The sequence below is a fragment of the Pinus tabuliformis genome, chromosome 3_2 (assembly GCF_031772625.1).
Source record: "Pinus tabuliformis cultivar Carrire ecotype Pingquan chromosome 3_2, CPIR1, whole genome shotgun sequence".
In the NCBI taxonomy this organism is placed as follows: Eukaryota; Viridiplantae; Streptophyta; class Pinopsida; order Pinales; family Pinaceae; genus Pinus; species Pinus tabuliformis.
In genome coordinates, this window is record NC_142302.1 from 348,471,394 (window position 1) to 348,543,482 (window position 72,089).

At 35.5% G+C, this 72,089-nt stretch overlaps 1 pseudogene; it reads right to left on the reverse strand.

Annotated features, from left to right (window-relative positions):
* Positions 1–27,391: 27,391 nt before the first annotated feature.
* On the reverse strand, positions 27,392–28,587 carry LOC149180907 (tyrosyl-DNA phosphodiesterase 1-like; annotated as a pseudogene).
* Between the last annotated feature and the right edge of the window lie 43,502 nt (positions 28,588–72,089).

A 72,089-nucleotide genomic window follows, 5' to 3' on the forward strand; every position in this document is an offset into this window, starting at 1 on the left:
AGTCATTCTAGAACTAATTAACTCCTCTTTCCGCTTAATCTAATTTGATACATTATTTCTCTTTTCTCTGTCTCTTCCTGCTCTCGCATTCTTATTAATGTAGATTCTCGCTGCCTCTTTGTGCTCTTTTTCTTTGCTTTATATTTTTGTTCCATTATATCTTCTTCTCTTTCTTGAACACACACCAATGTGTCTATTAATTTTGCACATACATACAAAAGTGTTGTCTCTCTATGTTAGAGAATGCTTCATTCCCTCCCTGAGCACAAATTCACCTTCTTTATGAGAGTCCTTCCTTCTACCACAAGAGAATTACCCGCCCCCCCTCACCCCATCCTCTAAGGATATTACCTACCTATGCATCTTTATCTCCCTTTCCTTGTCTTTCATAAGTAAACTTCCTTAGGTTTTTTCTTTGACAGGTTTCTTATCATGTCTTCCCATGCTAATCATACCAATTTTTTTTGGATAGACTCCAAAATTCTTCTCAGTGATACTACTCCCCACTCCTCTCATAATTTTTGGCAATTATTGCCACACATTCCCTCTAGATATTTTCTTGGGAAAGATTGTCAATCTTGACCCTTATGAACAATTCATTTAGCCAATAATCCTTTGCCAAAGATCAATTCTCCAATTCCCCATTTCGCCGACTTCCCTCTTTCTCATGACTTCTCATAGTCCATGTCATATCAAGGCTTCACTGCTTCATCATCTGGTATTTAAAATATAATTACAACTATTATAGGTCAGTATCATAATTAATTACAATTATAACGTTAATGAGGTTAAGTGTTGGAATATTACAGATATGTTGCAACAACTTCAACTTCAACTTCATATTGAATGCCCATTTTTTTTTTTCGTGAAAAAAGGGAGGAGAGCACATGTCTCACCTTTTAGTTGGGTTTTCTCCCATATTAGATTTTCTACATTACATTTGGTGTTCATTTGTGTGGATGATACATTCATTTACTATTTTTTCATTTCAATTTCAATTATTCCCATAATTTTTGACTCTACACTAATTATATTAAACCTTAGATCTAAAGTAACCAACTACATAATATAGATTCCAAAAATATATTATAAGATTGGTTATAACAAAATGTTCTAATAAAATAGCCATGATAATTTGCAGTCATTAAAAAAAAACTATATATTAAATTTATTTTTGTATAATGATAATGTATTAAAAATATGCAATGCTACAATTACTTAGGCACCAATTTCAACTGCATTTAAGAGTGAATTATAAACATTTGGAATGTTTATTATAATTTTAAATATATATATTATAATATTAATTATATGGGTTAAATTTTGGAAAGGAAAGAATTTTTATTTTTTAACATTTTTATGAATCCTATATATACAAAATCCATAATAAGCCCAACATAAAAGTGAGCCAATTTTGAAACTTTTTAGGGTTCATAATTTTAAAGTGAAACCAAATGCTTCTCTCTACTATGTTTAAAGAAATCATTAAATATTTAAATTGCAAGTATAAATTTCGGAAGTTCAAAAGAAATTAAGATGCAAACTGTGAAATCAAACTGTGAAATTTAACTTATTAAAATGTGACTTAACAAAAAATAATAATAATATTGATTACATAAAATTTCATTTTAATAAATTTATAATAATAATAATAACAACATTAATTTTTTAAAAATTAAAATAATAAAAAATTTCATATTCTTATTTATTATAAATAAAATATAACATATCATACGCTGTGAAATGATAATTTATATTTTAGTATCATCTACTTTTATAAAATCATTCTCATTTATTATATAAAAAATATAACAAATCATACCATATAGAATGATAATTTATTTTTTAATATCACCTCTTTTTATAAAATCATAATTACATTCATTTTCACTAAATTCAAATGTACTAGTCCAAGGTAAACGGCTAAAACAACAGAAGTTCGGCAAGATTTTGAAAAATTCAGACAAAACGTGTCACTTCGTTGACAAATCGATAAATACGGACCATTATATTGATGCGACTGAAGCAAGTTCCAAGGATGGACCTACAGTAACGTACCATCAACCATAGACTTTTTTCTTTTCCCAAACCTAGTTACCGTGTTGAAACAATTTCACGGTAGGTGAATGGAAGAAAATAAAACTGTGTAGGCTTTCAAGCAGGGGACTTTTTTCTTTTCCCAAACCTAGTAACCGTGTTGAAACAATTTCACGGTAGGTGAATGGAAGAAAATAAAACTACGTAAGCTTTCAAGTAGGGGCGATGTTTGAATCATATTTTTGATGGTGGAAATAGATTCAGCACCATCAAAAATTTCTAAGGCACTTAAAATTATGAAGTTTGACAATTTTTACTTGGATTTACAAAAATCCCTACCAGATTTTTTCAAAATATGACCAGAATTTCCATACCTTTCAAAACAGAAAAAACATAATCGTTAAGCTACATATTCTTAATTTATAAACTTATTAAAAAATAATTATACATATTTGTTAGTTTATAGATTTATGAATAAATAAAATTATATATATTTATTATTAAATTTAAACAAATTTATAGTTGTGATCATTATAATGCCTCTTTATCGTATTTTTTTTGGTCAGGGAAGTATATATAATTGAATAGCAATTAAAATTAGGTTTGTCACAGTTATAATCTTGGCTGGCCATGTGAGGTTGAGAAGTAGTCAAATAACAATTGAAATTTTGATGGTTCATAAAGTGCCTGGATTTAGCCGTGGTCCAGGGCTCGGAAAGGTAGCAAGAAACGCCATCAGTGACGTAAGTTTTAAAAAATAATGAAATTGCTTTTGAAAAAGATATAGATCCATGACAATCTTGCCTAAAAGTGGGCCATTCAACGACACCGGATATTTGACCTTCATTTTGAAAAGTTATTTGCTTCCTATAAACATTGTGAATGTCACGCTTTTTCTCTCCTTTAGATTTTTTGCCTGCAAATTAAGATCGTAATGATTTCTCATTGGAAAAGGTTAGTGCGACCGTCTCTTTCAATGAATCAAGAGTATCAAGTGGTTTTGAAAAAGCCTTCGTTTTCTATAGATTGTTGATATCCATGTTTTTATTAGTCCTTGCCATCTGGCAATGGCCAGGGACTATAGTAATCGATTATTAGTCCATAAGCATTAGTTTAGTTGTTTGTTCGTCTTTCCCATCCAGTACAAAAGCAGTTTAAGCAAAGTTTTTATGCGCAAACAATTTTGCCATGTTAGTCTAAGCAAAGTTTTTATGCGCAAACAATTTTGCCATGTTATTTGGCCTCTTCCCGAGGCTGACCATATATTATGTGTGTTTTTTGCTCGTATGTTCATAGTGTTGACCAATGCTAACAGACTAATGCTAACATTAATCTATAGTATTAAATGCTAAAATGTCAAAAGTTATAATACAACAACGGTTATACTTGTTATTCCGATTGCCACCTACACACCCATCCCACTGCCGCTTGCATGCCATGCAGATTTCGTGTGTTCGGTGGCCTTCACCGCCTCACTTTTCAAACTCCCATATTTGTGTTAGCTTTTCCTTTTGTTGCAGAGGCATCGGTTTGCAAGAAGGTGCTACCTTCCGGAAGGTAATCTGAAGCAGGCCCGGTTCACCTAACAGAACGCACGGGGACAACCCTGGAATACTATGCAGCCAACGGGGAGGATGGCGGTAGAGGATGGCACTATTTGCAGTCTGGTGAAAACACCGCAGGCTTGTGCCCAGAGCATAGTAAAATCCTTTGTTTGCTGGAGGAGCTGAGCCCGAACGGTGAAAGAGCCAGGGGAGGCCGGGTAATCTACCAACGACGGTGGTATACCAATGACAGACAGCAATAGAACTGCAATCAACTCAGGTAGACTTTGCTGCATATCAGGTACACCCAACCTGTAGTAAAAGAAAAGGGAGAAATGAATAGAACAACAACAAATCTATTAACTTAGGTACAATTGGAAAACTCAGAATCTTTCTCTTTCAACCCTGCAAAATTACTATTTCCATTCCTAAATCCCCAAGCAAGTAGAGCAGTTGCTACAGGCGTAACTATGCCTTCAACCGATATGCAAGGTACAAAGGCCCCAAATCCTGAACGAAAAGTGCTTAATGGTAAACCATATAAAATCATGTAAAAGATAAAAAAAGAAAACCATTTAAAATCTGTACAATGAATCGCAGTCCCAAAGGCCGCTTTGCCAATCTTCATGATGCAGTGATTTTTTTTCATATTTTTCCAATTTGCCTATCTTCACGATGCAGTGATTTTTTTCCATATTTTTTCAATTTCAGACAGATTTCTTATTTGGGGATTCAATCACTATTAGGAAATATGAAAAGAAAATAGGGTAGGCAAGCACTTACCCACGGTTTCAGTTCAGCAACAATTTTTATCGTGTACCTGGTTGACCGCCATTCCACTTCAACTATCGAACTAAAATCAAAATACGCTTAAAAAATCTCAAATTTGGTGTTCCTAGAATATACCTAGAATACGACGTCTCTGGTAGCAAGTGCAACAATATCAGCGCACGACACAACGCCGGGGCATGCACTTTCAAGCTTGGCTTTTGCTTCATCGATTATCTCAAATCCTCTCACAGTTAGGTTGGGGCCTGCTTCTTTCTCTAATACGTTATTGCCCACGCTATCAATCAGAATTGATCCATCACAGCCCTTCAACAACATATATATTTATTAATTCCACGCCATTCAATTTATATTTATAAATCCTGAATTTAAAGGAGACTATGATTTCCAGAGAAGTGCACGCTTACCTTTACGAAAAAGTCATGAAAATGCATGCGCAGGAGGGCAGCAGGAAGAGATTTGTCGGTAGCAAAGTGACTTGTGATTACTCCGCGCACAATCGATTCTACTTGCGAAGGCAAGAGCTGCAGACTACGATGGATAAACTACCTGTGTCCCGATCTAAAGTGTGGAAGCTTCATAGAAGAAGAAGATGAGCTCATCATCAAACTCCACTCCATCGTTGGCAACAAGTATGTCATTTTATCTCCGCTGTTGCTGCAATGGATTTCCTTTTAAAGCTGGATCTGTCATGAAAATCTCACTTTTGAAGTCTCAGTTACTGATCGAAGTGATTTCTAATTAGTCTATGAAACTGTGCAGGTGGTCTTTAATTGCAGGGAGATTGCCTGGACGGACGAACAACGAGATAAAGAACTAGTGGAACACACACATCAAAAGAAAATTGATGAGCAAGGGACTCGACCCCCAGACCCATCGTCCACTTGCCAGCCAAACAATACCCCCATCACTCGGCCTGTTCCCGAGCACGAAATTCCGGCTTATGGTAGAATCCAACTTGCAGGCTGTTTTGTGCCAATGCAAGTCCTAAAAATGCCAGAAGCAACAGAGAATTCACGATTCTGAATGCCATTATAATTAAATGCTTCAGTGTCATTGCAGTGCTGAAGAATATCTCCTCTCTTTCTTACGATGAACACCAACAGTGAGAGCCATCAAGTTTGGAACTGTACTCCAAGTTCCCAAAGCCTAAACTCCAACGAAACGCTTTGAGCTTCCAACCGGCTCTGCGGTCAATGGATTTATCTCACTGAATCTGGCATTATCTCGGCTTTATCTTCGCAGGTCTGTAGCAAGCGCTGTAACAGACTCATTCTTAGCTCATTCGGCAACTAAACAAGCCACTAGCTTTGAAAGTCGACATAACATTTCCAGAGGGTGCACCTATTCAACATGCAAGCCCATGCAAGACGTCGTGCCAATCGACTCGTCACGTTTAGGAGAGGAACATTAGAGCGGCATACTAGAAATAGCATGCATGCAAGACACGTATATCATGCATGTTAATCTTGAACGTCACTTGTCCATTTGAAAAAAGGGATTTATTTAGTGTTGTATATAATTTTGTTTTATTTTTTTGAGTGATAAATAAATAGCGAATATAAATTAATTAAGATGAACAATTTTCAAATAAATATTATTTTAGTGTAATTAATCTAATTTATTTAAAAATTACAAATTTGAGCTCAATTAATCAAAATTTATTTTAAAAATACAAATTTGAGCTCAATTTTAATGTCTAACTATCGAACTAAAATAAAAATACGCTTAAAAAATCTCAAATTTGGTGTCCCTGGAATATACGAGGAATACAGCGTCTCTAGTAGCAAGTGCAACAATATCAGCACACGACACAACGCCGGGGCATGCACTTTCAAGCTTGGCTTTTGCTTCATCGATTATCTCAAATCCTCTCACAGTTAGGTTGGGGCCTGCTTCTTTCTCTGATACGTTATTGCCCACGCTATCAATCAGAATTGATCCATCGCAGCCCTTCAACAACATATATATTTATTAATTCCACACCATTCAATTTATATTTATAAATCCTGAATTTAAAGGAGACTATGATTTCCAGAGAAGTGCACGCTTACCTTTACGAAACAGTCATGAAAATGCATGCGCAGGAGGGCAGCAGGAAGAGATTTGTCGGTAGCAAAGTGACTTGTGATTACTCCGCGCACAATCGATTCTGCTTGCTTAATCGTTGTTTCAAAGACACCTTCAAATGATTGCATGTTTAGACAAGTGGAAAACATGCGGTCTTAACCTGGCACAACCACGATTACACACATATATCTTGGAAAGTCGCTAAAATTCATTACATGTTAGCCCCACCCGTGTCTTTTCCAACTCGGTATATGTTGCTTTGGTGGCACCCGTGTCTTTTCCAACTCGGTATATGCTGCTTTGGTGGCACCCATGTCTTTTCCAACTCGGTATATGCTGCTTCGGTGGCAGGGACTTGTTTCCTTAGCAGCCTTCCTTGTTTAATTAAAAGAACAATTTAATTTAAAATTAAGTAATTTAGAGGAAAACCCAGGTTAGCTATTTACATTTTAATTAAAATTGAGAAATAAACATTATGTTGTTAACCGTTTGGAATCATTTTCATCTCCTAATGATAAACCTTCGTTCCTTTCCTTTTTTTTTCCTTAATATTTTTCTCATATTTTTTTGAGAACATTAATTTTGTGAATGGTAATTTAAGCAAAATCTAGATTTTATTTAGAAAAATTAAATAATAATTTAATAAATTTTCATTATTTTTATATTAAGTGATTAACATCATATTAGTATATGAAATGTTTTTATTTGTGAGATAATCAATTCATTTTCATGTAATTATTTGGTCACTGAAACCTATGAAGGCATATATATATATTCTATTTTTAGCATTGGAAGATTAATTTTGTCAATGGTACCCTAAGAAAAATATAAATTGTATTTAGAAAAATTAAATGATAATTTAACAAGTTTTCATTATTTGTATATAAGTAATTGACATCAAATTAGTGTATGGAATTTTTTATTTGTGAGACAATCAATTCACCTTCATGTAGTCATTTGAGTACTGACATCTATGAAGGCATACATACTCTATCCTTAACATCAAAAGATTAATTTTGTGAACAATACTCAAGCAAACTATAGATTTTATTTAGAAAAAAAAAATGATAATCTAATAAGGTATCACTATTTTTATATTAAATAATTGATGGCATACATACTTTTAGAGGTAATGGAGAATATCCTAGAATAGTGAATTTGTTCACGGTACCTGAGAATATGAATTAGTTTCTATTTTCTAGGGTACGGTTCTAACTTCCCTAAAACTATGATTACTATATAATGTGTGATGTACATGGACAATGCAGAGCATTATGCGAGCCAGACTCCCTGACGCAGGGTTAATACCCCGCTATACCCACAGTATGCATTCACCATGCATATTCTCTTTTATCACAGAAATTTCTATGACCACCTTAGTCAAACCTTCTTCAAGCGGATACTTTTCATAGACTTTCTATAGTCTAAACCTTCGTTAATCCTTCTATCAGAACTCTATACTCAACCCTTCATTAAACTCAACCCAATCCTTAAGCCGCACATATATAACCAACCCCACTCTATAACTATGGTTATTCGCTTTTTCCTTGGTCTTCGCACATTACCCGATGCTTCCCTTTATCGCAATCACAATCTTTCTCCACCGTTAGAACATGCCTTCAGAACTCTTGACTGGTGATATGCGACTACCTTCCCCACCGTTGATTTCATTCACCAGATCAACGATTGTCACGATATCGCATCAAGCTACCATGTGCCTCCTTTGCCTCTTGCATGCGATATATGATTACAACCAGACTTCAAATAAAATTAAACCGCACTTATAACCTCTTCGGTTCCATCTTTTCAATTCCTTTATCGTGACCTTTCTCCACCGTCAATCTTGTCCTCAATCTGATGGTTGATGTCTTTTCCCGATCACCAAACTAGCCTGATGCTTTGTGACCGTTGATCTAGATCTGCTTGATTTGACGGTCCAAAATGATGTCAGGTGGAACACTTACGCGAGGTTTAACACCTTTTCGGACCCGATGGGAATTATAAACCCTCAACCTATAAAAGTTCGGGTCCGATCTGGCCGTTAACGGTCGATCAACTTATGGCCTGATATCCATTGGATGACGAAGCCTTTAAATCCTACGGTCCAGATCGATTCCCGTCTTTCTCTTTCCACCAATACTTAGATTGAATCCCTGCCTTTCATTTCTTAGCTCTGTCTTATGACTTAATCTTGGTCGCCCATCACGAACAAATCTCATCCGTTAATCTTCTAGATCCAACAACTACTGTGCATAAACACTTCACTTCTTCGCTCTTCTCTTCACTTAGTTTTCTACACCAATTCTTTAATGTTCTTCGGTGGTTTTGGTTTTCTTCAGCGTTTATGTACCTTGCGTTGTTCTACTGTGTGACTCCCTCCTGAGCTTAATTCTGCGAGTTTTTAACACAGCCACTCCAGAATCTTCACTGTGATCCTTCACTTGGTTCAAATGATCCATTAGGATTCTTCATATCGTTCTTCTTCCTCTGTATCTTGCCGAATTCCGCCTACAACCTCTGTTACATAGAATACTCAAGATCATAAACCATATACATCTCAATTATTCCATACACACACATGAACACCAAATTGAGTTGTTTGTATTAATAAACATGTATTTACACAAGAGTCTCTCTCTGTGGCCTGATTTTCTGATCAGTGGCTTTTCTTCTCTTGCCCGTAGGCTTACAATCCAACTCTTTGACTCACTAGCTACTCTCTAGCTACTTCTCTAACTACTAATTGACTAACTTGTTCTCACCTTTTAGGCTTACCTTTATACAAAAAGGTTTTGTTGAACTAATTCTAGTTCATATCCTTAATTTGATGAACTAAGTCCTCGATATTCGCTAAGTCCACTTTTAACTCCTTCTTATCCTTAAGAGTCCTCTCTAGCTCCTCAAATCATGAAACCACTTTCTAGTCCAAGACTTTCAATTGATTTCTAACTCTCTCAACATCATTAATCACTCATGTTCTCCTTCATTCGAGAGAATTTACAAATATCCTCACACTTATCTAATTAACCACTCAAAACATTAATAATTACATACATAGGAATCCAACTTCCTTGAAAACACAAGACCCCCTATGTCTACTACAATACAATGATAGTTTTGAGCTAATGCTCTTGCATCAGACTCCCAAAGTAGAAAACATTCATGATCTCCTGATCATGTGTCTTCATGTGTTGATAGGAAACCTCCAGGGTCCCAAACTTTGGTTTGTAGTTGTCTGAATGCTTTGCACCTTTGCTGTTGTTGTATGTCACCTGTCTTCTGTTTCATCTTCCTCTCCTTGTCAATCAGTTTCAAGTTCTGATTGATCATTCTTCCTGCTGCTGTCAACCTCCTCCATATGGACTACTTCATCATTAACTGCCATAACTCTTCAATCTCCATCTCTAGCATATCTTTGGGCTGGTCCATATTCTGCCATTCACTGTTACCTCTTTCTCTCTGCTTCAGGTTGTTGTTGTTGTCCACTAACTCTTCAAATTGTTGTTTATTATCTTCTCTTTGAAGTTGTTAGATTCTTACTGCCACCCTTTCATCCTTACCCTCTTTCATGATTATCTCTTTCTGCATTGAATCCTGACTTTCCAGCATTCTCTCCAGTAATCTAACATCTCCGTTCCATGGATTAAATACTTCCACAAAATCTTCATCTTTCATCTTTATTTGGTTGCTCATCCGTGTCAAATTTTCTCGAGCATCTGCAACTAAACCTGCACTCACAAAACAATTATTAAAATAAAAAACAGAAGGCCTCAATGCCTCTTCTTCCTTTGGCAACACATTAGTATGTTGCTCTCATTTCTCCTCTTGTATCAGCACATTAGTATGTTGATTTGAATTCTCAAAAGAATTCATGAGACTGTCAGCTAGCCTCTCATCCACACCATCTGCTTTAATGGTTTCTTCCTATTCTTGTCCACTGTAGTGAACTCCTTCTTCTGCAATGTCAATTTGCTGAACTTTCATTACCATCTCCTTTTCCTTATGATTGTCATTCATGGAAATTTTTTTGTCTTCCTTTTTCAACAATCTATCTTGAGTATATATCCTCTGTTTTTCCAACTCCCTTCTTTGAAAGTCTAATTTTCCATATAACTCAATAATTTCAATTGGAGTAGAATTTGGAAATTTCACACAATTTTCCATACCTTCCTTTGTTATTGATAAATCATCAGATGTCCTTTTTCCCTTTGCTAAGTATTTTACATAGACTTCTTCTTCCTTAACATCTTTCAGTATATGTCCTTCTTCTTCAATACATTTTGCCTTGCTGTCCCTCTGTAACTCTCCTCCTAGAGCTATCCTTGTCTCATCATTTGCATTAATATTCTCCTGCATTTGTTTTTCATCAATAACATTAATCAATTTCATTTGATTACCTTTTTGAGACAATATTCCTTTATTCTTCATCAGAATAAGATCCTGATCTTCCATCTCTATGACAGCTTCCATAGACTCATCCATAGACTCTTTCTGTTGTATCGAGTCAAATTCTTCTTCTTCAGAGAAGTTTTCTTTGTCACCTTTTACTTCTAGATCTACATCTATTCTGAAGATATCTTCAAAAAATTTCTCTTCTTCTGCAGTACCTACAATCATACACAAACTATCAGTGTTAAAAACATAAGACCTTGTGGTCTCACTTGATGTTTCAGTCATCATATCTCCTTGCTGTTTTGAATCGTCCATATGATTCATAAGATCTTCCACAAATCTCCAGTTTTCATCTTCACCCAGAATTTCACCCTATTCTGGTTTACAAATGGACTCTTCCATTTCTAAGTCAGCCTCTCTGAGTTCTTCCACCAGGCTCTTCACTTGCCTCTGTTGTAGTCTTCTCTGTAGCTTAGACCACTTCACTACCTTTTTCCTCAAGGCCCAACCTTGTCTTTGGCTTTCCTCCAGTATCCTTCTTAATGCATCGAGTTGTTCTTTTAACTCTGCAATCTCCTTGTCACGTTCCTCTTGAGTCATCCTCTTGCCATTTACCTTGGCATTCTCCTTCTTCACTTTTCTTCTGCTGTGGTCTTCTTCAGAACCTCTGTTATCTCTGTTATGACTATCAGTAGCCATCTTCTTCTCCATATTCATGAGTTCTTCACTCATTTACTGTGAGCTGCATTAAATCCTCTACAACAGCAAGTCCTCCTTGCTGCCACTTACCTCACCAAGTTTTCCTCTGTACTTGGTTTTTTGGCAAGCCCTTGGTTCTCTATCACTAGAATCTCTTTGAGCACTTCTCTCTGCTCCTTCTAGGCTTCAACTCATCTGCACCTTTACGAATACATTGTTCTCTTGTACTTCATTCACCAATGAACTACTAGGTTCTGACCACCTCTTCTTTCACTTTGAAAGTCTTACCAACTTTCTTCATCCCTTAGCAATTCTACCCACATCCTTTGTGGAATTGCCTTTGTGAGCTGCAACAATACCTCTGCAGTAAAAAATCTCCTTCTTGCTACATATGCCTCACTAAGATTATTTCCTCTGAGCTCAGTCTTTTAGCATTTCTCTTGTTCATTTTTCTGGAACCAATTGAACACTCCTTGCTCTAGGTTGCTGCAATCTTCCCACCTTCCTTTGTTGTCACCTGTATCTCAATTTTATTTAAACCAAAGATCATTCCCAAGCTTTCAAAAGCTTGATTCTCAGTTTCTATCTGAGAATACTCTTATCCTCTCTATCCAACCTTCAATCAAATTCTCTAGGTTCACTGCCACTGCATGGCTTCACAAGCAGTCTCCACCCTTTCTTCACATTTGAGTGAACCTCCACTCTCCTTAGGAAAAAAAACATCACTATGTTTTCCTTATGTTTCTATAATCTCTTCTTAAGAATGTCACTTACACTCATCTTATCTCATGTCTTCTACTTATCAGATTCAAATAACCTGATCTCTTCTTTCTTCTGCAATCACTCTTGTATTCTGCACAATTCTGCTTTAATCAAAAGAGCTTAAACTAGCTCTGATACCACAAATGACGCAGTGTTAATACCCCGCTATACCCATAGTATGCATTCGCCATGCATATTCTATTTTATCCCAAGAATTTATATGACCACCTTAGTCAAACCTTCTTCAGAGTAGGTTAAGATCCCTTCATTTAATCTTCAAGTGGAAACTTTTCATAGAATTTCTATAGTATAAACCTTCGTTAATCCTTCTATCAGAACTCTATACTCAACCCTTCATTAAAATCAACCCAATCCTTAAGCCGCACATATATAACGAACCCCACTCGATAACTATGGTTATTCACTTTTTCCTCGGACTTCGCACATTACCCGATGCTTCCATTTATCACAATCGCAATCTTTCTCCACCATTAGAACATGCCTTCGGAACTCTTGACTGGCAATATGCGACTGCCTTCCCCACAGTTGATTTCATTCACCAGATCAACAACTGTCATGATATCGCATCAAGCCATCCTATGCCTCCTTTGCCTCTCTCATGCGATATACGATTACAACTAGACTTCAAATAAAATTAAACTGCGCCTATAACCTCTTCGATTCTGTCTTTTCAATTCCTTTATCGTGACCTTTATCCACCGTCGATCTTGTCCTCGATCTGATGGCTGATGTCTTTTCCCGATCACCAAACTAGGCCGACGCTTTGCGGCCGTTGATATAGATCTGCTTGATCTGATGGCCCAAAACAATGTTGGGTGGAACACTTATGCAAGGTTTAATGCCTTTTTCGGAGCCAATGGGAATTATAAACCCTCAATCTATAAAAGTTCGGGTCCGATTTGGCCGTTAACGCTCGATCAACTTACAGCTCGATATCTGTTGGATGACGAAGCCTTTAAATCCTATGGTCCAGATCGATTCCCGTCTTTCTCCTTCCACCAATACTTAGATTGAATCTCTGCCTTTCATTTCTTAGCTCTGTCTTATGACTTAATCCTGTCTGCACATCATGAACAAATATCATCCATTGATATTCTAGATCCAACGACTACTGTGCATCAACACTTCACTTCTTTTCTCTTCTCTTTACTTAGTTTTGTACGCCAATTCTTTAATGTTCATTGGTGGTTTTGGTTTTCTTTAGGGTTTTTGTACCTTCTACTGTTCTACTGCGCGACTCTCTCCTCAGCTTAATTCTGCAAGTTTTTAACATAGGCACTCCAAAGTCTTGACTGTGATCCTTCGCTTGGTTCAAACAATCCATTAGGATTCTTCATATCATTCTTCTTCCTATGTATCTCGTTGAACTCCGCCTGCAACCTCTGTTACACATAATCCTCAAGATCATAAACCATATACATCTCAATTATTCCATACACACACATGAACTCCAAATTGAGTTGTTTGTATTAATAAACATGTATTTACACAAGAGTCTCTCTCTCCAGCCTAATTTTCTGATTAGTGGCCTTTCTTATCCTGCCCGTAGGCTTACAATCCGACTCTTTGACTCACTAGCTACTCTCTAGCTACTTCTCTAACTACTGACTGACTAACTTGTTCTCACTTTTAGGCTTACCTTTATACAAAAAGGTTTTGTTGAACTAATTCTAGTTCAGATCCTTAATTTGCTGAACTAACTCCTCAATATTCTCTAAGTCCACTTTTAACTCCTACTTATCCCTAAGAGTCCTCTCTAGCTCCTCGAATCATGAAACCACTTTCTAGTCCAAGAATTTCAATTGATTTCTAACTCTCTCAACATCATTATTCACTCATGTTCTCCTTCATTAAAGAGGATTTACAAATATCCTCACACTTATTGAATTAGCCACTTAAAACATTAATAATTACATACATAGGAATCCAACTTCCTTGAAAATACAAGACCCCCTATGTCTAATACAATACAATGATAGTTTTGAGCTAATGCTCATGCATCACTCTCCTGGTTCAGACTCTCTTTCATAGAGCTGACTAGTGGTTGTTTTTTTATTAATTCGAACATCACTTTTTAACATGGTATCAGAGCATTATGGCTGAGAAACCTGTTCGCTAAGTGAAGGGTTTGAAAGGCGTGCCTGAGGTGAAATCATCGCATGGTTTGGGGGAAAAATCACGCCGATCCCACTGTGATACTTACGCGTATTTTTATTTTGTTGACCGTCGCGAATCTGTGTTGTACAATCGCGCTGACCATCATGAATCCATTGTGCTAAAGCGCACCGACTGTGCAAAAAAAAAGGGCTATGTCTTGGCAGTGGCTACCAAGAGAAGGCTTCATGGAGGCCGAGGTCTGCCGAGAGAAGGCTGCGATGACCCTATACATGGAGAGGGCACGCAAACTGCAAGGGATCAGCAAGTGCTAGAGACTGTTGAAAATACCAGAAATCGGACTCGCGGAGATCAATCCTTGACATAGATCTAGGGTAAATCTAACATATATTTTTTTTACCTGTCAAATTTTTTAATCACCAAGATGAATAATGAAATAATTGAAGCATACTTGAATGAGCATAACAAGCTCAATGGCTCCAATTATGTGAATTGGAAATTCAAGATGTAGACTCTGCTAAAGTGTAGAGTGCTTGGACGATTGCAAATGGGGATGAGTAAATCCAGCAACTAGATCAACATCGATCCCAAATTGGGAGAAGCGAGAAGGTAAAGCAAGGACGTTGTTGAAGATGTTAGTGAAACACTGCATCATACCACATATCACAGAATGTAAATCAGCAAGTGAAATTTGGGGAATTTTGAAGGATTTGTATGAGATCAGGAATACAAATCGTCCTCTGTTCCTGAAGAGAAAGATCTTATCCCTGAAGATGGAGGAGAATGAAACAGTTGTTGCCTTCATAGTGAGGATCAAAGTTTTGAAGAATAAATTGGAAGACATTGGTGATACAGTTGCAGATACATATCTAGTAACAATTACCATGAATGGTGTGACCGATGACTATCAAATGTTTATCACTGGGATAAACACGAGAGATAAAATCCCAATTGAAGAACTGTCAAGAATATTAAAGCAAGAAGGAAGAATATCGACTCTAAATCCCTAGAGTGCAGATCTTGTGTTGAAGGAAAAAAAGAACTTCTTCAAAGGAAAAGGAAATCCGCAACAACAAAACGGAGGAAACTCACAGAAAAGACCAAATTAGACTCAAGGTATGCATCCGAATAGAAACAACTCTGAAATTAAATGTTTTTATTGCGGAAAACTTAGTCATATAGCTAAGGAGTGCAGGAAGAAGAAATATCATGAACAATAGCAGAAGCAAAAAATACATGCAGGTCATCTCATGAATGATAATCATGAGCAAAACTTCAGACTGTTCATGGCATACTTTGTTGAGAATGTTGATGCAGAATTCTGGTATGTAGATTCAGGAGCATCAACACATATGACAAGGAACAAGCAATGGTTCTAAGATTTTAAAGAAATCAACGACGGAGCACAAATCTACCTAGGTGATGATAGAAGTCATCAAATCAAAGGGTGAGATAAATTCATAATGTCATGTATGTGCCCGGTGTAACAAAGAACTTGATTTTTGTATCCATGATTACAGATCAAGATCTTAAAGTTGAATTTTTTAAATCTAATTGTTATATTAAAGATCTGTTAGATGGCATGAAGACTATTGCTACATGAATTCGAACAGGAGGTCTGTACAAATTGGATGTAAGACTAGCACCAGTTCGAGCTTTGACAATAGCGAGTTTGACTATAGAAGAGTTGTGGCATCAAAGATTTGTTCATATCAACAATAATGATTTGTTGTTAATTCAAGAAAAGGAAATGGTAGGAGATCTTCCTATGTTAAAACAAGTGCATAATGATTGTGATGCCTGTACATTAGGAAATATGCATAGAGAAAAATTCCCTATTCGAGTAGAGAAGAAACAAAGATACATACTTGAATTAGTGCACACAGATCTTTGTGGACCCATGCAAACAAATTCATTAGGAGGTGCACTGTATTTTTTATTGTTTGTTGATGACTGCACAAAGTTTTCTTGGGTATATTTTTTGAGTAAGAAAAGTCACACATTTGAATACTTTAACCAGTTCAAAAACATGATTAGAAAACAAACATGGAAGCATATAAAAATTCTCCACTCCGATCAAGGGGGAGAATACACGGTGGCTTCACTCAATGAACCTCTGACATATCACATGCATTCATGGCCTATTAAACAATACCCTTAATTTGATTACATATTGGAAAATACCTCTAAAAATCACATTATTTAACCCCCTACCAATAAAAACCCATTACACCTTCTCATTTTCAATACTCCTAATTTCACTAGATATTGTAGGTATCCATTTTTTCATTAACATTTTTTATAGCCCTTTATATTTTTTCATTAACTTTGGCCTCCAGTTTGATACCTTCCAATATAAAAACCCTCTACCCCTTATATGTCCCCCAATATATTATGTCATTTTTTCCTCAATAAATATCCCCCAATATGAACCCATGTGGTATGGTATTGCTCCTCCAGTGAAGTCCCCGTGGGAGAATACAGGAAGGATGAGCTTATCAAGTATTGTAAAGACCATGGGATATTACAGCAATTCACAGTACCCCATTCTCCTCAGCAAAATGGAGTAATGGAAAGAAATAACAGAACATTGGTGGAATGTGCTAGGAGCATGTTGAAAGGTAAGGATGTTTCGAATGGTTTTTGGGCTGAAGAATTGAATACTGCAGTTTATTTGAAAAATAGGAGTCCTACAAAGAGTCTTGAGTTTAAAACTCCCTATGAAGCATTATATGGATTTAAACCTGCAATAAAACATTTAAGAGTGTTTGGGTCTAAAGCATTTGCCCATATTCCAAAGGAAGACAGAAGAAAACTAGATTCAAAAGCCATCAGATGTACCTTTATAGGGTATTGTTCATAGTATAAAGCTTATAGATTATTTAATCCCTCTACTCACAAGATTTTCGTTATTAGAGAAGTCATATTCCATGCGCAGGATCATGAAGAATCTGATAAGCGCAATGAGGAATGGGATATTCCATTCTTGGTGGAGGAAGGAAGTGATGAATCAGGTGATGGAAATGAGCAGCAACAACATCAGCAGCAGCAACAGGAAGGAAAGGAAGAGAATTAAGATGCAGCAATCAAGCCAAGTCCAGCAAAGGCAACTGAGAATGGGTTAGAATCTACACCAACGCTCATAAGATCAGGTAGGCAGACTCAATTTCCTGCTAGATAGAGGGAAAATGCTTTTATAACTAGTATGATTAATGCTGTTGAACATTCTAGTTATAAGGAAGCAAATGAATGTAGTGAATGGAAAACAACCATGAAATAGGAATATGAATCGATAATCAGGAAAAAAACTAGGGAGCTGGTTGAACTTCCTAAAGGGAAACAAACCATAGGTTGTAAATGGTTGTATAAACTAAACATTAATGTAGATGGAACCATAGATAAATTAAAGGTTAGATTGGTAGCAAAGGGTATTCACAAAAAGAAGGCATTGACTATGAAGAAACATTTGCCCCTGTAGCTAAACTAAATACCATCAGAATGTTAATTTCTTTAGCTACTAAGAAACATTGGATGATTTAGCAAGTAGATGTAAAGTCTGCATTTTTAAATGGAGAATTGAAAGAGGAGGTTAATTTAGAGCAACCTGAGGGGTTTGTCCAGAAAGGGAAAGAACATTTAGTCTGTAGATTAAAGAAATCTCTTTATGCACTAAATCAAGCACCTAGGTCCTGGTATGAAAAGATTGATTCATTGTTTCTGCAACTGGGCTACAATAGAAGTAAAAATCACCCTAATCTGTATACCATGAAAGATGAACAGGGGCACATAGTGTTGATTTCTTTTTATGTATATGATTTAATTATTACAGGTGATGATATTTCTCTAATCAAAGAAATCAAGCAACAAATGTCACAGGTGTTCGAAATGAAAGACCTTGGTGAATTAAGATATTGTTTGGGTCTCTAGATGTGGAGAAATTCAAGAAAAACTTTTTTGTCCCAGGGTAAGTATGTCAAAGGTCTACTAGAAAGATTCAAGATGGATCAGTGTAAGGCTGCAGCAGTACCATTATAGTAGAACATTAAACTTTAGAGTGAGGATGGCTCTAAAGAGGCAGATGCGACACTTTATAGATAGTTGGTTGGGAGCCTAATCTACCTGACCACTACTAGACCTGATTTGGCTTATGTAGTCAGTGTGATAAGTCAATACATGTCCAAGTGACTTGAGATTCATTGGAATGCAATGAAATGTGTTTTGAGGTATCTAAAAGGTACTATAGACTATGGTATTATTTATACTGATTCCTCTGATGTTAGATTGACAAGATTTACAGATTCAGACTGGGCTGGAAATGTAGACGACCATAGATCCATAACAGGCTATGTATTCAACATTGGATTAGAGGTGATTACATGGAGCAGTAAGAAAAAGAACACAATTTCCTTGTCTTCAACAGAAACAAAGTATCAACCTATGTGTGCAGCAACATGTGAGGAAGTTTGGTTGCAGAGACTTCTCCAGGATGTTGGGGAAGAATAGAAAGGTGCAACAACAATAATATGTGACAATCAAAGTTCAATCAAACTTGCTAATAACCCAGTGTTTCACAAGAACACTAAACACATTGATACACAATTCGACTTTGTCAAGGAGAAAGTGCAATCAAAAGAAATCCATCTAGTATATTGTAATACATGTGATAATGTTGCAGACATTTTCACTAAGCCTCTTGGCAAAATTAAGTTTGAAATGTTTAGGGAGATGTTAGGCATATTTGTGAACCCTCTTCTCCATTAAGGGGGAGTGTTAGAGATAATGGAGAATATCCTAGAATAGTGAATTGGTTCATGGTAACGCGAGATAGGAATTAGTTTCTATTTTCTAGGGTACGGTTCTAACTTCCCTAAAACTATGATTACTATATAATGTGTGATGTACATGGACAATGTAGAGTGTTCTGCAGAGCAAGACTCTCTTGGTTCAGACTCTCTTTCGTAGAGCTGACCAGTGGCTATTTTTTATTAATTGAAACATCACTTTTTAACAATACTCTATCCTTGACATCGGAGATTAATTTTGTGAATGATACTTAAGCAAAATATAGGTTTTATTTAGAAAAATTAAATGATAATTTAACAAATTTTCATTATTTGTATATTAAATAATTGACATCATATTAGTATATGAAATCTTTTTATTTGTGAGACAATCAATTTACTTTATTGTAGCCATTTCGCTACTAAAATCTATTTCACTACTAAAATCCCTATCCTTAACATCTTAAGAAAAAAAACATGCTCTTAATTATTAATCCATTAATTATATATAGATATATATATATATATATAAATCAATATATCAAAATAATTAAAAATATTCTTAAGTTTGTTTATATATATATATATCGTTAGAAATGTATTTCCAAAGCTGTAGGGGTTAAAAAAATTAAGCAAAACATTTTCTAACATTTTCAAATCGATGGCATGAAGACATGTAATGAAACAAACTTATACTTTTGTGTTTGCTGTGATAATCGTTTTGATATTGTAGTATTTTATTTACTTCGATTTTATCTTGATTGATATAATATTATTTTTTGAAAATATTTTGATTACTAGAGTTACTGAGTTAGTTGACGAATATATTTATATATAATCAATTTGATATAATTATTTTGATATTGTAATATATTTTATTTACTTTGATTTCATGGAGTTGATTGATATAATATTATTTTTTGAAATATTTTCATTAATAGAGTTTGGAGAGTTAGCTGACGAATATATTTATACATAATCAATTTATATAATTATTGTTAATGTATATATAAAAATATAATTACATGATTATAAAATTAGAATTTATAAAAATGATTGAATTCAATATTCACTCAAAAAATATTTAATATCAAAATATATTTGATATAAAAATGAAATGCAACATTGTACATAAATTACAATAACTTTAATTTGTTAGAAATAAAATAATTTGAATGTTAAGTAAAGTTACATTAATTTTATATTAAAAGATCATTTCTTTACAATATAATGAATATATTAAAAATTATGATAGTTGGTATGTTTTACGGAAAGAACACTTACTTTTCATCTATTTTAAAAAGTAGAATCATTATGATACATTATTTTTTTAATCATGGTTATAAAGAATTTTTTTAAAGTGAGATATCCTCCCACACCTTGTACATACACACTCGAAGGTATTAAATGTGACATGAGTAATCTTTTTTTAAGGGGAATTGAGAAGATGTAAGCGAAACATACAAGAGAAAACCCTAGATCTAAGCTTAATTAATAGTTACAAATGGGAGAATCCAAGTTAAGAAATGAGCTCAATAATGAAACTAATATAGATGCTTGAGTGCAAAGAGAATTCATTCTCAGTGAGCGATCACTGACTTACTAGTGGGTAGAGTTTAGAGATTGGTGAATTTTTTGTTGATTTAATGCTCTTGGACCAATTTGTCTATTAGAAATTGACAAAAAAATGTGGTGTAAATTATGGATGACATGTTAGGAGTGGAATGAGAAAATAGAAGATCATATTTGAACATGTCAAATTTAATGTGAATCTATAACGATTATGTGGGTATTGGACACATGAAAAATGGCATCTTTAACTAACCATGTTGGACCAAATCAAGGAGTCCAATCTAAGGTAAGAAGGAAATTCCTAAGTAAGGAACCCACGAGATATACCCATGATCTAGGGAAACAATAAAGGTGACCTTGTAGAGGAACTAAACATGAAATGACAAGTACATATTCATATGTTCAAGCCTAGGAAAGGGGTTAACCAAATGAATCTTACCAACACTCATACTTTGTCTCAAGATCATATGAGGTATTTTAGTCATGTTTGGGTGTTGAAGGAATGGATGAAAGATCTATTGCATTCTAGGTGTTTTGGATCTCAAAAACCACATTGTAATGCCTAAAAGTTGTAAATTACACTTTTGGTTGAAACCATAACTTCAGGAATTTGCAATAATATAATTCCAAACAATCATTTGGATTACAAATATCATAAATACATATTTCATGCTACCTAGGTCATCTCATTTATGTAGTCTAGATAATGCATGTGGTTATTCTGGGTGCAATTCTTGAATGTCTTTGGTAGAGTATATACTTTTCTCACTACTTCTAAACAAAAGGAGTCTTCAAAGAGTGGTGTAATCTTATTTCATTAATTGTAAATTAGTCTAGAAATGAAGAAAGATACAACAACATTTTTTTTATTATTTTCTAATAATTTTTTTGTAATTTTTTTGTAATTTTTTATTTAAAATCAAATCTCTCTATTTTAAACCTTAAGTCGATGTTTACTATTTGTAAGGCAATTGGTTGAGATTATTTGGATGATAATTAAGTTTAAATTTGATTAGTTGTTACTATAAATCCTAGGTGAGTATTTCTAGCTTGTAAGTCAACACTGAACAAGAAATTTGTGACTTAGCAAGGGTTATGATGTCAGGAGATACACTCAAGAGAGAGGTCCCACTCATGGGGTGACTCAATAAAGATTTGAACCCAAATGGAGAGAATGCAAGACCCATTTCCCAACCATCTCATCCACCCACCTTAACCCCATAAGTTGGCAACTTGTTTTTTCTATCCATGGTAAAAATGGTTGATCGGGAACTAGTAACCTCCCTAGATATATGCAAAAAATCATCCGCCGATCTTAACCCCATAAGTCGGTACATTGTTTTTTCTATCCATGGTATAAATAGTTGATGGGGAACTAGCAACCTCCCTAGATATATGCAACAACTCACAAATCACATAGTATATAAACTCATAGCCCACCTTCAATGTTATGAATAAAATAATATGAAATATTAAATATATATATATATATATATATATAAATTAATAAAATAAAATAATTAATAATTAATTAACTAATTACTTATTTCTTAATGTAATCATTAATTATGAAAGGTTGAAGTAAAAAAGTTTTGGCATTAATCCCTTCTGGCATGTCAAATGCCTATATAAGAAAACCACCACAAGCCAATGTAATCATAATTTGATTCAATATAATAAAAAATACATTTACAAAACAAAAAATACACTTTTCATTACAGATTCTAAGTTTGACTTGGACACTGGTATCATTGCACTCGGTCCTCATTTTCTCTTCTGTTGCACAAGTCGTTGGGACGCCACTCACACCTTTGTTTGCTTCGTTCTTCTTTCACAAATCGAGATTCATCACCAATGCACCATCCCTATTTTGTCCCGTGCTCACGTCTCACAACACCACTCCATACCATATGCCCACTGTAGAAAAAGTTTGCATCTATTCCATTGAATGTTATCGTGATCGACCATCATACATTTTCCAATCAAACTTTCATCCATCTCTTCACGACCGCCTTTTGCACTTTGTTCATTTTCCATATGTCCCCATCACTGCAACCTACCTTCCCTAGCCCCTGTGTTTCCCACTTGCCATTATCTATTCCATAAGCGCATCAATCGCTATGTTCTTGTGCCAATCCATCGGTTGTGAACTCTTTTTCTATTCCCCCATGATTCTCATATGACATTATAGGCAACTACATGCCTTATTAGTAATTGTTTCCCCCTTCTACCCTTCTCGTCCAACGTGACGTTCCCTTTCCATTAGTCAAATAATTATATAAATATAACATAATATTTATATAAATTAAAATTACTATATAAAAATTATATAATTTTAAACATTCTATTATAATAATAATAATAATAATAATAATAATAATAATTATATAATAAAATAAAATAAAAGTGGGTTCCGTAAGGAAAAAGAATAACAAGATGGTGAACAACGAGGAGTTACATGCTGACATTAACCATTATACGGATGAAGTGAATAGTGTGTGAGATGACGCTGACATTAACCATTATACGGATGAAGTCAATAGTGTGTGAAATCATCTCAGTAATATAGAAAAATAAAAATCAAACTTGAGAGAAGAATAAAATAAGTTGATGTCAATGACGGAGGAAATACTCCAAAAAGACTTCAAAATTGAAGAAACCACTAAAAGGATTCACAACCATACTAAAAAAAAATCAATTAATGTAGAAGGTGGACATGCTAGCCACTCAAACTTTTTAAATACCAGAATCCAACCCATAAAACAAAAATGTGGATGGTTCTACATATTCACCTGAGATATGCTTTTTAGGTACCCAAATATTACACTAAATTTCCAAAAAGAGGACTATAAACGTATTAAAAAGGAGCTACCAAAGTACGATGGTAAAGTCCATAGAGGTTCTCTTGTTTGGGTTAATAAAATGGAAGCCATTTTCAAATCAATCCCCCCATTAGGTGAAAGTGAGAAAATCATGATGGCATCCAACAATTTGGAAGCACAAGCATGTGATTGGTTCTTATGGTGGCCTGGAAATTGTGGCAACCTTTCTTTTCATTGGAATAATTTCATGGATGCCTTGCTAACAAGATTCTATGATGAAGAAGAGATGATATTTACAACAAATTTGTTCATCTTAAGGAAAAGAGGTATGTAAGTGAATATAACAACGGATGAGAAGTATTGGCTACATGAAAATGATGATTTATTGATGAATAACTACTTAAAATGTATAGATGTGGACTTAATGATTATATTTGTGTAGAAATGAAATTGTACAACCCAAAAGCTATCGAAGAAGCTAAAAAAGTGGCAACACTTATAGAACAAAAACATAAGTTGAATGGGCTATCATTCAAGGAAGACGAACACCAATAACAATACTTAGGTTAAAAGGAGAGAAACAAATGTAGATTTTGTGGAGACAAATGGATGTTGGGACACAAATGCTTTAACAAGAAATAATATACTTACACAGTTGAGAAAAACTTAAACACTTCAAGTAATGAGTCTGAAAAAAATCATAAAGAAGAAAAATAATTGTCACAGGTGTGGAGAAAATTGGACACCAAGACATAAATGTGAAGACATGTCCTTACATTACTATAAGATAATATATGGAAGGAAAGTTGAAGTACAATAACCTGATGAAGAAATCACTATAATGTGCAATGCAAATTCATATTATGAAGAAACATCACAAAAAACATTGTTAGCTGCAATCTCATGTGTTCAATGTAATCAGGATGAAGAAAGAAAAATTTCAATAGATCAAAAACAACAAGTGACTACAAAATATGTTCCACGACACCTTCGAAAGGAAAGAAACCAGTCTCCAAGAAGAAAGAACACTAAGGTTACAAGACAATCAACAAATATGACGAGGAGACTAAGCCCTAAAACTCTAAATCTGAAAAGGATATTAAGAGGTAGAATTGTCAATATAATTGTAGATTCTGGTAGTACTCATAATTGTATAAACATTGATCTTGCTAAATAACTTAATCTTAGTATGTATCCAATTAAGGACCTGACCATGAATGTTTTTATAGGGAAAAAGTTAAAAGAGATAGGATAATGTCATAAGGTTTAAATCCAGATACAAGAACTAGAAGTATAAACAGAATTATTTTCCCTACCACTCAAAGAAATGGATATAGTGCTAGGTCAAAAATGGATAATACAATTAGGAAGATATATTACAAACCTTGAACAACAATTCATATAGTTTAATTTGCAAGGACAACACTATAAATTATATAGTACTAATACTCCGAGCTTCAAGTAAGGTGCAAATACATATCAGAACTTCACAAACTCACAAGGCACAAAGAAAGTCAATGTAAATAGACACCATTTATAGAAAAATTGTTCATCTAAAGATAACCTTGCTTGTTCAGCTTTGAGGAAAAAGCAACTCTAAGGGGATGGAAATGTTATGAATAAAATAATATGAAATATTAAATAATAAAAAATATATGTGTGAAATAATAAAATAATAAAAGTAATAATTAGTAATTAATTAGCTAATTAATTATTTATTATTTACTAATGTAATGCCCTACTTAATCTTATTATGCAAATTTTATTTACCTAAAAATATTGACTTATAATTATCAATAAATATTGGTATATACTTACATTTGTGAAACTGTAATTTTTATTTACTGATATAAATTTTATTATTGTTATTATTCAATTCCCAACTTGTCTTATCAAATTTAATTTTGGATAGGATATGGTCTCCTTCCATTTATTCCAATTTAAATATTGATATCCCAAGGTGTCATCTCAAAATCTACTTGGGAGAAGATATGGTCTTCTCCAATTAATTTCCAAATTAAATATCCATATCTTATTCCCAAAATGTATTCCCAAAATCTACTTGGGAGAAGATATGGTCTTCTCCAATTAATTTCCAAATTAAATATCCATATCTTATCCCCAAAATGTCTTCTCAAATCTACTTGGGAGAAGATATGGTAAGAAAAGTCAAGGATACTAAATGAAAGGATGAGGGGGTAGTCATGACATTAATGATAGGTGGTTGAGGTGGATGGGAGGAAGAGGCATAAAAGGGGAAGGATGATGAGAGGAGAGGGGGGATCCTTGGTCTTGGTTTTGGTTTGGTTCTGTTTTGGAGGAGGGATGTGGAGAAAGAGGAGGGAGATCAAACTTGGATCTGGAGAGTGTTGGTTAAACTTGGACACACTACATCTGGTAGGACTTGGACTAGGAGGGCTAGGGAACCTGTCGAGGTTCCCTAGGCTAGGAAATACTTCCTAGTTGGCTGGGAGGCAAATCCAGTCGAGTAGTCAAGAGGAGCATCCCTACAGAGTTAGGAGCTCAGGAGCATCTCAACTAAGCTATTGAAACAAGTATTCCTCTGTTTATTGATTACTTATGTAAATGGTTGTAATGAAATTCTTACTTATTTAATTTGTGGTAAATAAATTTTAACGGTATATTATCATCAAATAAATGTTTAGAGATAAATAAGTTATTTTCCATCTTATTGTGTTTAAAATTAGATAAATTTACTTTTAGTTAGAGGACCTTGTGAAGGAGTGTCACACGTGGTATCAGAGCTTAGGTTCAAAATCTGGACTTTGAAGCCTACCTACTATATATATTATTTGCAATTTTAAATTCAAAATTTGAGGCCAAACTAGCTAACTTAATCATAATGAATTAATCCTTTTTTTACATTAATATATACATTTTGGGCTCTGATACCAGCAACATGCCCATCTTCAAAGTGATTTCCAGAAATTCCTTCAAACTCATGCACTACTCTCCCTATGTTGGTTCCGCTGTCCTCAGGTTCATGAATTGGATCTTCAGATTTGACATTATTCTCCTTGTTCTTATTTGCCCTTAACTTTTTAGTCAATCCCACCAATTTTCTTTCATCCCTTTGCCCAAACCCCCTCGAATCTGGCTTGCTGCCATAAAAAATTATGGCTAGAAATCCACATTCATGCATGGTGGGAAACTTTATTTCCTCCCTAACCTTAACAAATTTATACTCAACTTCATTCAAAAGCCCTTACCTGACTATATTTTTAGGCATACTTTTCCGAAAGCTGGCACCTATAGACGACTTGCTGCTCTCTTCATGATACTCACAGCTCCCTCCAACAGGAAACATATTTACTGCATTCTAAGACCTTGAGTCCAACATCCATTCTTGGTGAACAAATCCCGAGGCTGACGACAACTCAATGTTACCAACAGAGGATACAAAGTGAATTGCTTCAAATTTCACCTTGCTTTTGCTAGGTGCTCCATTGGGTTCCCTCAATTGGATAGATTTTCAAACACGGAGGATAAAATAAATTGCACTGTCGGGACTTGAATAGCAATGGTGCTGCCCGGACTTGAACTAGAGACTTCATTGAGCTATACAAATATACCCACCAAGACCTACCTGAGAGGAAGAATGCTACCATATAAGGCAATCTTGCTCAAGTATGGGTTTATAATCGGAATGCCCTTCCACCCCACTGTAGCCTTCCTCACGACATTTTCAAGCTCAACTAATAGCTGATATTTTGAAAACCTTTTGAAGTTTCTCAGTCCGTTTATTATTTCTTCCAGCTGGAATCATTCATGTAAGGCAGTAACTGCTGTTGCAACCTATGACACAAACACCTAGCTCATAACAACAGATCATGGGTTGAGAACTGTTTTTCTGAAGTACACCCCAAGCAACTTTGCTGAGAGTTGAAGACGTGAGAAGAAACCATGCAAGCTCCTGGCCATTGTACCGTGCATATGTTTTTATATGAGGCATTGCACGACATCGGCCTGTGTGATTTGCTTTCCATCGAGCACAGTATTTCTTCAAAAATTCCTTTTCCACATTCTTTTGTGGGCTAGGAATTGCATTACCAACAACATAACCCTCAATTGAGCATCGAACATCTTCAACTATAGGCCAAATTATTTGCACACTTCCAGGACCTAAAGGTTGTTTATCCCAAGTATATCATGAGCTCATTCATGAAGCCAACTCCATCATCCATTTCTCATCCAAAGATCCAAGAGAAGAAAATTGGTAGGCAAGCAGAGAACCTTGGAATTTGTTTCCAAAGCATTTCTCTTGCAAAATTGTTTGAAGCTTCATATGCCCCCACTTTTTCATCTCGACACCTTTATGATAGCTAGGCACATATGCCACCAAACGGATCGATGCACTGCTATAGTCAAACGTCCTAAAGTATGCTACATTGATCTTAACATCATCGATTTGTGGCAATGTGACATGGCATCCAGACCACTCCAAAGCCTCGAGATATTCAACTAGATCATCCTCAAATGGTGATGTTTTCCCAATATATTTTTCTCTTTTACAGGGAAGTCTTGCATCCACAGACCCTGTGTCTTGTTATTCCAGTCAACATAAATTAAATTTGTTGTGTGCACAACAACTCGAACTCCTCTTGAGTACACCAAAAGCATAGCTTTGGAGTGATGTGTTCCATAAGAGAGGCGCAATGGTGGCTTGTAAAGCAACCAACTTGTAGGTTTTTCCTTCTTCATATTTTCAAATGTGTGCGAACTTTCTCCATGTATTACCAGCACATGAGGAATTGTCCTTAGAATTGGACAAGCAGACAGCAGCCAGTCCATGTCCACCATGTAGTTTGAAAGGATTGCCACAAGCACATTTCCCTGAATCACATCAGAAATTGAAACTGATCGAGTATTGGCCCATGTAGGCAAACCTTGAACTCGCATGAGTTGAAATGTTGAGGACTGAATCTCTTCTGGGATATTAAAATATTGAATCGACCCTGTCTCTTAAATATTAATTGAACCATTCTTCTTTTCGAGTCAATGCCATGCATCAGACCTTGATCATGACTAACATTATTTGCATTCATTGAGGTAGAATCCATTCTCGAACCACTAGTTGCTTGTTCAATTTCAATAGCCTTTCTCTATTAAGTAAAGGAAAAAGGCATTTGTTCTTCTAGAGATTCAAGAACAAAAGAAGGAGAATTTGTGTGAAACTTGTCTTGCAAGAAAGCAACAATGGATAGCATCTAATGAAGGCACAACCTAGAGAGCAAAAGTTCTTCTTGGATTGGTGAAAACTGATATAAGTGGCCCAATGAGGACAATATCTTCTCTAGTTGTTGAAATTGGTAGCCAAGGAGAATTTCCTCCATTGAAGCCCCTTCTTGCAAATTCCTCGCAAATGCTTCATCAGCAAGAACCTGTTGTTTCCTTTTGAGCAACTGTTTTTTTAACTTCAATTGACTCCTTAACATCAACTGAGGACTCAATGTGGTCATTGGTTACTCCACATTGTGCTAATGGAGGCTCTTTTTCTCTATCATCAACTGTAACCTTCTACTTGAAAGGGAGGCTTCCTGGAATTAATTCTATAATATCTCCATTGGCAAGAATACCTTGTTCATGTGGAGAGAGACTTTTCCTTGAATTCCCTGACCTAAGACTGATTGGATTCTGACCTTCCACAAAAATTTCAGTAGAGCCATCAGCTAAACCATTCAAATGGATATGCTTACGACTCACTTGCTTATTGGTGTTTGGTAGGTCATTGCGCCCAACTGTATTTGAAACTTGAAAAAATTTGTTAAAGGATGGCTTGAAGAGTCTTCTTCTTCATTGTCTTTGAAAGGCACTAAAACGCCAACTCAATAATGACACTAAACTAATGAATCTATGAAATAAACTTAAAACCACAAGATTATTTGGTTAATTATAGCATTGATTTAATTTGCTTAGTCAATCTATTGTTTAGATCGACAAAAGTTTTTGAAGTTAAACCTTTTGGTTTTTGTTTGTGCACCTACGTGTTTTGTATTATGTCAGATATTTTTCTCCTTATGTTCTAGTTTATATTTAGAGCTCAGGTTTGGAAATCCAAGAGCCTCCTACGATAAAAAATAGAGTGGCTGTTAGAATAAAGGATGTATAACAAAATATGTGCTTCTATTACTCTATTATTTTTCTTAAGTTAAGGACAGTTCTTACAAATGATGTTCGAAGATAAATTCCAGTAACGGTAAACATGTTGATGCCACACTCTTACAAACATAGTGTGAACTAAAATTCACACTAGCATTTGGTGTTATTAACATACAAATAAAACGCCTTTCCTCTCTAGCATGTTCTCAACATTCATTATTTAATTAGAATGAAAGGTATGGGCCTTACTTCGGTTCTTAATTTTTCCTGATCCAATCTGTTTCACATAAAGCCAATGTCAATTACTTGAAATTCCTTATGTAATATCTCCAAAAGCTATGATATTGCATTTGAATTTTTTCCCTTTTACATTCTTCTATACCAGAAGATATATTTACTATTTCCTGTAAGTGAGTTACATTAAAATCAAGAAGAATAATGGGCCCGAATAGATTCGTAATCTGAACTTAAACTAACTAGACTTTAAACAGCTAATAAACAAACTTCAAGCTTGTTCCAATCACAAATTTATTCTGTCAAAGTCACCTAGGAAGTGCTTGGCCCCATCCACATGATTCGGCCTTATGGAGGCAAATCGGCCCATGAGAGGCAAGCATGTCATAAGTTGGAATCAGACTTGAATGGGTAGCGCAACAACCCCTTGCATTATCCATCCAAGCTAGACCCCACTAACTAGTTCAGTTAGATGTATGAAAAACCCCTGGTTCTGTATTGTTGTACTGCATAAATTGGGATATTCTTCTCATCAATCCAGGTAAGTTGTCTCAAGCAGTAGGGCCACTCTCCTCACATCAAGGCACAATCTATTTCCAACAATGAGGATTGCTTCTAAGAAAAATCTTCAGCAGGAATCAAAAGACTGCAAATTCCAAGAAGAGAACTTCACGGCCCTTGATCGTAGTGACTACTGGCAAGAGTTGTGAGTCAAAGAGAGTAAATGTTAGTTGGTGAAGTCTTTATGCAGAATTTATGAAGGATGCAACAAGATGGTATTTGATATGTTTAAAGTGAAACTAAAACTACATAATACATATTGTAGAAGAAGTAATCACAATTTTTTTCTTACACATTTTGTTAGACCTTTTGCAGCTTGGCCCAATAGTCGTGGTAGAGTAAAATCTATTTTGGGCACCAAAATAGTAACTACTAGTATAACCTAGTCCAATTTTATTATTCTGTCCAAATTTTGAGTTTCTTATAAAAATCTGTGTGGCATTATTTGTTGCATACTACAAAATGTCAGTACTAGATAGCATAACTGTGCTTGAAAACGATTCTTATTCAAGGTTCTGACCTAAATTGCTATGCTATTTATCACTTGGAGGTTCTGTGTCAATTTAGCTGCACTGATAAGATTACATTACTTATTCCACGTGATGTTCTGCTTTAGACTGAGAAGATACTACCGAATCTATGAAACCCCAAGCAAAAGTAAAAAATAGAAAAAATTTGAAAGAAACAACATTTAATTTAGTATAATGCTCCCCTTTGTTTTTGACCTGTGTATAAATATTAAATGACTAAATATGTGAGCAAGAAAATATCTATACCCTCCTAACTAAGCCTCTGCCCAACAATCGAGTGGATGATCCTAACTTCCCATAGTTACAAAATGAGAAAATATTCAATATTCAACTGACAAGTCCATAATATAACCCTTACAATATGTATATTCCACTTGTAGCAACCTTTTTAGCTCAATGCTAATACCACCTTCTGCTGATGACTCTCAAATGTTGAAGAGATTTAGAAGTTCTTTGTTTATATTTATTAGCTTCTCATTTAACTTTGTAAGAATTGTAATAGCTACTAATCTTGGATTATATATTCTTAATTACAGGACCATGAAAGCACGCACCACATGTGTTGGCAGTGCTTCCATATTTGGAAAATTAATGAAACAAAACCAATGACTTTGTTTACCATCATTCCTTCCTACATGTCAAATTGTTTCCTTGGTACTAACCCCATTGTTTTCCCATAAGATTTAGTTGAGTTCGGGAACTAGGAAAGCTAAGTAAATTGTTTTTTTCAAGAACCACTATGAACCTTAGCATCTTCACAACAAAACTCCGCTTCTTTTAGAATAAAATATTGAAAATATCTTCTCCTAATTATTAAAAAGTAAGAATAATGCATGATTCATGGTCTTTCTCATATTAAAAGGAATATATTTATGTGCACAAACATGAATCAGGATTGTAGAACATCTATTTGGGGTATTCTGAAAGATACTAAAATTTCACATCTTTACCTTCTTCTCAAAGGTTGGAACAATAGACCAAAGTTCTTGGAGATTAATATCTAATGTTTGGTTCTTAAAATGAGTTAGAATTGATGGTCAAAATGTTGTTATTCTTATAAAATATAACAAGAAAACGACTTGTCAACTTCCACAACTTTTAAGGAATACATTGTTATAGTTGGTTGGGTACCACAAATGTAACAACAATATCTTTCAACAATATAAATTAATAAGGTTGTCTAGATATTTTACATTTACAGTCAGGGAATGTTGTTTGTATGTTTTTAGCAGGTTTGATTCTAATGTATGTAGCTACTATAATTTCATATGGTTACTCCCTCCTCGTTATTTTCCAATTGTTGTTCAAGGCATATAATACTATTTAAAAGACTTGGATTTTGAATCTATAAGGGTTGAGTGAATATACACTTCCCTTGTATTGAAGTATGCCATTTTTCCAAGAAAATTTTGAGTTAGATAAATTTTTGTTTACAACTTATCTTTATGGTCTTTGTTTTTTTTTTGCATAACCTGTGCATATGTTTGAGACACTCAAAGATGAACACTAAAATTAAGCTAGTGCAGTGTCTCCTTCTTTTCCTAGATAAGCTATTTGTGACTTGATTTTCACTACCCCTTCACTTTTTTTTGTTTCAATTTTATCTCATGTTGGCATTATGAGACAAGTGTTGTCCTTGATGGCAAATCACACTAATGACAAATCATAGTGCAGAAGGATAGCAGCAAGGAATTGATGATCAGACTACAAGTATGAAGAGAAAATATATATACGCAGGTTCACTATATACCAAGTAGGGTATACACGCAGGTTCACTATATACCAAGTCACGTATACGCAGGTCCACTATATACCAAGTAGGGTATACAAGCAGGTTCACTATATACCAAGTCGCGTATAAGCAGGTTTGCTATATACCAAGTAGGGTATACATGCAGTTTTATGCACGGAAAAGAGCATACATGTCGGAAAGCTTACTTTTGGTCTGTGGTAGTTATTCCTCAGTATTTGAACCTATGGTTTGGACCATGGTATCTCGACAAGTGTGTTGATCCCAAGTATTGGGCTCTTGGTATTGATTTATTATGGTTTTGGACCGTGGTATTGAGCAAGGCCTAAGACTATAAAAGGAGAAGAAGATCATTAGGCAAGGGCATCAAGAAAGTCTTGAATATCTGATGAAGTATGAGATCCAGTATGCAGGTTATGGGTTTATGATACATTGCTTCATCTGAGCTAAGGTGGGATCTCACTGGTTGATGGAGAACAAGATCTAAGGAGAGATCGGGATCAAATGGTTTGAAATGAACTATCGCTATATGGTTGATTATGTTTATTCTAGATTTGTATACTGACGCATGTAATGATCTGAATTGGGTATAACTTAAGTTTGAAATCGCTGCAAGTCATGATTGAATATTTATAGATCTGTACGTGGGTTAGCTTTGGTCTAAGTGCGTATGTACGCAAGTTGAGTTCATTGTAGTAGCGTATACCTTTTGAGCTATGATATTTGAAGTTACAGGTGGTTCTGATTGTTGAAGGGCTTTGATGACAGTTTAAAGGTGTCAGTATTCTGCATATCTTGTTTGGATGATTGTGTTTAGCTTCAGTATTGATGGATGAGAACTAATATTGGATCAGGATCATAATGACTCATATTTATGAGATCTGATGGACTAGATCTGGGTGCTAACACATATATTATCCTTGTATATGTCATGATCTGGTTATGTTTGAAGTCAGGAAGTGCAGCAAAGTTATGAATAAGTGATTAATGACATATACGCTGGTTCATCTTGATGAAGTTGCGTATACACGCAGGTTCGGCACTTCCAAGTAGCGTATGCACTCTGATGCATGATTTTGATAGTACAGTTGGTTCTGATTGTTATTGCAGAGTTCTGCTCTGTGTTCTGGTGACTGTGTTGTTGACAGGGTTTCAGTGATTCAGGGATTGATGATGGTAGTATTGATTGTTTTGTGCTTCAATGATATTTATGGGTCCAGTATGAAAATTTGATGGAACGTGGCCTTTCAGATTATGTGTTGTGCTTCAGGAGTATCCAGTCTGAAAATTTATGAAACGTGGTACCCAGAGGAGAGAAGATTGTAGGTTGGCGCCTACGTACTAGTATCTTAGCTAGTACAAGAGCAAAGGGGGTTGGAGCTCCCTTCCAGGAGAGTCTGGAGAACGAGAGAAGGTTGTAGCCTTCTGCAGGTTGTAGCCTGCATGCTGGTAAAGGACTGCACCAGTACATTGTAAAAGAAGTTTCTTAAAAAAGGAAGATAGGAACAAATTGCAGCAGGTGGTTTTCACCCACATTGGGTTTCCACCTTATATCATGGTGTTCATGTGTGCTTCTTGTGTGTGATGATCTTTTCTGTTTTTACTACACCTGCTTACTATTCATACGGTTAATGAAGTTCTGATGCACCAACTAAAGATCAACATTTAATGGATTAACTGAATCATAAGTATTTTGGATATACGCTAGTTGCTTTAGACACAGCTGCGTATACACGCAAGTTCCCTTGAATGAAGTAGTGTATATGTATCTAAGTATGGAAATGAAATAGTTTTATTGATCTGATAATACTGATTCACCCCCCCCTCTCAATATTATTTCCAACAATTGGTGTCAGAGCAGGTTCTTTGATAGAAGCTTGATCACTTGAAGGAGATCCGTGGAACTATGGGAAAGAAGCTTAAGAAGAAAGCACCTAAGAAGAAGAAGACATCTCAGAAGAACTATGACAGTGGGAGAATCGATTGGGGATTAGTAATAAGAAGCTCTTTAGATTCAGAATCAGATTCATAATCATTTCAGAATGAAGATGAACTATCAGGTATGAATTTGATATCCTCTGATGCTCCAGCTATCTATCCATTTGGAAAAGATGAAAGTGATAGCGAAACAACTGAATTTGCTCTTATGGGTGAACAAGAAAGATATAAAATAGAGACAGAATTTAAAAGTCTGACAAACAAAATTAGAACTCAAGAAAAACTTTTGAACATAAAGGATGGTGCCTTCAAAGAAGCTACTACTAGACTAAAGACTCAACGAGAGTTATTCAAGGACAAATATCAAAAGTTGCGGGATGAAGTAACATCTCTAAGAAATGAAGTCATTGAAAAGAACACAACAATCAAGGAGCTCAGAGATCGATCCAGTTATTATGAAAGTCTTGAAGCTACGACCCTCTCGCTAAAGGAAGAACTTGAAGAAACAAAGAAGCAGAATAAAGATCTACTCCAAGCTATTGAAAAACAGGAAAACGAAGTTATCAGCTTAAAATCTCAACTAGAATGTGCCTTCAAAATTCGTCAAATGCATCAGAATGTGAATGAAGAACAAGAAAAGGAGATTCTCAAACTGAGGCATCAGTTGGAAGAAAGAAGGAAAGCGGAAGAAGACATGAAGAAGCAATGTCTAGAAAAGGAAGAACAACTTCAAGTTGAGGTAAATATCTTGAAAGGTAAATTAGAAGAAAAGGATAAACTATTACGATTTCAAGATAGTACTAAAGCCTTGGATGATATTCTTAGTAGTCAAAGGTCTCCTGTTATCAAGACTGGTCTTGTTTTTCATGAATCTGTTGAAGGTGAATCTAGTTCACAAGGTGAGGCAAGGAACTCTAAAGAGAAATCTAAAATGATCAACAAGGAGATGAAAGGTCAACCCCATCAAGAATCAAGGAAAGAGACTCCTCAAAGAAAATCTTTTACTCCTCCTATGAAAAATGTTGAATGTTATGTATGTCATAATCTTGGACATGTTGCAGCCAGATGTAGAAGAAGAAGAGTTCAAGACCATCATGCAGAAAGATCATCACATTCAAGGTACTTTAATGGATATTGCTTTGCTTGCAATATGTTTGGTCACAAAGCTACTGATTGCTACAGGAGGAATATGAAACATGTAAGATGTTATGCATGTAACAAGCTTGGACATATAGCAAAGGAATGCAGGAACAAAGGACGGACATCACACCAAAAGGAGAAAACATCATCACACTTGAAGATATGGAAGAAGAAGGAAGTACAGTCAGACAGATGTGGCACAGAACAATGTACTCAGATACAACACAGCACAGACATAACAGACTCAAAGGGAGCTGAAAGTATAAAACTTCAGTATCCTGAATCTCATACGCAAGTTCCATAAAGGGAAGTCGCGTATATACGCGAGTTAGACACTGCAAAGTCGCGTATATGTCAGTCTGAGGAAAAGCAGTGGAGACATGCTTAGAAAAGGGATTTGATATGATTCAGTCCATTATTTGCTCTATTGGTTAATAGTTACAGTCTGCTGAGGATGTGTGGAAATGTTTTGATACTTGTAAGATGTCTAGAATTGTTTTGATCCTAACTAGATGATGATGATGATGTCTTGATGCTTATTGCTGATATATGCTTGATCAGATCTAACAGATGGCACAGGTTGAGGGGGAGCATATACCTTTAATAATTCATTTTTGGCATTATGGTTAATAGTCCTTGGTGATGATGCTTATATGGCTAAATGATATATCTTGCTATGATGTGGTTATGAGTTGTCCATGATAAAATCTCATATGATTCTTGGGTTTACATAGTTGATGTTCAGATTAGATTTATGGTTGATTCTTTGATGATGCATATATGGTGCTTACATGGTGATCTTCATAAGGATAAGGAGAAGTACAAAGCTTGAATACACATCTTCCTCACTTGATGATGAGTCACTCATATGCTGCTGTCGTCATAAGCATGATGCAGACACTCTTGTGGATAAGGATTGTTGCTGTTGATGATATCAAGAAGGTTTGTCAAATGAGCTTGAGCTCAAGATACATAGTGCTGATACATGGATGACTACTCAAAGTTGCTTTGTTGGAGACATGATGATGAGTTCTTATCTATATGATGATAGGTTGATACTTACATATGTTGATTGATGAAGATGTTCCCAAGTAATGATACTTGGATCATGTAGAGCTTGACGTTGATGAAATGGCTATGGTGGTTTCACATATGATATAATGTGAATGATTTCATGATGATGTTTTAAAAGGATGAGTCGACATCTATGTTTAGACATACCTTGTTACAGGACATTTATAGGTTGTTGATATGGAAATTGGTGTACGCGAGTTGGATGAGGGGTATCCGCGTACATACGCTGATTTATGTAGGTACAGACGCGTATATGGAGTTTTTGAAGGAAATCAGCAGGGACAGACTCTGGTTGTAGAGAGTCTGATATGGGTCTGTCAGAGTCCATCTGGCACAGGTTTAGGGGGAGCAGATAATCTTCTAATGCATTATTGGCATTACCTTAGAAGCTCTTGGTTCTAGTACTCAAGCTGTTTTTGGATCAGCTGCAGAAAGAAGATCAGAAGGAGAACATGCTTGCTGATATATACAGTGATTGATAGATGCTGCTAATAGTAGTTATTGATGATTTTCATAGTCTTGATATTTCATCTCTATGTCATATATCTCTTTTGTGGTATCTCTTTCATGGTGTCAAGGTCATGTAACGGCCTATATTTGTTTCCCCACTATGCCTGGGATGAAGATGTAATGTAATTGGTTGTCATATGTAAACTTCTGATGTATCCCCACTTAGTTGGGAGGTTGATCCCCACTTGTTTGGGTGAAGGATGTATGTATGAGTCTTTGGTGCTAGGAAGGTCACTTATGATGTATAAAGTCGTGTTCTTTCTTGTAAAACATCTTTTTGCAGACCTTACTTATAGTCAAGGGGAGCATGAACAGCTAACTTCAGCAGTACAGAGACTTGACATGTACTCAGAGGGAGCATGGACAGATTGGTACACTTTGGCATATACAAAGGGGGAGCACATTTGGAGATTTCAGCAGGTACTCAGGGGGAGTATGGACAGCAGAATGTTTATCAAGGAAAGAGAATATCTTGGTCCACCCTTTCCCCTTGATGTCAAAAGGGGGAGAGTGATTTGGTGTTGTTGCCATCAAGTCCAAAGGGGGAGATTGTTGGCATTATGATGCATGTGTTGTACTTGATGGCAACCCTCTCATAGAAGAACATCTCACTTACATATAACTAGATCAATCTACAGATGTGACTAAATGCATGGGATGCAGGACAACTCAAAGGAACAAGAAGATCAAGTTCTAAGTGTGACAAGTTAGCTTTGCCATCAAGTCCAAAGGGGGAGATTGTTGGCATTATGAGACAAGTGTTGTCCTTGATGGCAAATCACACTAATGACAAATCATAGTGCAGAAGGATAGCAGCAAGGAATTGATGATCAGACTACAAGTATGAAGAGAAAATATATATACGCAGGTTCACTATATACCAAGTAGGGTATACACGCAGGTTCACTATATACCAAGTCACGTATACGCAGGTCCACTATATACCAAGTAGGGTATACAAGCAGGTTCACTGTATACCAAGTCGCGTATACGCAGGTTCGCTATATACCAAGTAGGGTATACATGCAGTTTTATGCACGGAAAAGAGCGTACATGTCGGAAAGCTTACTTTTGGTCCGTGGTAGTTAGTCCTTGGTATTTGAACCTATGGTTTGGACCATGGTATCTCGACAAGTGTGTTGATCCCAAGTATTGGGCTCTTGGCATTGATTTATTATGGTTTTGGACCGTGGTATTGAGCAAGGCCTAAGACTATAAAAGGAGAAGAAGATCATTAGGCAAGGGCATCAAAAAAGTCTTGAATATCTGATGAAGTATGAGATCCAGTATGCAGGTTATGGGTTTATGATACATTGCTTGATCTGAGCTAAGGTGGGATCTCACCGGTTGATGGAGAACAAGATCTAAGGAGAGATCGGGATCAAATGGTTTGAAATGAACTATCTCTATATGATTGATTATGTTTATTCTAGATCTGTATACTGACGCATGTAATGATCTGAATTGGGTATAACTTAAGTTTGAAATCGCTGCAAGTCATGATTGAATATTTATAGATCTGTACGCGGGTTGGCTTTGGTGTAAGCGCGTATGTACGCAGGTTGAGTTCATTGTAGTAGCGTATACCTTTTGAGCTATGATATTTGAAGTTACAGGTGGTTCTGATTGTTGAAGGGCTTTGATGACAGTTTAAAGGTGTCAGTATTCTGCATATCTTGTTTGGATGATTGTGTTTAGCTTCAATATTGATGGATGAGAACTAATATTGGATCAGGATCATAATGACTCATATTTATGAGATCTAATGGACTAGATCTGGGTGTTAACACATATATTATCCTTGTATATGTCATGATCTGGTTATGTCTGAAGTCAGGAAGTGCAGCAAAGTTATGAATAAGTGATTAATGACATATACGCTTGTTCATCTTGATGAAGTTGCGTATACACGCAGGTTCAGCACTTCCAAGTAGCGTATGCACTCTGATGCATGATTTTGATAGTACAGTTGGTTCTGATTGTTATTGCAGAGTTCTGCTCTGTGTTCTGGTGACTGTGTTGTTGACAGGGTTTCAGTGATTCAGGGATTAATGATGCTAGTATTGATTGTTTTGTGCTTCAATGATATTTATGGGTCCAGTATGAAAATTTTACGAAACGTGGCCTTTCAGATTATGTGTTGTGCTTCAGGAGTATCCAGTCTGAAAATTTATGAAACGTGGTACCCGGAGGAGAGAAGATTGTAGGTTGGCGCCTACGTACTAGTATCTTAGCTAGTACAAGAGCAAAGTGGGTTGGAGCTCCCTTCCAGGAGAGTCTGGAGAACGAGAGAAGGTTGTAGCCTGCGTGCTGGTAAAGGACTGCACCAGTACATTGTAAAAGAAGTTTCTTAATAAAGGAAGATAGAAACGAATTGCAGCAGGTGGTTTTCACCCACATTGGGTTTCCACCTTATATCACGGTGTTCATGTGTGCTTCTTGTGTGTGATGATCTGTTCTGTTTTTACTGCACCTGCTTACTGTTCATACGGTTAATGAAGTTCTGATGCACCAACTAAAGATCAACATTTAATGGATTAACTGAATCATAAGTATTTTGGATATACGCTAGTTGCTTTAGACACAGCTGCGTATACACGCAAGTTCCCTTGAATGAAGTAGCATATATGTATCTAAGTATGGAAATGAAAAAGTTTTATTGATTTGATAATACTGATTCACCCCCCCCTCTCAGTATTATTTCCAACATCTCATTTGTTAGAACAAAAGGATCTTCCCAACATTGAAGTTTCTAGAGCTAGTCATTTTGGAGATTGTTAAAGGTCAACTGGTAGGTCTTGTAATGATGTCTTTTGACACCATCTCTCTTGCATGGATTTCATAGTTAATCACTTCTATAATTCCCTAGTTCTTCAACATGAAACTAGAGCTAGTGGTTTAAGATTTAGACTAGTTTTCTACAAGTCATTTTGGAGACTATTTGTGCATATGATCTCTTGTTTCAGTTAGATATCAGAAGTAGATTAACTTAGGTTAAGACTTGTAAATTGGATTAGGGTTTGTACAGTGATTATGAGTTCTAAGCATAGCTAATGGTTATAAGTGGCCAAAATGATGGCATGTGGGCACAAGATATAAAAATGATATCAAAGAGTAAAGCTCTTTGGCATTCACAAATACTGTGGTTTCAAATCTTACGGATCATCATTACAAGTCCATTATTAATGGAAGAAGGATAATGTTGTTACTTCTCCAAGGAGATTCATGATCAAGCAAATAGGATTTATTATTCAAATTGAGTATTTTAGTTGTTGAAGAATCCATTTGATAGGATCAACAAAAGTTGGGAGTAGTGGATTGAGAAAGGGTTGATATCTCTTAACCTTCTCTCCTTTGATAGGATTGAAGATTATTTGGCTTTTGTGAAGGAGCCAAAATTGAAGTTGGATAAGTGGGAAAAGGATTTTCGAATGAAGGATGGTCAAATATATAAATAAATTGGATGAGTATGAAGAGATGCTATAATGTTTTTCATTCAACATTTCATGCTAGTTGGGTTTCTAGGAAAGAAGGCAATAAGAACCATACCTTTGATTCTTTTTGTGATTTTCCAATCTGGGCATGGGAAACGTTGTTTGGAGAAAGTAAATTTGAGAATAAGAAATAAGCCCATATTTGTAAGGGCAAAGGCGGTGGAGCCAATATATGGGCAAGTATGATTTTGAGATCTCATACATTAAGGGAAAGGAGAATATGGTGGCCGATGCACTAAGAAGGAGGCCATGAAGCTTCTCCCTAGTAGCCTTGAGGATCAATTTGAGGGAACGTGTGTTAGAGAAACTATTTGAAGATAGTTGTTATCTAAGGGTTATATCAGCACTCCAGTGTGGGAAGAAGATAGAACCAAAGTTTAAGGGATATGTCCTTGAACCAGATGGACTATTGAGATTTCAAGGGAGAATGTACATACCTAAGAAAGGGGGTATAATAAGAACCATCGTTGAAGAGTCACATGGAGCACTCTATTGTGCACATCTTGGAGTGAAGAAGATGTATGTAGACATGAAACAAAAAAAAACTCTTCTTTTGGGCAAGCATGAAGCATGACATAGTCCAGTTTGTTGCCAAATGTCTTGAATGTCAACGAGTGGAAGTTGATCATTGCCATCCAGCAGGACTCCTACAACCACATGAAATCCCTATGTCTAAATGGGAGGTAATTTCTATGAATTTTTTTGTGGGTTTTCCACTCACGTCATAGAGGCACAATGTTATATTGGTTGTAGTTGATAAATTGACCAAAAGTTCCCATTTGATCCCAGTAAGAGACACTTACGATGTTACTGATGCGGCATGAGTTTTTATAAGTGAATTTATTCGACTACATGGGTTACCCACAAAGATCATTTCTGATAGAGACTCTTGATTTACATCTAGGTTTTGGACAAGTTTGCAGTCAACACTAGGGACTTAGTTAAACCTCAGCACTGCATATCATCCAGAAACGGATGGGTAGACTGAAAGAGTAAATTAGGTTGTGGAGGACATTCTTAGAATGTACGTCATGGATAACCAGACTTAGTGGGAAAGGTACTCACCATTGGTAGATTTTTCCTATAATAATAGTTACCACAGTTCAATCAGGATGTCTCCTTATCAAGCTCCATATGGGAGGTCATGTAGGACACCATTGAGTTGGGAAAAGTTGGAGGACCGGGTAATAGTTGGGCCAAAATTAGTTCAAGATGTGGAGGAATAGGTAAGGAAGATTCGAAAAATGTTAAAGGAAGCATAGGATAGACATAAGAGTTATGCTTATGCACATAGGACTGATCAAAGTTATGAAGTAGGAGACCAAGTTTTTATTCATATTCGACCCAAAAAAAGCACCATTCGGTTTGGGAAAGGGACGAAGTTGTCACCTCGATTTATAGGACCTTTTATAATCAAAGAGAAAATTGGACCAGTGTCCTATTGTCTTGTACTACCACCCCGCTTGCATAAAACTCATGATGTTTTATGTATCTGTCCTATAACATTATGTTTATGATGAATCCCACAAACTCGACTGGAGGGAAGTATAGGTCTAAGACGTGGGAACCATAATGATCAAACCAAAATGCATATTATACCATAGGGTTCGATAGCTCAGGCATCACCTGGTGGGCCAAGTTAAGATACAATGGGACAAGTATAACCCAAGATCTACTACCTGGGAGGATGCAAAGACTATATGTCACAATTAACCCTCAATTTTGACCATTTATGATGTCCATTTTGACTTAGATAGCTACCTATGCTAAGGCTCTATTTTTTCGTTCCATGTTATTTATTTATGAACGCTATGTAATATTGATGCATTTAGTTGGACAGGTGAAACTACTTATATAAAAGATTAGATGGATTAGATATTGATGATGGAAATGTTTGATGTATGACCTAATGTATGACTTACTTGGCTATGATTTATCTAGTGGATAACTTATCAGAGTTGTTGTTGTTTCATGTATGTCTTAAGTGGATATGATTTATCTAATGAATGACTTATTGAAATTATGATTTATCTAATGTAAGATTTATTTCCATTATGGACTACAAAATTGACACGTGGATAATAGACTTAATAACATGATGTTTAAGATCACTTATCTATATATATATTTTTGTTATATATATGCATGAAAGAGAACTAACTTGCAGATTGGAAAGAACTATATGATAACCAAGATCTACTCATCCATTGGGGAAGGTCGAGACATCTAATATGGAAAGGTATGATGTGCATTGTTCTATTACATTTTGTATCTGCTTGGTATGTACTCTTATGACATAGGTAAAATGTAAATGGTAGGTGAAAAGAATATCTCACTGGATTATTCGATGAAAAGTATCCAATCGGCGCTGCAGTGTGGTCCATATTAGGGTGTTGACCCTAGTGTAAGGATGGGTGGAGGTATTTCCCACCATGTAAAATCCAAACCTGGAATCGTGGGAGGGTAGTGATGGACACACTCCCCTAGATGTGTGATGATGATTACCAGTTGCTGTTGACCCTAGTATAAGGAGGAGTGGAGGTATTTCGCACCGTGCAACCTCCAAACCTGGAATCGTGGGAGGGCAATGATGGACATGCTTCCCTAGACGTGTGATGACAATTTCCAGTTGCCTGCTAGGGAAGTTAGGTCGATATAGTCGACGCTTCCGCCATATTGGTCTTATTAGTGGTTAGATTGGTATAGCCGATGCCATACTATATAACAATAGAGGATGGATAGGTTGGGAACAAAAGTAGGTTAGGAATGATAAGAGGATATAGATTAGTTGGAGACTCTTGATGGGAAGTGGTATCATTTCTTGAATTATTAAATTTTACTACTATAACTCCCTCTCTATTTTGTTATGCCTTATTGTCAAAATGCTTTCGAACTCCTTGTATCTTTTTCACTCTAACTTCGGGACAAAGTTTTCTGAAGGAGGGGTGTATGTAATGCACTACTTAATCTTATCATGCAAATTTTATTTACCTGAAAATATTGACTTATAATTATCAAGAAATATTGGTATATACTTGCATTTGTGAAACTATAATTTTTATTTATTGATATAAATTTTATTATTGTTATTATTCAATTCCCAACTTGCCTTATCAAATTTAATTTTGGATAGGATATGGTCTCCTTCCATTTATTCCAATTTAAATATCCATATCCCAAGGTGTCATCTCAAAATATACTTGGGAGAAGATATGGTTTGCTCCAATTAATTTCCAAATTAAATATCCATATCTTATCCCCAAAATGTCTTCTCAAAATCTACTTGGGAGAATATATGGTCTTCTCCAATTAATTTACAAATTAAATATCCATATCTTATTCCCAAAATGTCTTCTCAAATCTACTTGGGAGAAGATATGGTAAGAAAAGTCAAGGATACTAAATGAAAGGATGAGGGGGTAGTCATGAAATTAATGATAGGTGGTTGAGGTGGATGGGAGGAAGAGGCATACAAAGGGAAGGATGATGAAAGGAGAGGGGGGATCCTTGGTCTTAGTTTTGGTTTGGTTCAATTTTAGAGGATTTTGTTTTGGAGGAGGGATGTGGAGAAAGAGGAGGAAGATCAAACTTGGATCTGGAGAGTGTTGGTTAAACTTGGACACACTACATTTGGTTGGACTTGTGCTTGGAGGGCTAGGGAACCTATGGAGGTTCCATGGGCGGGAAGTACTTCCTAGTTGACTAGGAGGAAAATCCAGTTAGGTAGTGAAGAGGAGCATCCCTACAGAGTTAGGAGCTCAGGAGCATCTTAAGTAAGCTATTGGAATAGGTATTCCTTTGTTTATTGATTACTTATGTAAATGGTTGCAATGAAATTCTTACTTATTTAATTTGTGGTAAATAAATTTTAACAGTATATTATCATCAAATAAATGTTTAGAGATAAATAAGTTATTTCCCATCTTATTGTGTTTAAAATTAGAGAAATTTAGTTTTAGTTAGAGGACATTGTGAAGGAGCCTCACAATTAATGAATTCATTAATTATAAAATGTTGAAGTAAAAAATACATGGCCATTAATCCCTTATGGGTTATCAATGCTAATATGGGCGAACCGCCACAAGCCAATGTAATCACAATTTGATTCAATATAATAAAAATTACATTTGCATTGCAAACAAATATACTTTTCATTATAGATTCTATGTTTGTGTTTGACATTAGGACTAAGGCGTATGGAGACCAATGGAAGTTGGAGCAAAGATCCCGAAATCAAACAGGATGCTTATTCTTCCAATATTACTATGATGAGCCATGGTGTATCCCTAATGATATTTGAAACCAGGTGGAGGGGATAACAACCCAATGAGACAACCACCCCATCATCCCACAAGGAGACCTTGTTACCAAGTTTTTAAAGCTATAAAATAAGGAACTTTGTCTATGTGCCTGATCATCGCTATCTTCACATACTTCCATGCATCCAATTTTTCATAATACATTCTTATATTATAGCGTGTGTATCTCGATAGTTATGTGAGCAACTTTTCGCTTTTTACATTTCAAGAAAGAAAAAAATACAATAATATAGTATTAATATGATGATATTGTTTGTTAGAGACTCAAGTTATTATGTTATAAATTTGAATTTTATCTCTACACTTAGCCTTTTTATAGACTATGTGTAACCTTCCATACTCCATTATATTTCTTTTATAAATGTGATATAATGGGTCAATTCGTAAATGAACCAAATTATGTTATAAAATCAAGCTATAGTTAAATTTTATGCGAACCAAATAGACCGAAAAGAAAACACACTATTTTAGCTCAAGTAGTAGTCAAATATTCCAGTCATTATGTTTACACCAAAAGTGTTACTTTGTGGAGTTGGTTGGGAAAACATTGTTCAATGTAGCTAATCATCGTGCTCTATTTTTGTCATCCTCCAATCAGTCAAAATTTGACATGTGGAAAGTCACAGTCGGGTTCCTCACAATAGATGGATGAGAATTATCTCTCCAGCTACTCTGCGACAACAAATTTCATCCATGCCATCACCTCCTACAAATCTTAGTTCTTCAGTTACTGAAACCTACCGAGGTTATACTTCAAGTGTTTCTACAAGGCTTGTGGCTAGTTCAAGTTCTGTGGAGCTGACATAATCTTGAGGTCCGTCGGCTTCAAATTTCTCTTCTTCTTCATTAAAATCTCTGTCTATCACAGGATCTTCCAACTCATTCGGTCTATCGATGCAATCATCTTCCACATTGACCGAGAAAGTTGTACACTATAAGGAAGTGAAGAAACCGCCCGTTCCTTCTTCATGGGCATCACTGCAATAATTTACAAGAGTCAGTGATAAATGGTGAAGCTATAGATAAAGTCATTGGCCCTTCCTAGGGACAAGGGAGCATGAACGACCTTCCAATGCCCATTTGGATGAAAATATATGGGCAAAGTAAGAGGAAGAGGAGAAGAACGAGGAGGAATAAGGTGGCCTCTCCAAATATCAGAGGGTTCGGTGCCAGCCTCGGAAGAAATTACCTTTTTCGAAGGCCTTGTCAAGGCTCATAGCCTTCCTATTAGAAAATTATATATTATGGAGCAATGGAACACATAGAATATTGCATAAATATAAACACAGAAAACAATTAAAACCAGAGAGACACAAATATACATGGTTCACCTAGTTTGGTCTACGTCCACCCCAAACAACCAGTCCTTCCTTTCTATTATCCAACAAAAGTGAAGAGACACAACCTACAACAAATCCACTGTAATATCCTATGTTCTCTCTCACAGTCTCACCTCTCTGTTTCTTGCTCGGAGAATATACCTCTATTACATAGCTTCAATACAATGCCCTCATACAAAGAGAGGGGTTGTCTTCTAGGGCAAAAAACCCTAAACTAAACATAAGTTCTACCATCAGATCATTCGCCTAATGAACGACCCAGATTGACTAGAAATTACTATACTTTTACAAGGAAGTTTTACATCTGTTTTTAGCTTCGGGGGCAGCGTCCCCCCCTGGACCGCCCTTGCAGCGAATATTTTACGGGCAGTGTTGCCGCCCCATTTCGAACTAGGGTCCAATGCAGCGATACCTTTGAATACAGAAGATAATTAGGCTCCACACCCAACAATCTCCCACTTGGAGACTGATTATAGCAACTCCACCGCTGCTTCATTTGCTGGACAATGACTCCTCTTTGGACCTGGCTATTTCTCATCTTCTTCATCATACTTGAAGACCAATTGAAACTGAGCGGATTCTCAGTTTCTCCCTGGTTACAACTTTTGTTAACATATCTGCAGGATTCTGGCTAGTGTGTATCTTTTCCAGCTTCAACTCTCCATCTTCCAACACTGATCGTATGAAATGGTGCTTGAGCTGTATGTGTTTAGTCCTAGAATGAAATGCTAAGTTCTCTGCAAGATGAATGGCACATTGGCTATCACTGTATAACATGCCCATATCATGCTCCTTAGCCAATTCAGTCATAAACCATTGTAACCAAATCATTTCTTTACTAGCCTCTATAGTAGCAACATACTCTGCTTCTATTGTTGAAAGTGCAACAACACTTTGGATTTTTGAAACCCAACTGACAGCTGTTCCACCAATAGTAAATACATATCCTGTAGTGCTCCTCCTGTTATCTTTGTCACCTGCCATATCTGCATCAACATATCCTTGTAGAGAAATTTTTGAACCACCAAAGCATAATGCTTGATTTGTGGTACCTTTCAAATATTTGAGAATCCATTTCACTGCCATCCAATGTTCCTTTCCTAGATTGTTCATGTACCTGCTTACAACTCCCACTGCATGTGAAATATTAAGCCTTGTGCAGACCATTGCATACATTAAGCTTCCAACTGCTGATGCATATGAAACTCTAGACATATAATCCATGTCTTCTTGGGTCTTTGGGCACATTTCCTTACTAATTTTGAAATGGCTAGCGAAAGGTGTACTAACTGGTTTTGCATTTTGCATATTAAATATTTTCAACACCTTTTGTATGTACTCATTCTGAGACAATGTTAATTTGCAATTTTTCCTGTCTCTAGTTATTCTGATACCAATGTTTTGTTTTGCATCTCCCAAATCCTTCATTGCAAATGAATTTGCCAATTTTCTTTTGAGCACATTTATTTCCTGCATGTTAGACCCCGCAACAAGCATGTCATATACATACAATAACAATATAATATAGCTGCCATCATTTTGATTTTTCAGATAAACACAATGATTAGAGTGACATCTAGTATAACCTTGTTTAGACATAAACTTGTAAAATTTTATATACCACTGCCTTGGAGCCTGTTTTAATCCATACAAGCTTTTCTTCAACCTACACACTAGTTTCTCCTTCCCTTTCACTTCATATCCTTGTGGCTACTGCATATATATCTCTTCCTACAAATCCCCATGGAGAAAGGCTGTCTTTATATCTAACTGCTCAAGATGCAAATCTTCAACTGCTACTAGACTTAAAATAGTTATGATTGAAGTCATTTTAACAACATGAGAGAATATTTCATCAAAATCAATACCTTTCTTCTGTGAAAACCCCTTCACCACAAGTCTAGCTTTGTACCTCTGTTTTCCTCCATCTTCTACCTTCAGCGTATAAACACATTTATTCTTCAATTTAGTTTTTCCTGCAGGCAACCTGACTAAGTCCAAAATATGGTTATGCATTAAGGAGTCCAGCTCTTCTTCCATGGCTACCTGCCACTTCTTCCTACTTTCAACTTGCATTGCTTCTTCATAACATTCGTGTTCACCAGAATTAGTCAACAATAAATAATATAATGAAGGAGAGTATCGTTTAGGGGGTCTACTTATCCTGGTAGATCTTCTAACACCACTTTCAGGTGTTTGGGGTGCTCGTTGTTGTTGTGGTGGTTTCTGTTGTTGTGGTTGTTGATTATTATTATATTCAGGTACCTTTACCTTTTCAGCGATTTCATCAAGAACTACGTATTCCTTATTTTATTTTTCCTGTTTCTTTTCCTGCAACTGATTCTTATGTAAGACCTTTTCATTGAATATTACATCTCTGCTCCTAATGATTTTGTGATTTTCGTAATCATATAAGTGATAACCAAAATCATTAACACCATATCCAATAAAGGTTCATTTCTTTGACTTTGCCTCAAGATTTGTTCTATTTTCCTTATCAATATGGACAAAGGCCTCACAACCAAAAGGCTTTAAAAAAGAGTAGTTTACCTTTTTACCTGTCCATGCTTCCTCTGGAACACCACCATCCAAGGAACTTGAAGGCCCTCTGTTTATTAGATAAACAACAGTATCTACAACATTTTCCCGAAATTGTAAAGGCACTCCTGCATGCAATCTCATGCACCTTGCATGCTCCATGATTGTTCTGTTCATCGTTTCTGACACACCATTTTCTTGTGGTGTTCTTGGAACTATCTTCTCTCTACAAATTCGATGCTCTGAACAGTACCTATCAAACTCTTTGCTGCAATATTCACCTCCATTATCTGATCTAAGACACTTCAATTTATTTCCTGTCTCAATCTCAACCAAAGCTTTCCATTTCTTGAAAGTATCAAATACATCAGATTTATTATTAATACAATAAATCTAAGTTTTTCTAGTTGCATCATCAATAAAAGTAACATAATAATGAGAGCCACCGAAAGATGATACCTGAGCAGGTCCCCATACATCTGTATGCACAAGCTCTAATTTTTCGCTCTTCTTTTCTTTCCCAACTCTGAGAAATCTGACTCTCTTCTATTTTCCATAAATGCAATTCTCATAGAAGTCCAAATCAACATTCTTCAAACCCGGCAACAAATTCCTTGAGTGAAGGATCTTCATCCCCTTCTCGCTCATGTGTCCGAGCCTATGATGCCATAGTGCTGCATCTGCTCCTTTGGAAGTTAAAGCATTAACAGAGTTAGAAATACCATTGCATAAATACAAAGTACCAACCTTTTTGCCTTTTTCTATTACCAGGGCTCCTTTGGTGACCTTCCAAGCTTTATCTGTGAAAGTTGTCACACAACCTTCACCGCCTAACTGCCCTGTTGAAATCAAAATTTTCTTTAGATCTGGAACATGCCTTACCTCCTTTAGTAGCCATTTGTTTCTATTCTGCTGTTTTACAAGAACCTTACCCATTCCAACAATTTTACAAGGTTTATCATCACCCAAACGTACTTGTCCAAAATCTTCTTGAACATAGTCATGAAAGTATTTCTTATCAGGTGTGGCATGGAATGAGGCCCCTGAATCTACCACCCAGGAATCAATAATATTTTCGAAAGAAAGAATCAAAGCATATTGTAACACCTCACCTGTCACATTTGTTTCATGGTTGTTTTCTTGCTGTGCATCTCCTTCTTTTCCCTTTCGAGATCTACACTCTTTCTTTAGGTGTCCTTTCTTTCCGCATTTCTAGCACACTATCCCTGATCTAGACTTGGATATGCCTTACCTTGATTTACAGTGATATCCTGAGCTCTTTCCTCTTTCCATTTTTCTTCCCCTAGACTCTACACTGAAAGCAATACCTGATGTCTCACCAGATCTTTTCCGTCACATTTCCTCGCTAAGGATAACACCGACAACATCATCAAAATTTAAAGTACTAGATCTAGAAACAGAGTTACTAATGGTCATTACTGAACCATTCCAACTTTATGGTAATGAGCACAAGAATAACAGAGATCTAACTTCATCATCAAAGTTTACCCCTACAGAACATAACTGACTTGTAACAATATTAAAATCATTTAAATGGTCTGCAACAGATCCACCTTCCGACATCTTCATATTAAATAACCGTTTCATAAGAAATACCTTGTTTGAGGCCGAGGGTTTTTCATATAGTTTTTCCAACGCCTTAATCAAACCCTCTGCCGTTGTTTCCTTTGAAATGTTGAAGGCGACCGACGCTGCGAGGCAAAACCGTACTATTCTGAGTGCCTTTCTATCGAGAAGGTTCCATTCTTCATCTGTCATACCCATCGGCATCTTTGTTTTTTCACCCAATGGTAGGTATAGATCTTTCTGATACAGATAATGTTCCATCTGCATCTTCCACAGCGAGAAGTTTTGGCCGTTAAATTTCTCGACCCTAAACTTACCATCTTTCGCCATTGCTCCCACTCGAACTAGGAACCCTTCTTTCCTGTGAGTTTATCGGCCAAATAGACCTTCGGCTCTGATACCAGTTGTTAGAAAATTATATATTACGGAGCAATGGAACACATAGAATATTGCATAAATATAAACACAGAAAATGCACAAAACCAGAGAGACACAGATATACGTGGTTCACCCAGTTTGGGCTACGTCCACCCCAAATAGCGAGTCCTTCCTTTCTATTATCCAACAAAATGGAAGAGACACAACCTACAACAAATCCGCTGTAATAGATCCTCTATTCTCTCTCACAGTATCACCTCTCTGTTTCTCGCTCAGAGAATATACCTCTATTACACATCTTCAATACAATGCCCTCATACAAAGAGAGGGGTTGCCTTCTAGTGCAAAACAACCTAAACTAAACATAAGTTCTACCGTCGAATCATCTACCTAATGAACAACCCAGATTGACTAGAAATTACTATACTTTTACAAGGCAGTTTTACATCTGTTTTTAGCTTCGGGGGCAGCCGCCCCCCTCGGACCTCCCCTGCAGTGAATATTTTACGAGCGGCATTGCTGCCCCATTTCGAACTGGGGTCCAATGCGGCGATACCTTTGAATACAAAAGATAATCAGGCTCCACACCCAACAATCTCCCACTTGGAGACTGATTATAGAAATTACACCGCTGCTTCATTTGCTGGACAATGACTCCTCTTTGGACCTGGCTATTTCTCATCTTCTTTATCATACTTGAAGACCAATTGAAACTAAGCAGATTCTCAGTTTCTCCCTAGTTACAACTTTTGTTAACATATCTGCAGGATTCTGGCTAGTGTGTATCTTTTCCAGCTTCAACTCTCCATCTTCCAACACTGATTGTATGAAATGGTACTTGAGCTGTATGTGTTTAGTCCTAGAATGAAATGCTAAGTTCTTTGCAAGATGAATGGCACTTTGGTTATTACTGTATAACATGCCCATATCATGCTCCTTACCCAATTCACTCTTAAACCTTTGTAACCAAATCATTTCTTTACTAGCCTCTGTAGCAGCAACATACTCTGCTTCTTTTGTTGAAAGTGCAACAACACTTTGGATTTTTGAAACCCAACTAACAGCTGTTCCACCAATAGTAAATACATATCCTGTATTGCTCCTCCTGTTATCTCTGTCACCTGCCATATCTGCATCAACATATCCCTGTAGAGAAATGTTTGAACCACCAAAGCATAATGCTTGATTTGTGGTACCTTTCAAATATCTGAGAATCCATTTCATTGCCATCCAATGTTCCTTTCCTGGATTTTTCATGTACCTGCTTACAACTCCCACTGCATGTGCAATATCAGGCCTTGTGCAAACCATTGCATACATTAAGCTTCCAACTACTAATGCATATGGAACTCTAGACATACAATCCATGTCTTCTTCGGTCTTTGGGCACATTTCCTTATTAAGTTTGAAATGGCTAGCAAAAGGTGTACTAACTGGTTTTGCATTGTGCATATTAAATCTTTTCAACACCTTTTGTATGTACTAATTCTCAGACAATGTTAATTTGCGATTTTTCCTGTCTCTAGTTATTCTCATACCAAGGATTTTTTTTGCAGCTCCCAAATCCTTCATTGCAAATGAATTTGCCAATTTTCTTTTGAGCACATTTATTTCCTGCATGTTAGACCCTACAACAAGAATGTCATCTACATACAATAACAATATAATATAGCTGCCATCATTTTTCTTTTTCAGATAAACACAATGATCAGAGTGACATCTAGTATAACCTTGTTTAGACATAAACTTGTCAAATTTTAGATACCACTGCCTTGGAGCCTGTTTTAAGCCATACAAGCTCTTCTTCAAACTTCACACTAGTTTCTCCTTCCCTTTCACTTCATATCCTTGTGGCTGCTGCATATATATCTCTTTCTCCAAATCCCCATGGAGAAAGGCTGTCTTTACATCTAACTGCTCAATATGCAAATCTTCAACTGCTACTAGACTTAAAATAGTTCTAATTGAAGTCATTTTAACAACAGGAGAGAATATTACATCAAAATCAATACCTTTCTTCTGTGCAAACCCCTTCACCACAACTCTAGCTTTGTACCTCTTTTTTCCTCCATCTTCTTCCTTCAGCCTGTAAACCCATTTATTCTTCAATGTATTTTTTCCTACAGGAAACCTGACTAAGTCCCAAGTTTGGTTATGCATTAAGGAGTCCATCTCTTCTTCCATGGCTACATCCCACTTCTTCCTGCTTTCAAACTGCATTGCTTCTTCATAACATTTAGGTTCACCAGAATCATTCAACAATAAATAATATAATGAAGGAGAGTATCGTTCAAGGGGTCTACTTATCCTGGTAGATCTTCTAACACCACTTTCAAGTGTTTGGGGTGCCTGTTGCTATTGTGGTGGTTGCTGTTGTTGTGGTTGTTGATTATTATTATTTTCAGGAACTTTTACTTTTTCAGTGATTTCATCAAGAACTGCGTATTCCTTATTTTCTTTTTCCTGTTTCTTTTCCTGCAACTGATTCTTATACAAGACCTTTTCATTGAATATTACATCTCTGCTCCTAATGATTTTGTGATTTTCATAATCATATAAGTGATAACCAAAATCATTAACACCAAATCCAATAAAGGTACATTCCTTTGACTTTGCCTCAAGCTTTGTTCTATTTTCTTTATCAATATGGACAAAGGCCTCACAACCAAAAGGCTTTAAAAAAGAGTAGTTTACCTTTTTACTTGTCCATGCTTCCTCTGGAACACCACCATCCAAGGAACTTGAAGGCCCTCTATTTATTAGATAAACAATAGTATCTATAGCATCTGCCCAAATTGTAAAGGCAATCCTGCATGCAATCTCATGCACCTTGCACGCTCCATGATTGTTCTGTTCATCCTTTCTGACACACCATTTTCTTATGGTGTTCTTGGAACTGTCTTCTCTCTGCGAATTCCATGCTCTGAACAGTACCTATCAAACTCTTTGCTGCAATATTCACCTCCATTATCTGATCTAAGACACTTTAATTTCTTTCTTGTCTCAATCTCAACCAAAGCTTTCCATTTCTTGAAAGTATCAAATACTTCAGATTTATTCTTAATACAATACACCCAGGATTTTCTAGTTGCATCATCAATAAAAGTAACATAATAACAAGAGCCACTGAGAGATGATACCTGAGCAGGTCCCCATACATCTGTATGCACAAGCTCTAATTTTTCACTCTTCTTTTCTTTCCCAACTCTAAGAAATTTGACTCTCCCCTGTTTTCCATAAATGCAATTCTCACAGAAGTCCAAATCAACATTCTTCAAACCCGGCAACAAATTCCTTGAGTGAAGGATCTTCATCCCCTTCTCACTCATGTGTCCGAGCCTATGATGCCATAGTGCTGCATCTTCTCCTTTGGAAGTTAAAGCATTAACAGAGTTAGAAATACCATTGCATAAATACAACGTACCAACCTTTTCACCTTTTGCTATTACCAGGGCTCCTTTGGTGACCTTCCAAGTTTTATCTCTGAAAGTTGTCACACAACCTTCACTGCTTAACTGCCCTGTTTAAATCAAAATTTTCTTCAGATTTGGAACATGCCTTACCTCCATTAGTAGCCATTGGTTTCCATTCTGTTGTTTTACAATAACCTTACCCATTCCAACAATTTTACAAGGTTTATCATCACCCAAACGTACTTGTCCAAAATCTCCTTGAACATAGTCATGAAAGTATTTCTTATCAAGTGTGGCATGGAATGAGACCCCTGAATCTACCACCTAGGAATCAGTAATATTTTCGAAAGAAAGAATCAAAGCATCTTGTAGCACCTCACCTGTCACATTTGCTTCACCGTTGTTTTCTTGCTGTGGATCTCCTTCTTTTCCCTTCCAAGATCTACAGTCTTTCTTTAGGTGTCCTTTCTTTCTGCATTTCTAGCACACTATCCCCCATTTGGACTTGGATCTACCTTTCCTTGATTTACTGCGATATCCTGAGCTCTTTCCTCTTTCAATTTTTCTTCCCCTATACTCTGCACTCAAAGCATTACCTGATGTCTCACCGGAGATTTTCTGTCGCATTTCCTTGCTAAGGATAACACCGACAACATCATCAAACTTTAAAGTACTAGATCCAGAAACAAAGTTACTAATGGCAATTACTAAACCATTTCAAATTTCTAGTAATGAGCACAAGAATAATAGAGCTCTAACTTCATCATCAAAGTTTACCCCTACATAACATAACTGACTTGTAATAGTATTAAAATCATTTAAATGGTCTACAACAGATCCATCTTCCGACATCTTCATATTAAATAATCGTTTCATAAGAAATACCTTGTTTGAGGCTGAGGGTTTTTCATATAGATTCTCCAATGCCTTAATCAAACCCTCTGTCGTTGTTTCCTTCGAAATGTTGAAGGCAACTGACGTTGCGAGGCACAACCTTACTGTTTCGAGTGCCTTTCTATCAAGAAGGTTCCATTCTTCATCTTTCATACCCATCGGCATCTTTGTTTTTCTGCCCAATGGTAGGTATAGATCTTTTTGATAAAAATAATCTTCCATCTGCATCTGCCACAGTGAGAAGTTTTGGCCATTAAATTTCTTGACCCTAAACTTACCATCTTCCGCCATTGCTCCCACTCGAACCAGGAACCCTTATTTCTTGTGAGTTTATCGGCCAAATAGACCTTTGGCTCTGATACCAGTTGTTAGAAAATTGTATATTACGGAGCAATGGAACAAATAGAATATCGCATAAATATAAACACAAAAAATGCATAAAACCAGAGAGACACAGATATATCTAGTTCACCCGGTTTGGGCTACGTCCACCCCAAATAGCGAGTCCTTCCTTTCTATTATCCAGCAAAAATGAAGAGACACAACCTACAACAAATCCGCTGTAATATCCTCTGTTCTCTCTCACAGTCTGACCTCTCTGTTTCTCGCTCGGAGAATATACCTCTATTACATAGCTTCAATACAATGCCCTCATACAAAGATAGGGGTTGTCTTCTAGGGCAAAAAACCCTAAACTAAACATAAGTTCTACCATCAGATCATCCGCCTAATGAACGACCCAGATTGACTGGAAATTACTATACTTTTACAAGGAAATTTTACATCTGTTTTTAGCTTCGAGGGCAACGGACCCCCCCTGGACCCCCCCTGCAGCAAATATTTTATGGGCGGTGTTGTCGCCCCATTTCGAACTAGGGTCCAATGCGGCGATACCTTTGAATACAGAAGATAATCAAGCTCCACACCCAACACTTCCAAGTTCCTTAAGAGCTAGTTTGAGTTCTGTGTCAGGACATGCTACAGTAGAACAATTAAATTTTCTCCCATGATCTGGTTATAGTGAAGCATTTTGTTCGAAGAGATTAGATGATGGGTTGAGTTTATATTTTTTTGGTATAAAGGAAAATTCGATTGTAATAGAAGATTGTCTTATTTCCGTTATGTCAGCGAATGTTGAATCATGCTTGTATTCATCCATTATGGAAAAACAGTCTAGAGATTATGTCCTGAAGAAAAATAATTATGTATATAAACGCAGAAATTTATAGAGAAATTTTGTGGCACTTCTATAAAAACAAACCCATATGGTTCCTCAAAAGGAATTCTTGCATACTGACAACATAATATCTATTTGGACACCCGAGGCATCACAGACAGAAGATACTAACAAGTGCAATGTTAATATTGAGCAGCATGACATAAGTTTGTAGGATAGCCCTTCTACAGGTTATCCTTTGAGTCTTCTACAATTTGGAAAAAAGTTCATAAATAATATCTTGGGTGGGCTTGTCTTGGAATGCATACTTATTGTAAGACAACTGATGGTGAGGTCATTTCCTTATGTCAGACAAGATCTTCAAATTTACATTTCGTTTACGAAAATCGAGATATGAATTTTGTTGATCTTGGAGAGGTTACTTTAGGAAGCAAGTCAATCATTGAAGAGTCTCCCAGTTTTCAAATTCTAAGCTCTCCATCCTTCTAAATATATGATTTTAATTTAAAACATATTACGGTATCTGCTAAACAGGATGTAATTTATCTATCTAAGTGCATGTCTTCTAGTGATAATACACTACTCTCTCTCGAGAGTGGCTATGAAAAAGAGTGGTGCATTTATTTTTGGAGGAGCATGGATTACTTATTTGGTTCGTGTATTTGGGGGAGTATGCAGCAAGAGGGCATCCAAGTGTTGTTGGTGATCGTAGTTTCTCACTATTCTGTAAAATATGTGGTTTTTGAGAAGATTAAACCAAAACTCTCATTTGTGATATGTGTGAGGAAGCCTTTCATATGACATGTTGTACTAAAATCAAATGAGTACCTGTTGAAGATGAATGGCATTGCCAACATTGAAAAAAGAAGAGGAAGAGAAAATTAAAGAAGTGCCTTATTGTAAGAAAAAATTCTCAAACTATTCTTGATGAAAGCTATTCAAAATCAGAGAAATATGTTGAAGATAAAGCTAATCATTTTTGGCATTTGTTGGAAGATAATTAACCTTACACAATCCAAGTTCAAATTGGCAAGGCAGTTCAGGCAGATTCTCGAATTGGCAAGGCACTTTAGGCACTGGGAAGGTTCAAGATGATTCAAAGAGCTTGTTTCTGGGAAAGCCCCTTGAAATGGAGCATGCACAATAGAACTTGATGAACCAAGTATTGTCCAATGTTTGGAAACCTATTTACTCATGTTTTCCTGCCTTATTAGAAAACTAGTCTTCACTGCTATGAAATTTGTTGGTCAACACTGGTCCCTACTGGTACTAGTAATCTACTCTGGGGACTAGCGTTGATCTTGTGGTGGTAGTTATTGTGCACTTTATACTGTTATCACTAATATGTAATTATTCAGAAAAAAGTATATGTAATCAGAAAATTTCTAATGGAACTGATAGTGTCACTTTGTTAAATCTGGTTCATATGCCAGAGCTTATCATAAAATATGACTTTCCAAGCCCTCCAATGTTCCAAATGAGTATGTAGATGAATATTTTTCAATTTAAATGATATTATTCCAAAGTTTTTATTTGTTTCATTTGCTGCAGAGTACTCTGCTCAAATATCTACATGAAAATCAAGTTGGGAGATTGCAGGCTTGGAGTCACTTTTAGCTCTCCCCAGAGATCTAAATTCTCCAATGCCAGTTTTGATATTTGTTTACCTCTAGAATCCTAACGAAAGTTTCATTTAATACAAATTTCTTATATAAAAATGCACAAGGAATGGTTGTTAGTACTAATTGGGTTGGTGGACTGTATTTTTCATTTGGGTCGTGCCCTATAATATTTTCAGGGCTCGTCAAGGTTGCAGCAATAAACTAGAGTTGTACTAAGTATAGGTTTACTCTGTGCATCTTTATTTTAGGTATTTGCATACTTTTGTAAATGTGTAAAAAGCCTTCTTTAAGGTAGGTTTTCATAAAAATCTAAAGTTGAGGTGAGGTCGGTGTGGCCCTCTGAATCATGGACAAGTGGGTACTTAAAATAGACAAAGTTACAAATGGGGAATGGTGGATTTCTCAATCTAACATCAAAATCATTCTAGAAGTTCTAGCAAATTTGTGAAGAGTGTTTGATTTTTGTCTGCCAGTTATATTAATGTTGTGGTTGCAAAGCCTGAATTGAGTGATTGTGTGTCGACTTAAATTTCAACTTGGCCCTACTGCTGATATATTTTTAGTAGCAATATTGTTATGCAACCAACTCACAAAATAGAATAAAAGATAGATCAACGTCTTCAAAATCAGCCTCTTCAAGGGGGAAACCTCCTTTACATTACAAAAATGAACAATTCTTGGATGATAGAAATGACAAAAACTCCTTTTTATATATAGGAGTCTAATAGGTCACAATATAATCAAAGCTGACATAACAATAATAATATAAGGGCACAACAATAATAATAGTGGACTTCTATGGGGCGCAATAATAACAATATTGGAATAATAGGGGCACAAAAATAACAATAAGGGCTACAACGACAATAGTAATGCGGGAATAACTAGTATTATAGGGACCTAACATGCCCCTCTCCTTCAAAAAAGTGTTGTCCTCAATGCTTTAGTAGTTTTGGATGCTTCTGTATAAAATTCTCACCCTCCCATGTGGAATCTTCAGCGGGTAAGTTCTTCCACTTGATGAGATACTATGAAATTTATTGATTTCGTAGCTTTCAAGTACTTGTTTCTATGACTGCTTCAAGTTCCAATATGATTTTTCCTTCCTCGTCAAGTTCTGGAAATATTGTTTGAACTGGGAGTTTGTCACCTATAACCTTATTTAAGCATGAAACACGGAAAACTGGGTGCACTCAAGGAGCTGCAGGAAGCTCCAATTTGTATGCCATAGTACCAATATTTTGCAACACCTTGTACGAACCATAATACTTTGGTGATAATTTATTATCCTTCTTAGCTTGCTTGAGGGACATTTGTTTATATGGTTGTAGTCATAGGAATACCCAGTCACCAACGTCAAAACTTCTTTCACTGCAATGTTGATCTACCTGTTGTTTCATTCTATTTTGCGCCAAAGTGAGGTTATCCTTTAAGAGTCAGAGAACCTATTGTTGATGCTCGATGTCATCTTCCACTACTTGAACCTTAGAATTTTCTCTTAAATATGATGTGAGGGATGGTGGATGATATCCATAAAGTGCCATACATGGGTTCATTTTTGCTGCGGTATGGAAGGAAGTGTTATACCACAATTCAACCAGAGGTAACCATTTCGCCCATTGTGTCTGTTTTTTAGATACAAATAAATGAAGATATCCTTCCAGGCATTTGTTTACTATATCAGTTTTCCCATCATATTGCGGATGATAAGATGAGCTATGAACTAACTGAGTACCAAGATAAGAAAATAATTATGTCCAAAAATTTCCAGTGAAAACGAGATCTCTGTCACTTACAATAATCTTTTGGTTTCCATGTAGCTTTTGAATTGTTTCCATAAATGCAATAGAAAATGTACTAGCTTTAAATGGATGCGATAATGCACAAAAGTGTCCAGACTTGGTAAGTATGTCAACTACCACCATGATGACACTCTTTCCTTCAAACTTAGGTAAACTTCTGATAAACTCCATTGAAACCTCGTCCCAACATTGGCTTGGAATGGATAAAGGTTGTAATAGACCTCGGGTCTTAATTTTTTCAACTTTATTTTGTTGGCAAACCAAACATTCCGCCACAAACTTTTGAATATCCGATTTAATGCCCAGCCAAAAAAATTCCTTCTTAACCCTATGGCAAGTTTTTAAAAATCCTGAGTGCCCTACTAAGGGAGAGGAGTGCAATTCCATAAGAATATTTTGTTTGAGTTGTTTATTCTTACATATGTATAAGAGATCTTTGTACTGTAATGAATCATTTTTATAGCGAAATGTATAAGATGTACTGGGATATTGTTGTAATTTTTGAATAAGATCCCACACTTCTTTGTCATTCTTCCATTCATCCCTTGATTTGATTATCCAATCCGGTTGGATAATAGAAATGGCACAAAAAAATGCTTCCACATCCTCATCCTTTCTTGAGAGTGCATCTGCCACAACATTTTTCGTCCCTTCTTTGTGACCCATTTTTGCTTCTCTTCTGAAGATAATCTTTGTTCTAAAAATTATTTAAGACTATGATGATCTGTTTTTACCTTGAAGTGTCTTTCCATTAGGTAGGGTCACCGTTTCTTAAGTGCGTGTAGTATTGTCGAAATTTCCTTCTCATAAATAGTTTTGTGTAAATACATTCCTTTGATTGGATGACTTTCGAAAGCGATGGGTCTTTCTTCTTGCAATAAAACAACACCAATTCCATTTCTTGAGGTATCACATTCCACAATAAAGGTTTTTGTGAAGTCTGACATAGCTAAGAGCAATGTTTGGCACATTACCTTTTTAAGATGTTCAAAGGCTTTCGTTTCTTCTGGAGTCCATGAAAATGCATCTTTCTTCAATAGTATTGTTAGAGGTGTTGCAATTCTCCCATAATTAACAAACTTGTGATAATGCCCTGTCAACTTGAGAAATCCTTGTAGATGCTTTATGGATGTGGGGATTTTCCATTCCTTAATTGATTTAATTTTGCTAGGGTCTACCTTAACACCTTCAAGAGATATAATATGACCCAGATATTCCACCTCTTGTAATCCAAAGAAACATTTGGAGCTTTTACATATAAGTGTTTCTCCTCCAATAGTTTGAGGACCCTGTCAACATGTTGAACATGACCCTTCCAAGACTTGCTTTAAATTAGTATATCATAAAAAAATACTAACACAAATTTTCTAAGGAAGGTTTTGAAAATGGAGTTCATCAAACCTTGAAATGTAGAAGGTGCATTGGTAAGGCCAAAAGGCATGACCAAAAACTCACAATGACCCTCATGAGTTCTAAATGTTGTTTTTAGAATGTCTTCAATATTAATTTTGATTTTATGATATCCTAAATGAAGATCCAGCTTGGTGAAGTAAATTGATCCATGAAATTCATCCAATAATTCATTAATGACAAGAATGGGAAATTTATCTTTAATAGTGAGCTTCTTGAGCTCCATATAATCCGAACACATCTGCCATGACCCATCCTTCTTGTGCACCAATACTACTAGAGCAGAGAAAGAACTTTGACCAGGTTGAATTATACCATCCTCTAGCATTTCTGCAACCATACGTTCAATTTCACTCTTTTGGGCATAGGGATATCTGTAAGGGCTGATGTTTGGAGTAACACTTCCTGGAATCAAATGAATAACATGATCATGATCACAGATAGGTGGGAGGCCTTTGGGAATCTCAAATACCTTGGAATGATTGTCCAAGAAATTTTGGAGATCTGGAGAAATAGATGATTTTGATGTGGGAACCTCTAGTGAACATAATTGTGCAATTACACCTCGTTGTTCTTTTTTTAGAAGCTTTGTCATTCTGTTAGAGCTGATTATGTTTCCTGATTTCCCTGCAATTGCCCTTAATTCAACTTCCTTTCCTTCCTAAGAAAATTTCATGAAAATTTATTGAAAATTAAAAGCTATTGTACCCAAGGATTGTAGCCATTGGACTCCTAGTACAACATCAACACCACCCATTGGAATGGAAAGCATTGATCTATTCAGTACATATTCTCCCATGGATATCTTGATATTGTGGCACTTTCTAGAGAAATTTATGATTCCTCCACTTTCAACCATCACTTGACACTATGGTGTTGGATATAGGAAGCAATTCAATTCCTTGGCTATCTCACAATGAATAAAATTATGGGTACTGCCCGAATCAATCAACACTATTACCTTTTTCTTCTTCATATGTCCTTCTATATTGATAGTTTGAGGAGTGGTAATTCTGACCAATGCATTACAAGATATGGTCAGATTTATTTCTTCTTTATCTCAGGTTTGTTCCTATTGTATATCCTCTTCTTTTGACATTTCCTATTGCTTTTCTTCCTCCTCTTCACAATATATGTAAAATAATTTCTCCTGAACACACTTACGACCTCTAGTGTATTTTCTATCACAACTGTAACAAAGCCCTTTTGCTCTTTTTCTTCCAATTGTTGTGGTGTCAACCTTGTACGTTGTGGAAGGCTAGGAGTAATAACACTTCCATCCTTATAGTTGAGAGTGGTAGGCTTCCTTGTTGCCATAATTTTGATTTCCATTTTTCTTGCCAACCTGAATGCCTTCTCCAATGAATCAAGTTCCCAAAGGCGAACCTCATTTTGGATTTTATCCTTTAAAGTCCCTATGAACACATAAACCCTATGCTCATCTGGAATATATTTTACCCTTATATCCAATTTTTGGAAGTCCTCAATGTGCTCCGTCATTAAACCCTTTTGTTTGAGATTTACCAATTGGCTAAAAAAGGTGTTGCTTTTTGTATCCTCATAATGTGCTATCATTTCTTCCCTAAAATTAAGTGACAATTTGTTTACGAGAGCAAAGCCATCGATACCATAAAAACTGATATGGTTCCAAATATAAAGTTTCTATGCATACCTTTTGTGTGTTTTTCACATTATGGAGATCGAAATATTGTTCCATATGTAATATCCATGTTACGGGATCCTTGCCATCAAACTTCCTCATATAACTCTTTGGAACATGGTGGGTCTTTGTTTCAACATTAGGGCCTATAAAATCATGATTAACATGTCTTTTGTTCTCATTATGAGTTTCCTCAACTACCTTTTCGCCATTAAGAAGCCTTTCTTATAGCAACTTTGTCAAACCTTCCATGTCTTTTGTTGGGAACGGGATCACCCAAGGACAATTTTGGGGCTAAAAGCCCCTGTTTTGGTCAAATTTTGTAATAAAATTGTAAAGACTTCGTATTTTGTGGTCGCGGAGCACGAAGGTGTCAGGTGTCATAAAGGGTTGTCCGCTCTTAGTTTTGTAAAGTAAATTCGGCTGTAAAAGATCTACCGATGGTCCGTGGACCATGGGATTGTATAAAATGAGCTAAGCTCTAAGCAGTTTAAGAGTAATGTAATGAAGAAGCTAGTGATAGATCTGAAGAAAGAAGTCTAAGTTTTGGGTCATAGTGTATTTATAGGCTCTGTAGCTGAGTGCACCGAGGCCTAGGATAAAAGTCCACAACTGAGTATGCGGACCCTTGCAGTTGTGTGCGTAGGGTGGATAGACTCTGTAATCACTTGGAAGATATCAATAAAGAGAAGTATTATGCAATTTCTATGTCTTTGTACCTGTTAATGTATATTGACATGTTATGTATGCATTTCATTTATAATGCTTATATGATGCGCATATGTATGTAATTACGTTGGTTAAGTGAAAACAAGTAAGAACGTTTGTTTATGCGGTGCTAACTATGTTTACCTGATAAGATAAGTAGGATTCTTAAGATAACTTGATAATCTGTGCAATATGTTGCCTTAGCAGCGCGAAAATATCTGAATCGAAGGCTAGGGTTACGTGAAGTCCAGCCGTACCCTTTCGCGGAGGTATCAAAGGAAGGAATAAGGGGTTAGGAGGACAGATCCCTAGAACTTAGCAGCCTGTGCGAAAGAAGGAATAGAAGGAATAAACCGACATCGCGACAATCTCAGGGTGTGTAAACTTGCTTCCAGCATCCCCTCATACTGCTTCGGGTGAGACTTCGGTCCGCGCTCAGCGGGATGATGCCGAAAGGGCTAGTAGTGTAGGTATTTGTTTTGCTAACTAATGCTGAACCTGAGTCAGGCCCCCTCAAGCCAATATCTTTCTTCAAATCTTCAATGTTGTCATTCTTTGAATCATGATTAACATTTCTTTTTTTCTCATTATGAGTTTCCTCTACTACCTTTTCGCCATTAGGAAGCCTTTCTTGTAGCCACTTTGTCAAACCTTCCTTCCAAACTTCCATGTCCTTCTTCCAATCTTCAATCTTGTCTTTCATACCATATATCTTAGCTTCCATGCCTTTCTTTAAACCAACCATCTAAACTTTTGTTACTTTTTGTGAGAGAGAAATTTGTTGCACTTGGTCTTGTAATTTAGATATATCATGTTGCATTTCTTCCTCTTCTTCATGAGTCATGCTAGAGCTTTCAGGTTTCTAACTAGGTGTTTCCATTTTCTTTCTTCGGAGCATCAATTAATGATAATAATGCTTCACTATGCCCTTTGAATTCCTTCAAACTAATTTTTCAAACCAAACTTATGCAAATTTAAAAAAAAAAACTACACACATTTTTTCACTTTGTAGGAGCTCGATATTGAATATGTTGTATCTCTGTAATTTCAAATCTTCAAGGTATGAAATTGTGTCCTACCGTAGCCCTCTGAGTCCTCTTTCCTCTTTCTAACCCCCCAAGTCAGAACAAGATCGGATTCTTCAAGGAATAGTTATGCCAAATCTCCCATGATGACCTGATTATAGACTGGCTCAGTAAAGCGAACTTGTACGAAGTGCCACATGTCACTGTTTCGACCTTAGGACATGAAACAAATACAAAGAATGCTATAGTCCGTCCTCTTTCTGTAACTTTTTAGAAAATTTCAATTTGATGTTGAGAAAAAAATTATGACGATTTTCCCTGGTCACCTATTTGAGATATAATTTGGGATCCTACAAATCCCCAACTTCCATGGATGATATATTCGAAAATATAGCGCGAAAATATTGTAAATTTGGACCTTAGGTTCAGAGAGAGCTCAGCTCAAATGGGTTTTTTGTAGCTTCTGAAATGTATCATAAAACATGTTATAATGATAATTCCACGATGACCTATTTGGAGCAGCGAAACCCTAGGACCCAATGCTCTAATACTAAATGTTATGCAAACAGCTCACAAAATAGAAGAAAAGATAGATCAACACCTTTAAAATTAGCCTATTCGAGGGGGAAACCTCCTTTACATTACACAAATGAACAATTCTTGGATGGTACCAATGAAAAAACCTCCTTTCTATATATAGGAGTCTAACGGGTCATAATATAATCAAAGATTACATAACAATAATAATATAAAGACACAACAATAACAATAGTGGGCTTCTATGGGGCACAATAATAACAATATGGGGACAATAAGGGCACAACAACAATAATAAGTGATACAATGACAATAATAATGGGGGAATCACTAGTATTATAGGGACCCAACAAATACATGGATTGGTGGGAATTGTGACTTTATCAAGAGCAATGAAGGTTATGTTTCGGTCCACTGGTAATGCATAGATTCATTTCAAACTCGCATTTATTCTGGGATTTTTATCATGGGTTGTGAAGCTACACTTGTTCATTATTAGGTATTTTTATGAGAGTGGTGAAGTCACAATACACTGGTTGAGTGTTACAGGATTTTATCCTCATGAGTAATGAAGGTACATTGGTCCTGCGCTTTTCTCTCTCATTGTCACTTTAAACTTCGATTAATTATGGGTTTTTATCATAAGTAGCGAAGGATACAATTAGGTTGACTGGTCATGTATAAATTCATTTCAATTTGATTATACATGGACTTGTGGATTTATTTGCTCTATCCAAAGTACTTTGTTTCTTTCAGTTCGCTGCAATGAGTGGCCCATTGGTAAATGGCTATATTTTACCAATCTAATCTACCTAATCCTCATAAGCCTCTCATCTTACCAAGGTTTGTGGAATTTTATGAAAACCTGGCCATATATTTTCCGACCCAATTGTAAGATAGATCATTACTCTTTCATTATAGAGTTGTGCATGATCGATACCAAATCTCTCTAAATTTAAATCTCATAGAGAATTCATCAATGGAAAATGATGTATACATTAGTTGATAAAACTTACAATTCATAAAAATGGTCATTTTGGAAATTTTCAATGTAAAAGGATTTACGCCAAATTACAATGAGTAAGGAAACATGAATTAGTGTTATCTTCAATTTGAAATTTTTAAATCAATATTATCTTCCATTTTTAAGATATTTTTAAAAACATTATTAATGTAGATGTTGAATGGTTTTTTGGAAATGGATTTTAGTAAATAATTTTTTAATAATAAATAGTTATCCCTTTAAATATTCCTTTGATAATTGGTGAACAATATTATTTCCATTTTGCTATCGATAAACAAATAAGATCATTAAAATTTCCCTTTAAATATAGAGATAATAAGGGTTAAATAATGATTTGATGAATAATTGAAGAGTAATGAGATGATTATAGATTCAATGCTAGAACTTTCTAAATGTTGGTTTTAATATTCAACAAGCATAGATCTATTTTAAACACGGATCTAACATGATAAAAACTTATTTCTTCATTGCGTGAAAACTTATTTGAGAGTGCAAAAAGCAATGCGTAGTTTTTCATTGTTTAAATTGCATTTTCTAATGCTATAGAGATTATATTTTATTATTAATATATTCTTAAGTTTTTTTCAATATTAATTCATATTAAAATATTTTATTCATAACCCACATTGGATATTTTATTATATACAACATTAAAATATTTTCTTTTAACATTTTTTTATAGAGATATATATGAATTTTCAAATACCATGTGAAAATAGCATGGGTTCTCAAAACCTAAACCCGAACAACCACCAATGGTAATACTTCATGTATATATATATATATGTGTGTGTGTGTGTATATGTATATGTATATATGTATGTTAAAATAAAATATTTTAATTTTGTATATAATAAATATCCAATGTTTTTATGAATAAATAATAGAGAAAACCATTTTAATGTGTGTCGATCTATGTTGGTTATAGCTTAAGAATATATTATTTGTATTTTAAGAGGGACACACGTCATCTCCAAACTGAGCACGAACATATGTACACATCGCCTTCACACTAGGATGTAGAATGAGACCCTCTTCTCAATTACAAATCAATGTACTTTAATAATTTCGCCTAAATATATTTCGAAAGAGGAAATTATTTTAAATAAATATTGTAGTTTTACTGCATAATTCATCCCTTTATATAATTTTAGGTGATCATAATCACTATGTCAAAATTGGATATTTAATTCAACCATCTTCATAAATATCTACATGATAACTTTATGAATCTTTCCATAGATCTTTATCCCTAACATTTTCCATTTTTCCTCTTTTTTATTTTTTTACAAAATTATATTAAATCATTATTGTGTGCACTCTTATTTTATAATTGGTCCATTTATGTAACTTTAGGTGACATAACAATAATTTCATAATTGGATGATTAATTCGACTATTGTCACCATATCTTCATAACTCTCTCAAGAAATCTTTATCCCTGACTTCTCTCATTTTTCTTCATCTCTAATTCTTACATAGAATTATAGAATTACTTTACATCATTACAAATTTACCATATTAATTTATTATACATCACAGTAGGAGTTTATCTTTCATACACCCCCTTAACATGTGCTTCTGAACATGTTTCTCTTTATTTTCCCCTGGTCCCATTTTTATCCTCATATTCTATGCTCTTTGTGTTCAATGTCTTTTGGCTTATATGTAACCATATCTTCGGTTTTCTTTCATTTACCTTCAACCATTACACCTATGGGTTTTTATGGATGACCCTCAACCATCACACCTCCATGTTTATGTGGCTTACCCTCAATTGTCACATCTCTAGGCTTTGTGGATGACTCTCACCCATTACATCCCAAATGTTTTACATCATCATACATTTAACCATTACAATATTTAGGTGGTTTCAATTTATCCCAAACATTGCACCAATAGGTTTTCGATGACCATGAACCATAAACATCAATGGGTTTAGAGTACCATGAACAATCCTTTGTCATGACAAGTGGTTTTGGCTTACCACAATCCTTGCACTACAAAATAGTTTTTACAGCACCACAAACTTTTAAATGGGGGATACTTTCCTTTTAGGTTTACATCAATATCATTTGACTTAGCTACATAAAATTCCAAAATATGAGGTTAATCTAGCCTTTCATACAAACACTCAATTAAGACCATTTATTTTCCATGTGAAAAGGATTGTTAAATTGTTGAAGGATGTGTTTCATGGATTCATCACATTTGCATCTCAAATTGAACACATGATATTATTATTCTTACCTTGCTTTGTGTCCTTCCTTTTGTCTATTTCTTCATCTTCCTTTTTCTTCTTCTTTCACTTCTATCATCTTTCTATTTCACTACTATGTTCTATTTTCTTTCTTTTATTAAGTCCAGAGGTCCACATTTCATCTTCCTTTTTCTTTCATATTCTTCGTTCATGTTGTGTATGATTCCTTTGTCATCTCCTTCATTATAAACTCAACTTCATTCCTTTTTCTTCTTCTCTTTCTTTTATCATATTTCTATTTCACTACTATGTTCTATTTTTTTCTTTTATCAAGTCCAGAGGTCCACATTTCATCTTCCTTTTTCTTTCATAAGATTTGTTCATGTTTTTATGCTTCCTTTTTCATCTCTTTCTTTATAAAATCTGATTCCCCCCATCGTCAACTGCTTTTGTCATCTTGCATATTTTATTCTTTGAATCTTCCATTGTCCTTACATAAATCATCTGGTAAGAGGGAAGTCTCCATCCAACAAGACATCCATGACACCAATTTGAAAACTTACTCGATGTAGTAATGCCATGATTTTAAATATCTTAAACATTAATTGGTTTTCTAATTTTACCTTCACTTTTTTTTTGGTGCATGAATTTGTATTTGGTATTACCTCAAAAAATCAAGACACAACTACCATATAACCATTGTTTTCACTGAGTTCACCGTAAGCGGTATCAATTTGCCACAAGGAAAACCAAATATATTGATCACCTATGGAAGGGAAAGTCTAACCAAAATAAAAACAACTGTTGTAAATAAGGAATCCTATTAATTACTGGACTGCAAATATAAGTGCTACTCTAATACATAATAGAAATTCAGGGGTTTGAGGACAATCACTATAGTAGGATGCTTTGAGGAAAATCAATAGAGTAGGATCCTGGGCACTAGACCCTAGGAGGCACTAGAGGCTTTACATCACCCTGAGGATGCCTCTCAAAATGGGCTATCATAGCGTATAGACTCTCCAGGCACGAACTTTGGTACTGTTGAGCACACATTCTATCATTCAAAGCAGAGATAATATAATTCCACTCCTCATGTTTCTGATCAACATTGGCACAAAATCAACGTAATCCCAAACCTCCCCTTCGGTTCCAAGGTACTAGACAAAAACCCCGCATACATTGTTGAAATTACTATAACCAAAATCCTTCAAAAAAACAACTTCCAAGACCTTCATGTGAAGGGTGCATACCCAAATTGATGTGGATTCTATTGCATTGGTCCTTTTTTCGAGAAGAGAAGAAATATACATGGGAAAGCCAATGACATTTATAATCATCATTTTGAAAGTCAAGGGTGGCTCTACATCCCTCAAGAAATCTCTACCTGGTCAACATTTTTTTCTAGCTCTTTGAAGTTGTCCTCTAAGTTGTATTGACCCGACTAGTGAATGCAAGGGTTTGAAGAAAGAAAAATATCATATTGTATTCACAATTTTCTTGGTCTTCACAAATACTCTATTCCTTTGGTGTGTCTTTCCACCTTTAAGGGCAATTTCTAGTTAAATTATTCACTATTAAATGATATATAATTTCTTCTAAAATAATTTTGACTTAGCGATTAAAAAATTTTCTACCATAATTTTGATTTAGAACATATGTTTCATTTAATAAAACACTGATTATTAATTTGGATAATGCTTAACTTTTTTGTCTTTGGGAATTGCTTTTACAACATAACATCTGTATGTACAAAAATTACTATCCTACATTGGTTGAGAAAAGTTTCAATAGACACAAAAAAAGTACATCATATTAACATAATAAATAACAAATTATAATGTAAATATACTTAATACTCAACTAGTTTTTATCACTAAGTTTCAACAAGTGAAATAATGCATTATAATAAATTTACTTAATTTTAAAAATAACCTAATTTCTTCTCAAAATTCATTCCGCCTACCAAAAGTTAACAAATCCGCTTAAATTTAAAAATAACCTAATTTCTTTTCAAAGTTCACTCCACTTACCAAGAGCTCCATCAACTATACTAAGTTCTTTTAATTTTCTTTTCAAAACCACATTAACAATAAACAACTAGCTTCCCAAAACTACATTAATAACTAACCATTGTCTTCCCAAAACTACCTTCACAACTGATGACTCTTTTTATTTTATATTAAATAAGATAAATGAATTTTAGTTTATTGAAATGCTATTCAAGTAAATATATTGACTATATAACCACTCTGCCATTATATTATAAAAAAGTTACTCTTTTTATAAATACATTATTATTATTATTAATATTTATTTATATATATATATATATATATATATAAAAGTTCATTTAAATATAAAATATAATATATATATAACAAAGTTCATTTAAATATAAAATATAATTAAAACGTATCCTCACATTTTTAAATATTATGTATAAATAAATAATAATATATTCTATATATACAATATTTTAATAAACATAACTAATTTTCCTTAATTGCATTTTTTTATTTTTTAAATTATATAATATATAATAGTACACTATATTTTCATCCACGTTTGATTATTTCTAACAAAAAGGTGGTTTGAAAAAATAAAAATATTATAAAAACAATATAAAATAATTAATTAATTTTCATTAAACACAACTTTCTCTTTGGTTAAATTTTAATTAAAAAAAATATTTACTACATGAACCGTCGTGGTTGGAGAAAGACCATTCCTTTAGTGATTAATAACTACTTCGTAAACCTTTTTTAAATGCCTCATAGTTTCTTCATTAGTTATTAATTATGAAATACATTACACAATATTACACTACACTTTAATATTTTACATTAAATTTAATTACATTTAACGACCCTTATTTTAAACTAAATTTAAATACATCTCACAACCCTTTTAAAATAAGCATCACACTTCTTTAGATATTACATTTATACAATAATAGAAAAGGAGCGAAATACATTTTACAACCCTTTTAAAACAAGGATTGCAGGCAATGGTAGTCCCTGCAGATTTGAAAGTACATTTTACATTTTCCATAATACATATAAATATGGTAATAAGGCAATCAAAGTATTTACAAAATATTCGTAATAGATAACCATCTCTTTTGCTGAAAGTCATCTAATTTGTATCAAAGTGCTTGCTGTTGGAAATGAGCCCTAATAAGTCCTTAGAAAATTGACATGAGGAAGATAAGTGCAAAAAATAAAAAAGGTGAAAATGGAAAAATTGAGAAGAAATACAAGGGAAAAATGGTGAAACAACAAATTAATAATCCATGGGAGGAACAATGATTAGAGATAGTGAGGGAAGATTTTCCCTCAGCTTAGCGGTAACAAAGGTAGACACTAGAACTCTCACTTATGCAAGTGTAGCTAAACAAACATTAAGCTCTATGCGAGTCATGAGAGGGAGGAAATCTGAGAAAGAAATGTGAGAACAAGAATTTAAAATGGAACAAAGAATTGGGATTACAATCCTTG